This window comes from Solanum stenotomum, chromosome 12, assembly GCF_019186545.1.
Source record: "Solanum stenotomum isolate F172 chromosome 12, ASM1918654v1, whole genome shotgun sequence".
Taxonomy (NCBI): Eukaryota; Viridiplantae; Streptophyta; class Magnoliopsida; order Solanales; family Solanaceae; genus Solanum; species Solanum stenotomum.
This window is the reverse complement of record NC_064293.1, coordinates 3,978,511-4,050,599: the sequence shown is the minus strand read 5'-3', so window position 1 is coordinate 4,050,599 and position 72,089 is coordinate 3,978,511. Positions and strand designations below refer to the sequence as shown.

General features: G+C 34.8%; 1 protein-coding gene and 4 pseudogenes across 1 annotated transcript; all 5 read right to left on the bottom strand.

The window, feature by feature from the left end:
* Positions 1–20,117: 20,117 nt before the first annotated feature.
* On the bottom strand, positions 20,118–50,111 carry LOC125847008 (F-box/LRR-repeat protein At3g59200-like; annotated as a pseudogene).
* LOC125849636 (U6atac minor spliceosomal RNA) lies at positions 47,962–48,057 on the bottom strand (annotated as a pseudogene).
* A 12,664-nt stretch (positions 50,112–62,775) lies between the features above and the next one.
* On the bottom strand, positions 62,776–63,751 carry LOC125847007 (uncharacterized; annotated as a pseudogene).
* Positions 63,752–64,052: 301 nt separating this feature from the next.
* Positions 64,053–67,028, bottom strand: LOC125847006 (F-box/LRR-repeat protein At1g55660-like). The gene is given in 5 exon segments (XM_049526720.1): positions 64,053–64,088; positions 64,202–64,926; positions 64,929–65,270; positions 66,077–66,098; positions 67,020–67,028. Coding segments are annotated over 5 exon segments (1,134 nt in total).
* Positions 67,029–67,795: 767 nt separating this feature from the next.
* On the bottom strand, positions 67,796–69,390 carry LOC125847005 (putative F-box protein At1g49610; annotated as a pseudogene).
* Positions 69,391–72,089: the final 2,699 nt, after the last annotated feature.

The following is a 72,089-nucleotide window of genomic DNA, read 5'->3' as shown; positions in this document are numbered from 1 at the left end:
TTGGGTTATTTAATTGTATCATTATCTATGCCTTAATTATGGCAAATTTTTAGTGAGTTGATGATTTGTGATCATGGCCTTGAAAGGGCAAGTTATGACCAAATTACTTGTTGTAGTAGAATTGTGCTTGAGCTATTGATACACTTGGAAGGTGGAGGTGTTTAATTACTATGTATGATTATGATGTGAAGGACATGCATGTGATTTCAATGATAGAATGATGATCATGTATAGAATGTAACTGTGTTATTGTTGATAGTATATTCTAAATTTACACTCATGAATGATAATGATAGAATGTGAAGGGTTTCTACAATATATTGTTGTATCTTGAATTGGTAGGCTTAAACATCCTTTTCTTATACAAATGAAAGTAATGTGAATTTTGAATCTATAATTGGTAGGCATATGCATCCTTTTCTTGTATAATGAATGTGTCTTTACATGATGGATATGAATCGATAGGCTTAAGGCATTCCTTTCATAAATGGTCTAATGTAATGAAGACTCTAGAATCGATAGGCAAATGGTATTCCTTTCTTAATGAGTCAACGTACCATGAATCGATAGGCTTATTGCATTCTTTTCATGAGTATGAGAATGTAATGAGGAACCATGAATCGATACCTTGTGGCATTCCTTTCATGAGGACTCTATAGCTATCCTTGAATGTACCATGGATCGATAGGCTTATAACATTCCTTCCTTGTGTAATGATTTGACTTGGGTCGATAGGCCAATGACATTCCTCCTAGTACAATATTGTATTGTGAATGAAATAATCTATGGGAATGTAGGCTAAGCACCGAGTGGATATGGTTAGATGGAGACTCTCCCAATGTAAGGTTAGAGTTCCAGTGAACATCTTTCTATCCCATAACTATGTGCCCTCATAGGATTTTAGGTAGTGGATTCCATACATCCAAGCTAAATATACCTAGTTCTACCTTAGGCAAGTAGGACACCTCTTTACGGTGTGGCGCTATATGACACCGGATTCCATTATCTAACTCTCATGGTCTATGTCGGTTAAATGCTTATTCCCATCATTTGAGGTGTACACTATATTTACTTGAGAGGTTCTACAAAGTGTGGGTAGTAGTATGAGATGTTAATCCATACATTGCACAGGTAGGCTTTGAGAGGGTTATGGTGACTTCTCTAAGTCTTAATGACTAATGTATGAATGTGTCCTAAATGAAGTTAATGAAGAAGGTTGACTTATATTCTTAAATGTAAAGATGCATGCTATACTTAGATTGTATTATGAGTTACTTCCTTGTCATGACTTATTGTATATGAATGTGCCTTGTCTATGGTGACTTCAAAGGAGTATTTAGTGTGAGTAATAGTATGGGATGCTACTTTCACATTGCACAAGTACGACTTAGAGTTGTCTTTGATGTTGGTCCTAATGTGATGATGTGACTCATGTAATGTTTATGTCTCTTATTTGCTTTATTGTGTAAAGGTGGAAAGGATGAATGGTAAGTTCACTTTTGGTGACCTTAAGGTGGTACCTTAGTGTGGGTGGTGGTATGGGACGCTATCCATACATTGCCCAAGGTATAGCTTGAGGGTTACTTGAGGTGAAGGCTTAATATGAAGGTAAAGGTTTATGTGTTGATTATGTTCAAATGTTAAAAATATGATTTGAATGTTGGTTGTGACTTATATTATGCCTCTTTTATCAATGTTCATGAAGTTTTACCAAAATGGAATGTATCATGACTTTCAAATCAAATGTCCGTTTTAAGCATATTTTTGCACGGCTATCATACTTAGTATTTAATTGTTCTAACCCATTCTTCTTCATGTTTTACTAAAAATGTATGTTCTGCAAGTGATTTGCATTGCTCTAGTTGAAGCTTGGATTATAGTTCTCCAAGACATTTTGGGTATGTCCTCATAGATCGAGGATAAGTGTTTAGAAGTTCCTTTGCTTTTCATGTAATATACTATTTTAGATTTCTATTCTAAAGGGCCGCGTCCCTACTCTTGTTTAAAGTTTTTTCTAAGATATCCATGTGAGATATAGACTTCCGCTTGCTTTCAAATTTTTTTTTGATTATTGGATTTATAGTGTCTGCAATAGAGGCCTTTGATGAAGGAGAGATGTGAGCTACTATTGAGGAAAGGCTTGGTGTTGAAACATTAGCTGCCGTGTTGATAAACTTTGAAGCAGACTACCCAGAATAATTATGTGGAGACTGTGAATGTTTTACAGGGCATGGGAGAACATTTTTATGCTCTAAAGAAGCTAGATCTTGATTTGAAAAATAGGCCGAGTCCTCCAGTTAAACCATCCAATGAGGAGCCGCCTGTACTGGAACTGAAACAGTTACCCAGTCATCTAAGGTATGCATTTTTGGGTACTAACAATACTTTGCCTGTGATCTTGGCTACATATTTGAATGATGAACAGGTGCAAGTTGTGATTAAAGTGCTGATAAGATACAAAAGGGTAATTGGGTGGACCATTGCTGACATCATTGGGATACCTCCGGGTATCTGTACTCATAAGATCCAGCTTGAGGAGGACTGTAGCCCAAGCATAGAGCACCAAAGGAGGTTAAATCCACCAATGAAAGAAGTGGTAAAAAAGGATATCATAAAGTGGTTGGATGTTGGGGTTGTGTACCCCATTTCTGACAGTCATTAGGTCATCCCAGTGCAATGTGTGCCCAAAAAGGATGGTATGATAGTAGTTGCCAATGCGAAGAACGAGTTGATCCCGCAAAGACCAGTCATTGGATGGCAAGTGTGCATGGACTTCAGAAAGCTGAACAAGTGGACCTTAAAGGACCACTTCCCAATGCCATTCATGGACTAGATGCTTGACATGTTGGATGGAAAAGGGTGGTATAGCTTCTTAAATGGATACTCTGGGTACAACCAGATATCAATTGCTCCTGAAGATCAGGAAAAAACTACTTTTACGTGTCCTTATGACACCTTTCATTCAAACGCATACCATTCGGACTATGTAATGCACCAACAACTTTCCAGATGTGTATGATGTCTATCTTCTCAGACATGGTAGAGGACACTCTAAAGGTATTCAAGGACGACTTTTCCGTGGTAGGTGACACTTTTGATGACTGTTTGTTCAATCTTAGCAGGGCTTTACAGAGATGTGAGGAGGCCAATCTAGTGCAGAACTGGGAGAAGTGCCATTTTATGGTCAAGGAAGGTATAGTCCTCAGTCACAAGGCGTCACAAAAAGGATTAGCGGTAGACAAAGCTAAGATTGAGGTGATTCAAAAGTTGCCTCCACCTATTTGTGTGAAAGGTATTCAAAGCTTTTTAGGACATGCAGGTTTTTATAGGTGATTCATTAAGGACTTCTCAAAAATTGCACATCCCTTGAGCAAGCTTTTGGAGAAAGAGGTGAAATTTGCCTTTGGTGAGGCATGCCTAAAGGCTTTTGAATGGCTGAAATTTGCCTTGAAGGACTAATTTTTGAGAAGTGCCAAGTCAAGACCATGGAGGGCTTCACAGACCGTGAATTCCATGACGGGTCGTCTTACTTCTCATGAACATGCGCGACAGTTCAGTGCTACTTCCATTAGGATGTTTTTTAAACACTTTATTTAAATTAATTAGGTCGTTTTTTGTTTTATCTCATCATATCTGGAACAAGCGACTAAGTTTAAAATATTCTTTGACTTTGGTTTTTATCGATTAACATTGAATCGATCTTTGAAGTTGGATTTTGATTTTCTCAATATCAAACGTTCATTGAATTTGCAGATTTTCATAAGTAAACTTTCTTAATGTTCTCATTACTAATCTCTGTTCATTTAGTGGAAATCATGAGTTGATAAACACCACAACTAGGGTTGTGGGAACTATGACAAAATCTAAACGTGAATTCATAAAACAAGTAGAAGGTAAATTGTATTTGCAATATTTAACTCAGTTTGCATTATTCATTTGCTCTAATGAGTGCACGCATTAGAGCCAGCATGTATCTATCAATTGTTCGAGAGAAAAGAGATAGTTGGGAAAAAGTGGAGTTATTCTGATAAAATGGCGTTAAAGATTGAGTTCGAGAGAAGAGAACTTTAACATCATTGTACGCAAGGATAGAATTTATGAACGCTCAAGGATCGAGAGGAATTGAGTGAAAATTATCTAACTAGATTGAGAAGTGTTAGATATAGTCAACTAGCCTCTAATTTGCAAAGACTAAATTACCTGAAACTCAGTTACGGATGAACACTAGATATAATGTCATGGGAAACACATCCCTGGTTTATTCATTTATCAAAACAACTTTAGAATCAACACTCTGTTAATTGTTAATTCAGATCTTGTTTAACACTCTTGGTTACTAGAACTTTACATCTATTCACATTTTACATTCTGTAACTATTTTCTCTAGGAAATAATAACAACATTTGGGTAAATGCTACAGTGAAATCATTTTTGTAAAGCAATTCTCTGTAGGATCGACCTCAACTCACATTGAGTTCTATAGATTGACTTCGACCGTTTATACTTTTAAATGGGGTGTAAGATTGGATGTATCAGTTAGTACAAAATAATGTACCAAGTATGATAGCCATGCATAAAACATTTAAATCATGCTAAAAAGGACATTTCATTTCATGACATGCAATTGACCAAGCTAAAAACAAGATAAGAGAGTTAGAAAACATAAGTCATAAGACCATGGTCAACGCAAGCTAACATCATCTTTAAAACCTTTGAAATCATTTGCGATACTTCTTGATGTAACCTTAGTTCATTATAAATGTGGGGAGTTAGCCTTAATCGACATAGAGACCATGTGAGCTATAACATGATCCCCCGATGTCTCACACACCGAAAATGATTGTCCTACTTGCCAATGTAGAACCATGAACTTCTAGCATAAGTGGATCCACTAGCTAATATCTCTTGAGACAATCATCCTATGGGAGCACATAGGTAAGGGATAAGGACATTCCTTCTAGAAACCCGACCTCTACTAATGGGAGAGCTTCCATCTCAATATCCTGTCGGTGCTAAGCATAAATCCCACGGAATAGTCATTTCATATTTTTCTTATTATCCATGGAAAGGAACATCATCTTTCCAATCCAAACTGAACCATAATACATGGAAATGTATCATAGGATAACTAATCCAAGCTAGTTTCATTAGGATAGCTCTTAATCTTTGATTCAATTAGGTTTGAAGACCTTTAAACCTTAGAATCCTTTGTTATGTGAGAAAACCTTTCACATCTAGCTCTTATGTGTATATGAGAAAATCCTTTCAATAACACCTTATAATCATTGGTACTTTACACTCAAAGCACCCTTAAAATATTTGCATAGATTTCATAAGAAAATGCGTAAGTTCATAATTCACTTCTTGAGGTTCAAAACCCATTTTAAATCATCAACATTTAGAAAACATGGGTTAGATATGGATTTCATCATAAATTCATGTAAAGCTTGCAATACATGCTTATTTTCATAAAACTCTTGCTTTATACTCAAAATCCCACATCATATGACTCATAACTTGAAAACATAGGGATTATATGGGTTCATGGGGAAATCATCATAAAGTCATAGTATTTCATCAATTCATGCATAATAGATCATAATTCAATCATTTAAAACAATAATGAAAAGAACTCATGATAATTGAAGAAAACCTAACTCAATTAGGGAATTCTATCTTTAGAAATAGATAAATTTGGGAACCCCATGAGTGGAAGGAATCCATGGATGAAAACTATCATACCTTGAAGCCAAATGCTGATCTTCAATGGAGAAAATTGAGAGTTGACTTGAAACCCTAGGTTGAATCCTTCTTCTTTTTCAAGTTTCTAGAGAGAGAAATATTTTGGAGAGGAGAATTGATCTTCTTTTGTGATTTTGGAAGAATGACTTAAATGGGTTAATTTGGAGGTTGAAAAAACTTATATAGGGGTCTTAGTGAAGGGTAAAACGACGTAGTATAGGAGTTAATTAATTAGAAAAAGACCCAACTGCCTCTGAAAATAACCACCGACCTACCAACCACGGACCCAGTCGATAGACCGTGGTCTGACCACGACCAATCCAGGTGGACCATCATTGGTCATCAGAAAGTTGGAAATTTGAGGTCTGACCTAGGTTCCTGGACCATGGATAGTGGACCCACCAATGGTTCGTAGGTCCAGTCGTGTTTCCTGCGTGGCCAACTTTTCTGGGTGGCCTACCCACGGACCCACCTACTATCCATGGTTCAACTCACGGGCTGTGGTTGGCCTTCATGGATGGCACCTGGGAACCTTAAAATCTTCTATGGTGCCCTCTTTCGGATTCGGGGTGTTACAATATCTCCCTCTTGGGATCATTTGTCCTCGAATGAGATTTAAACTGGTTCTAAAAGACGAGGAGAGGAACTGACAACCCAACCTAAAATGCAACTTCATCTAAATGCATATAACCAAGGAGGAACTATCGACTCCAAGCTAGGAGTTCTCAAAACATCATATGAGGGGTGAGACTAACTCTAACAACCCATCATGCATGCAATGCACATATACATGTAGGAAACATCAACTCCAAGCTAAACGTGATGAATGCATCATAAGGAAGTAGGAACTACATCTAGCAACCCAAGATGCATGAATTTTCAAAATTACTCATGTTCAAGGAGGAACTACTTTCTCCAAGCTAAAAGCATGCTCAACACAATCTCATGGATCCCATATGCAATTCAATCTCAAAAATCATAGCTAAAACATGTTCATCAATTCATCTCATGAAGTCTATAGGTAACTCATACTCAATGCACAACAACATGAGGAAAATCAATCATGTAAACTCATTTTCTTTCAAAACACAAGTTTTCATGAACATGCATAACATAAGGAAATCATGGAAACACATAAAACACATGACTCCAAAACAAAGAACAAACCAAGAGGAACTAATACCTCTAGCTGGAATGGAATCAGAACGAAAGAGGTGAGGATACTTGGCCTTCATGGCTGCTTTTGGTTCCCAAGTAGCTCCCTCTACGGACTGACTCCTCCACAAAACCTTAACTAAAGCAACTGCTTTGTTTCTCAACCTTCGAACCTGACGATCAAGAATCTCAACTGGCACATCCTTACAAGTGAGACTATACTTCATAGCCATACTTTCCATTGGTACTATACATGATGGATCACCCACACACTTCTTCAACAATGAAATGTGTAAGACTGGATGCACTGCTGCTAGTACTGATGGCAACTCTAACTTATAAGCCACTTTACAAATTCTTTTCAAAATTCTGTAAGAGCCTACATATCTAGGACTGAGCTTCCCTTTCTTGCCAAATCTCATCAACCTCTTCATAGGTGCCACTATCAGGAAAAACCAATCATCAATTTGGAACTCCAAGTCCCTTCTGGTTACATCTGCATAGCATTTCTGGCGACTCTGCGATGTCTTAAGTCTCTCTCTAATGACATGAACTTTCTCCATAGTATCATGAACCGAATCTGGCCTTATCGAGGCTTCTTCACTACTTCAAACCAACCAACTAGAGATCTACACCTACGCCCATATAATGCCTCATAAGGGGCCATCTGAATGCTGGAATGGTAACTATTATTGTAGGCGAACTCTATAAGAAGAAGGTGATCATCCCAACAACCCTTGAAATCGATCACGCAAGCTCTCAACATGTCCTCTAAGGTCTGAATGGTACGCTCTGCCTGACCATCCTTCTGTATATGAAATGTCGTGCTAAGATTAACCCGAGTACCAAGACCTTTCTGAAATGACTTCCAAAAATGAGAGGTAAACTGAGGACCTCTATTTGAGATGATAGACAAAGTAACTCCATGCAACCTGACTATCTCATTAATGTAAAGCTTGGTCTAGTCCTCCGCTGAATTTGTAGTCTTACCAGCCAAAAAGCACACAGACTTGGTAACTCTATCAACTATCACCCAAATAGAGTTATGTTGTCTGCGAGTATGAGGTAAACCTATAATGAAGGCAATGTTGATCAATTCCCACTTCCAAGTAGGAATGTTTATTTCTTGAGCCATACCTCTTGGTTTCTAATGTTCTACCTTCACTTGTTAACAATTAGGGCACTTAGCCACAAAATCTGCTATATCCCTTTTCATACCATTCCACCAAAAGACTTTCCGCAGATCACGGTACATCTTAGTAGTGCCTGGATAAATAGAATACCTGGAGTTATGGGCTTTTGCAAGAATCAGATGTCTCAACTCACCCACCTTAGGAACACATAACTGACCATGGTAGCAAAGCACACCATCTCCCCCTTGGGAGAAAACCTCAACTCTCTGCTGATGAACCACACCCTTTAGTTGAAGCAATATAGGATCACTGTCATGCTTTTCCTTAACCTCGGCTACCAATGAAGATTTTGACCCATTCTAAACTGTTACACCACCATCTGATATGCTCATAAGGCAACTCCCAAGCGAGCAAGCCTGTGAACATCTATCTCTAGTTCTTTTCTTTCTTTCTCAACATGTGCTACACTACCCATAGATAGTCTACTAAGGGCATTTGCTGCTACATTGGCCTTACCAGGATGGTAAAGAACATTCATATCATAGTCTTTGATAAACTCAAGCCATCTCATCTGGCAAAGATTCAACTCTTTCTGGGTGAACACATATTGAAAGTTCTTATGGTCTGTGAACACATCTATGTGAACACAATACAATTAATGTCTCCAAATCTTAAGTGCAAACACCACTACTACAAGCGTGAGGTCATGAGTAAGATAATTCTTCTCATGCACCTTAAGCTATCTAGAAGCATAAGCTATAACCTTACCTCGCTGCATCAACACACAACCTAGGCCAACTCTGGATGCATCACAATAGATCACATAACCGTCTGAACCCTCTGGTAGAGTCAAAACATGAGTTGTAGTCAACCTAGTTTTCAGTTTTGCGAAGCTTTTCTCACAATCGTCTGACCACTGAAACTTAACCTTTTTCTGAGTCAACTTAGTCAATGGAGAAGCTATGGATGAAAATCCTTCCATGAACCTTTTGTAATAACCAACCAAACCCAAGAAACTTTTGATATCTATAGGAGAGGTAGGTCTGGGCCATTGTTTCACTACTTTTATTTTCTATGAATCCACTCGGATCCCTTCGCTAGACACAATATGACCAAGGAAAGCAACAGATTGCAACCAAAATTCACATTTGCTAAACTTAGCAAATAACTGGCGATCTTTGAGAGTTTGCAGGACAACCCTCAAATGAGTCACATGTTCTTCCTAATTCCTAGAGTAAATAAGGATATCATCAATGAACAAGATAACAAACAAGTCCAAATACTGCTTGAACACCATGTTCATCAAATCTATGAAAGTTGCAGGAGCATTGGTTAGTCCAAATAACATAACTACAAATTCATAATGACCATACTGAGTTCTGAAGGTTGTTTTTGGAATGTCACTATCTCTGACTCTGAGCTGATGATAACCGGATTTGAGGTCTATCTTTGAGAAATGACTGGTACCCTGAAGTTTGTTGAACAAGTCATCAATCCTAGGGATAGGGTACTTATTCTTAATTGTGAATTTTTTCAACTGCTAATAGTAAATGCACATCCTGAGAGAATCAAATTTCTTCTTCACGAACAACACTGGTGCACCCCATGGGGAAATACTAGGTCTGATGAAGCCCTTATCTAGAAGGTCTTTAAATTGTTCTTTCAATTCCTTGAGCTCAGCTGGAGCCATTCTTTAAGGAGGATATAAATAGGCTTGGTATCTGGAAGGAGATCAATTTCAAAGTCGATTTCCCTTTCAGGAGGAACTCTGGGAAGATCTTTTGGAAACACTTCTGGGAACTCATTAACTACTAGAAGGGTTTCAGAGCTTGAATCCTTAACCCGAACTAGATGATAGAGATACCCCTTAGAAATCATCTTTCTGGTCTTAAGGTAAGAAATGAATCGACCCATAGGCACTTAGCTACTACCTTCCATTCCAAGATTGGTTCATCCGAAAACTGAAGATGAACGATCCTAGTTCTACAATCAACTGAGGCGTAACATGAATGTAACCAATCCATGCCCAAAATGACATCAAAATCTACCATTTTTAACTCTACAAGATCTGCTGAAGTGACTTTTTGAGAGACTGTGACAGGGCAATTTATGTATACCCGTCTAGCTATAACTGGGTCACCAACTGGAGTAGAGACTGAGAAGGGGTCTGAGAGAGTTTCTGGACTAACATAGAAGTTGACTGCTATCTAAGGAGTTACAAAGGAAAGAGTAGCCCCTAGGGTCTAACAAAGCATAAACATCTAAGTTAAAGACTCGTAACATACCAGTGACTACATCAGGAGAATCTTCCTGATCTTGTTGAGCCTGAAGAGCATACAACTTGTTTTGGCGCTTACCACCACCTGTTCTAGATGAGTTACCCTGCTGAGTCGGGCGACCTACTGGTGCTGCTGAATTTGTAGACTGAGCCATACCATTATTTCCTCCTTGGCCCTGTTTAGCAGAAGGAAATCTCTCAACCTATGACCAGACTAGCCAGACCCAAAACATCATTCCTTTCCTGTAAGACACTCTCCCGGATGGTTCTTACCACACTTTGGATAAGTTGGGTAGGTTATGGTGCCTAAAACACTCCCGTGAGACTTAGAGCCTGATGCCCTACTATTGTGATCCTGTCGAAACCTAGTAGATGGAACACTAGCTGATGAAGGTGCTAGAGCTGAAGACTTTTGATAAAACTGTGAACAATTTCCACCACTCGATATCTGTTGAGAATACTCATAGTTGCCTATTCTAGCCTTCTTATTATCCTTAGCATGTTCCCTAAGCTTATCTCCCTCAACCTGCTGAGCATGAGTCATGAGCCTAGAGATATTCATATTTTCCAGCAACATAGCATGCCTACACTCTGTTTTCACTAAGTCGGATACCCCATAAAGAAACTTATTCATTTGAGCCTAGAATCGACAACCATGTGAAGAGCATACCTGGAGAGTTGGGTAAACTTGAGTCCGTACTCTTGGACCGACATGCTACCTCACCTCAAATTTCATGAACTCGTGAGCTTTTGACTCCCTCAACTATCTTGGGAAGAACTTGTCCAGAAAAGTCTCATTAAAGCACTCCCTAGTGATAGGAGCCGCATCGTACCCCTATTTTCTTTCCATTGAGTAAAATATCTGTGAGCTACATCATTAAGCTGCTAGGATACTAACTCCACCCTATCATTTCCAGTCACTTGCATCAGTCCAAAGATCTTCTTGACTTCATTTATGAAGTTTTGGGGATCCTCACAAATCTATGACCCTAAAAACTCTGGTGGATTCATCCTAACAAAATCACGAACCCTGGCTGCCACTGATCCACCACTAGCATTTGCAAGAATTGGAACCTGCTAGTTGTTCTGGTTGGTCACACTCTGAGCCAAAAGGTGAATGACATTTCGAAACATAGCATTCGAAACTTCCTGGTCTTGGACTGGTGGAGTTGCGTTAGCATTGCATGCATTCACATTCATTTCGTAAGCTCTACGATGAGGCATGATCTGAAAGCGCATAATGATGGATTAGAAAGATATCATACCTTATGCATGAAAAGAATATCAAGAAAGTGAAGTTTTGCTAAAACTCTTCGTTGCCTCCCTCTCATCCTGCTTCCGGTTCTTAGACGAGGAAAACAATCCAATCAGTGCGGTCAGTCCACCCTTCTGACGTGCGGGGGTCTGGAGTACGGTAGAACGAGTTACGAGGGGGTAAGGGGAATTGCCCTCTGCAGCCCCATCTTCAGCAGCTCCTCAATCTTTCATTTCGAAAATAAAACTTGGATGTCACGGGACTTTCTCACAACTTCGTTCCTTGCATTTTTTCCATCATTAGATGTGGTTCACTTCACACCCATGAAAAGGACTCTACTTAGTGCTCCTTTTAAGACATCCTAGGACTCTTAAATCTAATGCTCTGATACAAAGTTTGTCACCCTCCGAAGCTATCCCTAGGACGCGGACACGGGACCTAGAATCACGAGTGACCCCAAGCTGACCCTGTCAGCATATCATAAACATACTTAAAGATAAATGAATTAAGAAAGTACTGTGCTGAAGGTTAAATCATCATAAAACTGAAATGATGGGGAATACCCATTACTATCTCAATAAATAATTTGTGAGTTTAATGACAACTGAAATATCAAACACTAAAACTAAAACTGAATCTAATTATGTCTAAAATAAAGCCTCTAACTGACTAGAAATGCTGGGACATGCCCCAGCTAGATCTAGCAAAACTGAAACTAAAGATTGAAGGGAAAAGAAATAATCATGTCAATCGTCCTCGAAGAATGAGGACTCACCACTATGCTTCTGAATTTGAGATCGGGAACTGATCTATGCTTGATCTGAATGTTGAGGACCTGAACCTACATCACGAGAAGATGTAACACAGAGTATGCGTCAGTACTTGATCGGTATTGAGCATGTAAGATAGAATAAAGCTGAATAAAGCATATAACTAAACAAAGCGATACAACGATGATATAATCTGAACATGATATAAATACTCAGTACTGAGCTAACTGAATGCAATGACCAAGTACATGATATGCTGAGACTGAATACTAAATTGTAACTAATAATCTGGTCGATACACTGGAATCTAACTGTGGGAGCTACTAATAACCGACATAAAACCACATGAGCTAAATGTGGAGTCCGATGTATACGCCCCATCGAGAGGACCCAATATACCCTGCCAGAGGTATAGAGGTATGATTGGCGTGATCACTAAAATGTAATTCCCATATAAGGGACTTATAAACCTACGGGGGCACGTAGTTCTGGGAGTCTTCGGGTATGCTGAACCCTAGTCCACTTGGTCTAAGCCTACTCCTAATTAAAATGTATATAAGAAATATAATGACTGAAATACTGGATAGATTAATTATTGGCATGCAAGCTCTGAGAATGCAACATTTATAAGTGATAATATGACATTCGTAAACTGAAGCATGTATATCTATGTAGACTGGCCTGGCATGTGTAATTAATGAACTAAACGAATCTACACAACTAGGGTTCTGAATATCATGCAAGAAACTAAGAAACAATATGATAATCTGATTTGGATTATTCTAACAGCTAAAACCCAACAATTTCTAACATTCAAGAAACCTAGGTCTAGATAATATTAAGGGAATCAAGATTCTGAATGAAATCGAGGGACCTAATAGGTGAAAGGAACCCACTAGTGAAATCCCACATACATGGTGATAAATTTCACGGAGAAATCTTTCTATTTCAAGGCTGGAACTGATGAAACCTACTGCATTCTTAGACTAGGGCTTGGTCGACTCTTTCTCCTTCTTTTCGTTCAACTTGATGAATTTTTAGAGAATGAGTTTTCTAGGGTAAGTTCCAATTAAGTTACTAGGCTAAAATTGACCAAAACAACGTAGTTTAGGGGTTAAACAATGTAATTTAGGGTTCCAGTGCATAAGGAAAATACCAAACGACCCTTGACTTAAAAGTTAACGGGCCAACCGATGGACCAGATCGACAGACCGTGGATGGGCCGACGATCTGTTCTGGTCAACCGTCGTTTGGCTTCAAAGATGGGATTCTGGGGCCTTAATCCACGGTTCGTGGTTTGATCTACGACCCGTGGGTCTGGCCATGGGTCATGCCTTAGAATATTTTATAGGTTGTTTCTGGGGAGGGCTGCAGGTGGCCATACACGAACCCCACCTACGGTTCGTGGGTCTTCCTACGGTTTGTGGGTGGTGCCCATCAATGGCACCTGCAACTTCTAATTTCTGCAATCTGGTCTGTCCTACGATACGGGGTGTTACAAAAGTGGCCTTAAACTTCTCCCAATCTAGAGGACCCACATCTTCCAGTTTCCCTTCCTTCCATTGGTTATATTTGAGCCACACCCTTTAGTTAATAAGCGCCCAACTCCGCCTTTTTCACCGGCATAACTCCCATGATCATCAAAACATTATAAACCTCATCAATAAACTCTTGAGGATCTTTCTCAACCGTAGAATCATAAAACTTCAGAGGATTCATCCTAGTGAAGTCCCTCACTCTCGAAGCCGCTGTACCCACATTTGTGTTCATGGGAACCTCTACCTCCCTATTGTCTTGGGTTGTCATGACTTGAGCCAACACTTGAAAAGCAGCCCTAAACTCCACATTAGTCACTTGCTCGGCCAAAGGATCGACCGAAACTTGAGGAGCATGGGAAGGAGCTCTTGTTCCGCATTCTCCCTCACATTCTTTCTAGCATAAGCTCTTCGTGTAGCCATATCATGTAGAGCATCAGATAATGATTAAGAGAGAGACCTTATAGAGTTAAACTCTATCGCACGACTTAAGAGTAATGAAAGAAGTGGAGTTTCCTAATCATTTGTAGCCTCTCATTCACAAATGTGACGCGATTCACACTCATGAACAAGACTGTACTAGACGTGTCTTATGAGACATCATAGGACCATTCTAAACCTTGTGCTATGATTATCAAGTTTGTCACGACCCAAGGGTACCCCCTAGATGTAACATGGCGTATAGAACCCCAAAGGACTCCATACAAGCCACTTAGCTCTCATAACATAGGAAATAGAACAATAAGAGTAAAATAATAGTCCAAGACCAAAACGTTTTATAAAGGCAAAGTGAAAGTCTACTACATTTGTCTTATCATAGCTATCTAATACAATAGAATTAAATTAGGCCTAGTCCATAGTTCATTTCCAAAAGAGAAATACATGAAAGAAAGTGAAATAATAAAACTTGATCCTTGAAGCATGAGGACTCACCAAAGCTCAAAAATCTCAAACTCGATCACTAGCCACGAAACTGAGAAACTTGAATGTGTCGGACCCTACATTTGGGGAAATGTAGGCAAGAGAATTCGTTAGTATAAAAAATTGTACCAAGTATGATAGCTATGCATAAACCATTTAAGTCATTCTAAAAAGGACATTTCATTTCATGACATGCAATTGACCTAGCTAAAAACATGATTAGACAGTTAGAAAACATAAGTCATAAAACCATGGTCAACGCAAGCTAACATGATCTTTAAAACCTTTAAACTCATATGAGATACTTCTTAAAGTAACCTTAGTTCATTATTAATGTGGGGGATTAACCTTAACCGATATTGAGACCATATGAGCTATAACATGACCCCGGTGTCTCCCACACCGAAAAGGGTTGTCCTACTTGCCATGGTAGAACCATGAACTTCTAGATTGAGTGGATACACTAGCTAATGTATCTTGAGACAATCATCCTATGGGGGCACACAGGTAAGGGATAAGGAGATTTCTTTTAGAACCCGACCTCTACTAACGGAAGAGCTTCCATCTCAATATCCTCTCGGTGCAAAGCATAAATCCCACATAATAGTCATTTCTTATTGGTCTTATTATCCATGGAAAGGTACATCATATTTATAATCAAGCTAAATCATCATCCATGTAAAGGTATCCTAGGATAACCAATCCAAGCTAGTTTCATTAGGATAACTCCTAATCTTTGATTCAAATAGGTGAGAAAGCCTTTCAACCTTAGAATCCTTTGTTATGTGAGAAAACCTTTCATATCTAGCTCTTATGTGTACGTGAGAAAATCCTTTCAATAAAACCTCATAATCATTGGTACTTTACTCTCAAAGCACCATTAAAATATTTGCATAGATTTCGTAAGAAAATGAATAAGTCCATAATTCACCTCTTGAGGTTCAAAACCCACTTTCAATCATCAACATTTTAAAAACATGGGTTAGATATGGATTTCATCATAAATTCATGTAAAGCTTGCAATAGATGCTTAATTTCATAAACTCTTGCTTTATACTCAAAATCCCACATCATATGACTCATAACTTGAAAACATAGGGATTACATGAGTTCATGAGAAATCATCAGAAAATTATGTTATTGCATCAATTCATGCATAAGAGATCATAAATCAATCATTTAAAACAATAATGAAAAGAACCTATGATAATTGAAGAAACCCTAACTAAATTGGGGAATTCTACCTTTAGAAATCGAGGAATTTGGGAACTCCATGACTGGAAGGAATCCATGGATGAAAACTATCATACCTTGAAGCCAAATTCTAATCTTCAATGGAGGAAATTGTGAGTTGACTTGAAACCCTAGGTTGAATCCTTCTTCTTCTTCTTCTTCGAGTTTCTAGAGAGAGAAACATTTTGGAGAGGAGAATTGATTTTCTTTTGTGATTTTGGAAGAATGAATTGAATGGGCTAATTTGGTGGTTGAAAACACTTATATAAGGTCTTAGTGAAGTGTAAAACAACGTAGTATAGAAGTTAGTTAATTAGGAAAAAACCCAACTACCTCTGAAAATAACCACCTACTTACCAACCACGGACCCCAGTCGACGGATCATGGTCTGACCCACGACCTGTCCTCGTGTACCGTCGTTGGTCATCAGAAAGTCGGAAATTTGAGGTCTGACCTACCTAGACCACGGACCGTGGACCCACCAACGGTCCTTAGGTCCAGTCGTGGTTCCTACCTGGCCAGCTTTTCTGGGTGGCCTACCCACGGACCCACCTATGGGCCATGGTTGGCCTTCGTGGATGGCACCTGTGAACCTTAAAATCTTATATGGTGCCCTCTTTCGGACCCGAAGTATTACAACTTAATTGAGAGGTTCTATATCTTGGCATGATATATGACAGTTTTGACGACGTGGAAAAATGTTGTATCATCACGTAGTTCATAATGATGGTTGTCGGTTAGAGAATCTCCCAATAAAGTTAAAGTGTATTTTAAATATATCACTTATTATGTTGAAGTTCAGAGATGAGAAAATATTTTTTAAAGTTAAATGACTTCATTCGTTGGTGAAATTACACAAACGTAACACCAAGAAACCAAATGGGTATCACTAAAAAATGTCATGCCTTTACCCCCATTTTTGCATTCCCAACATTCAAACACAACAATAAAAAAGTGGTAACGACCCGAACCGTCGTTATTTTAGAGAAACAAAAATCTGGGAAAATTCTGGGCCATGGTCCTGCCAGAGCAGGCCAGTTGCCGCTATGACGGGGACGCTAGGGTGGGGTTAGTTCACGCCAGAGCGGGATAGGCGAGACAAAATGTAAATAACGCAAAATCCTATTTTCTCTTTTTTCCTAAAATAACTAAATTAGTCGTAAAACACCATAGAAACCCCTAAAATGTTGCTACAAGCTTGGAAAAGAGGGAGGGAGAGATTTCTTGCGTGAAGATGTTGATGGATTGCAGATTTTCGATCAAGATCACCGTCGCAAATCCCGAAAATAAGAATCAAAGACCAAAACTCCATGCAGTTGCTTGGTGCCCAGGTAGGCTAGGTTTTAAAATTGAGTAGTTATAAATTTGTGCCCTTTGTGTAGTGTAAGGATAACCAATGGTAGGATTTATGCGTAAGCCTTCGTGCACCGAATGAATTATGATGAAAACCCTAGGAAGAAACCTTAGATAATGAACTAGGGCTGAGCATGGTAGAAGGAACGTTTACACGAGATATGTCAAGGAATAGTTCATTGGGATGGTTATGATTCTATGATTGTGTAATGTATGCTTCTTCTTGATTTGTTATGATACATGTAGGTATGCAAAAGTTGCATTATTGATCATGCAAATTGTAAACGAGAATATGAGAATGATGAATGCCATAAATCATGACTTGATTGTGTAATTATGAGTATGTATTTTGTAATTGTGATTGTGGCTTGTTGAATGGATCGGTTGCCACGTTCCGACTTAACTAACTTAGATTGGTTGCCACGTTTTGGCATAACTAACTTGGATCGGTTGCCACGTTTTGGCATAAACATTGGATCGGGTACTACGTTCCGGTATGTTAAAAGTGTAGTTCGGGTCCCATGAGAGGACCAATGATTGGATATACTTGTGCATCTTGTAATGTGAAATGGAAAGTTGTTCATAAGTGATATTTGATGTGTTTTTCGGAGTTGTAAATGAATATAATAATATACTTATGTTTGTTCTATTATGTTGATTTAACCCGTATGCATCTCGTTATAGAGTGAATCCGAAAGGGCCACGAGTTCAAGAGTGATAATGTTGAGGGACTAGGGTGGTCCATATGTTTCAAGGTTGAAAGGTGGGGGTAGCGTACGTGATGTAATGCTTAGGTGGATTTAATCTTGGAGATATGGATTCGTGTTAGAGGTTAGAATGTTTGATGTAATGTGTCATATGGCTATGAATGGTAATATGGTGTGAGTGGCTAGTTGGAATGCTGGTAATTGTATTTGGGAACTTTTCTATGTGTTAAAAAGGTTAGGCTATGATCAAGAACCTAGTGAGTGGGTTGACCGAGGAGATGGTTAGTGGTAAGAGGTACTAGTGTTATTTCTGAGGTATGCAAGTGATGGTAAATGTGAAAGAGCGAGTGGTTTATGACATACTCTTACTAACTGATTACTTATGCTATGTGGTGGGCGTCGGGTTGACCGATGAGGCCTACCAGTACGTGTAGTTTGTACTGATACTACTCTTGCTATGTCTTTGACATAGTCTGGATGCAGGTTGGTGATGTTTCATTAAGTGAAGATGAAGAAATTCTCCAGCAGCTTCTACTTTTCCTTCCGCTTGGTGGGAGCTGTCTTTTTTATTATTATATCTAGTTGTACTCTTAATAGCTCTTGTACCTGTTTAGACTAGATCCTTAGGGTTGTTAAATTACTTTACAAGTCTTAGACAGAATTTGTGTAAGAGTCTTATTTAAAAACTTTCGATGTTACATTTTATCACCATTTTATTTACTTTTCTGCATGTTTTAAATATCGAGATATGAGGGTTCTCCTACTTAGGTGGTAGTATGTAGGTGCCCGTACAGCTCGGTGGATTGGGTCGTGACAAATTGGTATCAGAGCCTAGGTTACTGATCTCCCTGTACAAGAGCAAAATGCTGACTAGACTCCTGCGAATTGGTGTGTTGACGTCCACATCTAATCTTCAGGAAGATAGGAAGCATTCTAGGAAGTTGTTTCACTGATTCTCTCCTTTTGTGCGAGTGTCGTTGGTGGTATGAGTTGATTCCAATTGGTATCTCTCGATTCCAATTGGTATCTCAACGAAGTGAACTAGACGTCGTTGTTACGACTGAAAGGACACAACAAGTTAATTGAAACTGGGAAGGTTCCAATTGGTATATGGCCTTAAGGGTTGTAAAAAGGCATGGATGATCAGTAATGGTTATCTATGGAACGAACTAACTAATAAGGTGAAATTGTTCTGCTGTGTAGTTATTACTGTAAATGTGTAATTTTTGTTGTCTGAACTAACTGTGAATGTGAATTGTAATTGCTTGAACGTGATAATGTGCACTATAAATGTGTGTCTGAACATTAAAATGTGGAATGTGTTGGACTAATTGATTGAAGTTATGCGAGTTGTAAGTGTTTGAGTATCGTGAAACTCGAGGTAAAAAGAAGATCCTGATTAGGTTTGATGCAAGGGTTAGATAAACCACGTGGCGATCATAAGGAAGGTCTGAATGTGTCTTGCGCTTGTGTAATAACTGTGTAGATGTTTGGGTGTATCTTGGGGATGTGTGGGTTGTGGTGCTAAATTAATGAGAACGAGTTGGTTCGTGTATCGTGGGATTTACTTAGGATAGACATGATTTCTCTTAGCTTAGAGAGTTATCCTAAATTAATTTGGCAGAGCTAGGAACCTTCGGGAAAATTAGAAAAGAGAAAAGAACCCTAGAAAAATGTTGGCCTGGGTTTCTATTTCTGTTATGGCCGCTGGGGCGGGATTCTTCCCGCCAAGGCGAGGCCGCCAATGCGGAAATTTTCCTGCCAAAGCGGAATGAGGCGAGGCAGAACCTCAGCTTGTCTCCCCTATTTTTCCAAGCTACTCAATAAGGACCCCTAATGGTATCTGGGCTAACCCCCTGCAATTCTATCAGTGTTCAGCAATTGAGAATAGTTTATAAAACTTAGCAATTAATTACGAGTTGCGTAAAATAGCTAGAAAAATAGCATCCATGTGCTACAAAAACTTAGGAAAGTGAAAGATAAAAACAGAGTTGTCTTAAACTTTACAAGCCAAAAGGGGCGGAGAAGAAGCAAATCAAGAACCCTCGGATTGGGAGGTGTCAACATCTGAGAATAGATCCTCTGGAGGCACAAGGCCTTTCACGGCCTCGTCCAGGAAAGTAAAGTGCTGGAAATCCCCTTTATCGACCCGGAGAAGCTCCTGGCCAGGGGCAACGTAAGTGAATATGGTCCTCACGGTCTTCTATATCTGGACCATCAGACGATCCCTCTCAAGACCCTTCCTCCTCTCCTGGCATAGCTCACGACGGAGCATTTCGACCTCTAAGACAGTGATGGGTGGAACCAGAGTGAAGTCAGCAAAGGCACTCCCCAGTCTCTTCCGAACGGCCGCTACATCCTACTCGACCCTTGCACCTGAGAGTGGGCCCTCGTCGTTCGAATCTGCGGCCGCCTTACTGTTGCTAGCCCTGCCCGTTCTCCTCTTCCTGCTCTAAGAAGTAGAACCTGCTCTAACAAAAAGAGGGTGAAGCGGGGGATCCATAGGAAGTACCTCATTGGCGTAAAAAAAGTGGCACTCTCACCCGCTTGCACAGCGCAGTAATAATTCCCGGTAGGAAAAAACCCTTCTTGTTACCACGGTAGAATATCTTCCACTCCGAAATGATCTGCGCCCCCACATTTAGCTCTATGCCCTGTATGGTGCACGCCACTACCAAGGCCCGAGGAAAGGTCACGTCGGTGTAGTTGCCCGAAAGGCGAATCCTCCTAGTCACCAAGTGTAGCCACATCTTAGCATCATGTGACCAATCCGTGCTAGTAATACCCTCTGCAGTAGCCCAGTAGACCTGATCCCGGTGCGCATTCTCAACCAGAGCGTCTCTCAGCCACTCTAGATCTATCTCCCTCAGCTTGGTTTCGTACTCAGCGTTCGAGACCTCCAACACCTCTAGAGCCTCATTAATGGCAGTGGCATTCAGGGGAATGTCAACTCCCCGGATAAGGATGACGGGGTGAGGGTCGTCCCATTGCACAGTAGGCAGGATGGCGTAGAACTCCCTCACCTAAGTGGAACGTGCATCTGAGGGAGCCTCAGTCAATGGAGCCCTTCCAAACTCCATCAGGCGAGCATAAAATGTAGGTCCCTTCTCCTCTAGCTTAGTAACATGAACCCTCTCTCGCAACAGAGCCCTGTGTTGCGGTTGTCGTGATACCTTTCCCGCCTCGCGGTATCTAGGAACTGAATGAAAGGTAAGTTTTCCTCATTTAGACCTATCATTTAGAGAGCCTGCAACAAGTTAAATATAAGTTAGAACACGATAGGATAGTCGGTTTAAGGCTAAAATAAGAAGAGAGAATTTTTTGAGTTAAAGGTGCAGGCCACTGGTCTGGCGTATCCCGCCACAGCAGCCAGAATCCCGCCTTGGCGGGATTATGAAGGCCGTCATAGCGGGATGAAGGTCGCGAGAGCGACCTTCATCTAGGACGAACAAGAGGCACGATAATGGCGCCTCTTCATCCCAAAACCTCTGTTTTTGGCAAAATTTCAGCATATCAGAGTAGATAAACTACCCTAGAACATAAATAAGCAATTATTTTGGCAAAATAACTCCTAAATAAGGCCTAAATTGGAGCTTTACACCTATAGAACCTTCAACTTCCCCCACCTATTTTGTACCGATTTAATCATATTTTTACGAAATTCTTACGTCCAAGACATTGTGGAAATGTTGGGGATGTAAGGGAAGTGCCCATGCTGCATTCTTCTAACAATTTAGTAATCTAAGTTTATTTTCAAATAACTACACCAAAACCGCTTCTATTCAATCAAATAGCAGGATGCAATTGTTGTTATTCAAGTAATGAAGTAAAGAGTGTAAGGAATGCGAGAATTACCTTAGAAATGACGTTCGGAATGATCGAGTCGAGGGAATTTTAGGGTGGTTGTGAGTTTGAAGAAGGGAGAATGAGGAAGCCATTTACCATTAGCAGAAGGTCTGCCGCCCTGGTGGGCCAGACCATGTAGTTTAAACACTTTTGTTTCTTCATGTGTTGCTGAATTCTTCTTCATGTCTTCGGGAATAGTACCTTTCTTGCGTCAACTACTTGAAAAGTCACTATTCCTCGTGGTTCCGTGATGACCCTATTCGTTAGTTTGGAAGTACTCCGAAATAGGGTGTGTGATGATCCAGGCATTAGTCATTCAGGGACGAACGAGGGGTAAATTGGTATTTATTGTAACGACCTGAACCGTCGTTATTTTAGAGAAATAAAAATTTGGTAAAATTCTGGGCCATGGTCCAGCCAGAGCGGGCCAGTTGCCGCTAAGGCAGCGACGCCAGAGTGGGGTAAGTTGGCGCCAAACCGGGATAGGCGAGACAAAATATAAATAACGTGGAATTCTATTTTCTCCTTCCTCCTAAAATACCTAAATTAGTCATAAAACACCCTAGAAACCCCCAAAAAACTGCTCCAAGCTTAGGAAAGTGGGAGGGAGATATTTCTAGCATGAAGATATTGATGGATTGCAGATTTCCAGTCAAGATCACCATCATGAATCTCGAAAACAAGAATCAAAGACCAAAACTTCGTGCAGCTGCTTGGTGCCCAGATAGGCTAGGTTTTATAATTGAGTAGTTATAAATTTGTGCCCTCTGTGTAGTGTAATGATAACCAATTGTAGGATTTATGTGTAGGCCTTCGTGCACCGAACGAATTATGATGTAAACCCAAGGAAGAAGCCTTAGATGATGAACTAGGGCTGAGCATGGTAGAAGGAACGTTTACACGATATATGTCAAGGAATAGTTCATAGGGATGGTTGTGATTCTATGATTGTGTAATGTATGCTTATTCTTGCTTCGTTATGATACATGTAGGTATGCGAAAGTTGCATTGTTGATCATGCTAATTGTAAACGAGAATATGAGAATGATGAATGCCATGAATCATGACTTGATTGTGTGATTATGAGTACGTATTTTGTAATTGTGATTGTGGCTTGTTGAGTTGATCGGTTGCCACATTCCGACATAATTAACTTGGATCGGTTTTCACATTACGGCATAACTAACTTGGATTGGTTGCCACGTTCCGGCATAACAATGGGATCGATTTCCACGTTCTTGCATAAACATTGGATCGGGTACCACGATCCAGTATGCTAGCACTGTGGTTTGGGTCCCATGAGAGGACCAATGATTGGATATACTTGTGCATCTTGTAAGGTGAAATGGAACGTTGTTCGTAACTGATATTTGATGCGTTTTCCGGAGTTGTAAATGAATATGATAATCTACTTATGTTTGTTCTATTATGTTGATTTAACCCATATGCATCTCGTTGTGGAGTGAATTCGGAAGGGCCATGAGTTCAAGAGTGATAATGTTGAGGGACTAGGGTGGTCCGTATGTTGCAAGGTTGAAAGGTGGGGGTAGCGTACATGATGTAATGGTTAGGTGGATTTCATCTTGGAGATAGGGATTCATGTTAGAGGTTAGAAGGTTTGATGTAATGTATCATGCGGCTATGGCTGGTAATATGCCGTGAGTGGCTAGTTGGAATGATGGTAATTGTATTTGGGAACTTTTCCATGTGTTAGAATGGTTAGGCTATGATCAAGAACCTAGTGAGTGGGTTGACCGAGGAGATGGTTAGTGGTAAGAGGTACTAGTGTAATTTTTGAGGTATCCAAGTAAGGCTAAAGGTGAAGGAGCGAGTGGTTTATGGCATACTCTTATTAATTGATTTCTTATGCAATGTGGTGGGTGTCGGGTTGACCGATGATGCCTATCAGTACGTGTGGTTTGTATTGATACTACTGTTGCTATGTCTTTGACATAGTCTGGATGCAGGTTGGTGATGTTTCATTAGGTGAAGAAGAAGAAATTCTCCAGTAGCTTCTACTTTTCCTTCCACATGGTGGGAGTTGTGTCCTTTATTATTTTGTCCAGTTGTACCTTTAGTAGCTCTTGTACCTGTTTAGACTAGATCCTTGGGGTTGTTAAATTACTTTCCAAGTCTTAGACCGAATTTGTTTAAGAGTCTTATTTATAATCTTTCGATGGTACATTTTATCTTCGTTTTATTTACTTTTCCGCATGTTTTAATTATCGAGATATGGGAGTTCTCCTACTTAGGTGGTAGTATGTAGGTGCCCCATGGCCCAGTGGGTTGAGTCGTGACAAAAATAATAAAATCCACTATATGAATGTTCACTGTCTATATCGCTTCATGAAATGAAAAAACTTACATGGAAGATCCCAAGGTTCAACTTTGTTCAAATAAACATCACCAATAGCAATAGCAATGAAATTACTATCCGCAACCCTAGACTCTTGGTTGATGTTACCACCTTGAACTCCTTATTTTTATGCAAACTCCAAATTGTTACAGCCGGTTTCAACTTTTATTTTCTACTAAAAATCATACATTTTTTCAAATCTGTTTTGGCTTCATCAAACCAAACTGAACAATATTCCATCTCAAATTCATATGTAGACATGAAAATGTCTTCCTCATTCTCTAATGTCATGAAATAGGGTATGTCATGATTTTGCATTTCAGACTCACCATGTTCATGATTATGAAGATTTACACTAGTATCATTTTGAACAAAATCTCTAATATCACTGATATCTTCTTCATCAGGTTCACTTTCATCACCATCTTTTTAAGCTTCATTTTCCTCCGAACTTTCATCACTAATTTCAGCATTTACATCATTATATAGATCAATGTTGGTCTCATTATCTCTGTAAAAAAAATATTAGTTAAATTCTAGCAAGATTATGAATATAGAAGTTTGGTTTAAAAGCGATAATTTATACTCTAAAAGGTTATTTCTTTTAATAATAAGAGATAATTTGTGTCTATTGACAATAAAAATTAGCTTATTAAATTGTTACACTAAAATTCAGTAAAATAAAGATTTGTTGTTTTACCTGGCCTCATATTCCCTTTGGCTTTTATCAATATGCATTTGACTACTTGAGCCTTCATCAAATGATTGATGTTCATGCATCGACAATTGTTGGAATGATGGTTGAACAAACGGTTCTTCAAAATAAGATTGATTGACCGTGGCAAATCCATAATTTTGAGTCAATAGATTCATGTGATAACCATGATGACCACTAACTTGAAATACAACATTTTTATTTGTTGATTTGGTCTTTACATACATCTACAAAACATTTATATCAATCTTATCCGCAAATTTTTGAAGTATGAAAAGGAATTGTAGCAAAGATTGGTCATTCTTAATTTTAAACTCAATGAGCCTTGTATTGTTACCTTGAATTGAACATGGATATTTTTCAGAAATATCCATTTTAATATTTTCACTTTTTGTTCCCATTTTTCATGCAACAATCCAACCAATTCAACATAGTTAGTTGAGGTAGACATGCTAATAATCATTCTAGCACATTCAGTATACCTGAATCCGTTCATATTAGTAATTATTTCGCCACCCCAATACAAAGCAACCATCACATTATGTTCAAAGTTTGTCATCATTATCCTACACATAAAAATAAGATAGTTTTTAAAATAATTTTAATAAATTAGAAAAATCATTCTAAAGCTATAGTAAGAACTTAACATAATATGATATATTGACTTGACTTATTTAATTCATACCTGATGAAGTTTTGTGAATATTATTTTAACAACGGGCCACACAAGTAAAAACTTTGTTGAATATTGTTGGAACACGCAGAACATTCTTTACAACAAGATTTATTTTATAATCACATGTGGTTAGTTTGAAAAATAGGGGAATATGACTTTAATAGAGTGTCGTAACTGACAGTCACATTTTTAAGGTAAAACATTACTATGAGTAATGTTTTATGGCTAAATTTGCAGGTTTTGATTGTAAATTTACAGGATTCAAGGGCCCATGATTGGATTCTTAAGAAACATTTTTGTAAGTAACATTTTAGGTGTAAAACGTTAGTATGAATAACATTTTAAATTTGCAGGATATTCTAAATTTGCAGGATTTATTCTAAATTTGCAGGTGGCTCGTGAATTCTTAAGAAACATAACTTTGAGTAACCTATATAAAACGTTACTCAGAGTAACGTATTAGTCTAAAACGTTAATATGAGTAACGTTTCTATACTTAACGCCATTAACTACAATTTTTCACATAGTTGATCCTAAAATGTTATTGAGAAATGCGTTTATACTGGTTTTGCAAAAAAATTAAAAAGCTTATTATTTTGGTGAATTACTTTAAATAATGGCTTAGTTTGGTAAAAAATGAAGGCAATTCCCTAAAATTGGGTGACCATTTAGGGAATTGACTCCTTAAAACGTTACAGTTCAAGTAAAAAAAAGAAGTAATGTTAAATTAAAAGATAACGAAATATGCCCTAGAGAATTTATAGCCTTCGCTTTTGTTTTGTGTCTCCGGAATGTTTGTCTCTTGATAAAAATGTCTAAGGATGGCACAATTTCCCCATGATTATGGTACCTTGCGGCATCAGGTAATGTCTTTTGCTATGGACCTCCTATTGTGAGATCTTTTTGTTCGTCCTAGAATCTTCTATATCGATATAAAACTTTATATGAGAGTGAAAATTGAACCTCCCTTTGCCTTGGGACTCACATCTCATCCCTCTAGGTTTTGTCGTGCAGTTTGCTTGGTGAAATTCTGTCATATTGCTCCATACTTATTCTGATTTTAGCTTTGTTCACCTACAATTTACAAAACACTTTAGATAAGTCCTCAAACATGGAACTAGTTATAACTCACTTGTATTAATATAAATTATCCTCAAAATAAAGTATAAATATGGGCAAATTATAATAAAAAAGAGTATATATTCTCCCCACATTAGTTATTTAAGACTTTTAAAACTCAAATAGAGTGTTTTCATGATTATTGATACATAAGTGCTTAGGATGAAGTGGTACCATGTATAAGTGAGGTGATGAGCATCTATGCGTGTACCAGGTGACATGTGTGAGCAATTAGTTGATTATGTGATTATCAGATTGTGTATGATATTGATGATATGATTTTATTGAGGTTGGATGAGCTTGATATAACACTCTAGCTAGATATATCACACTTTAGGGTCAGGGTAACTAAGACTGGTTGACTCTAGTATATGTGCAACATACATATGTCGCACTTTAGGGGTAACTGAGACTAGTTGACTCTAATACCTATACAACATACATATGTCGCACTTTTGGGGTAACTGAGACTGGTTGACTCTGATATCTGTACAACATACATATGTTATTGTGAAATCATGACATTGATTCTTTCACTTGCTCACTCATACTTGTGCATGGTATGTTTGGCCTGGTAGGCCACTTAACAAATTGTTAGATACTCATACCTTATCTCAAATTTTCAAACACATGCATGCATGCCAATGGAAAATGGTTCTGGTGGAGTGGCATCCCAATGAAAAATTGTTATAGGTGGAGAGGTTGTATGATGGAAAATGGTTCTAGGGAGAGTGTTGCATGTTTGATGAGAAATTTTTTCGGGAAGGTATATCGACTTCACCCCTAATGGAGTACATGTGTATATTGGTTGCATACACGTTCATTCCGATCCATTGCATCATATTGATTGGTAGTTATTTTTCTCGATTGGACTTCAATATATGGCTTTTTAGTTGTGCTTCTTGATGTTTTATTTGTGTAAAGTAGATATTTGGTTTTGAGATGGATAAATGTTAATTACTCCCTCTATCCCACTTTATATGATTATTTCATTTTTAGTCAGTCCCAAAAAAAAAAAACATTTCTATATTAAGTGACAATTTAATTTTAAAATGCTTATTTTATCCTTAAAGAAATTATTTATAGTCACACATATATCTATCATTTATTTTAGACTATAAATTTTATAAGTTTTCTTTTCTTTCTTATACTCCGTATTAAGTCAAACTAAGTCATACAAAATGGAACTGAAAAAAATATTATCTGCGGAATAAAGAGCCCCCGCCTACCTTTTTTAGATACGAGTGAGTGAGCCCTTTTTCTTCTATGAATGAATGACCTCTCCATTTATTTTCAAGATTGCTCTTCAAACCACCCTATGAATCTCCTCTATGAAAAGGTTCTATCGTAATCACTCTCAATAAAACATCCATTTCCTTTTCAAATGAAAAGAGAACTAAACTATTTTCTTCGTCATTGAAATCCTCCATTCAATCGTAGTGCGGCGCTCTTAAAAAACTCAATCCTGAAACGAATAGGAGGGAGTATTGTTTATGCTATACTTATGTACTCATTCTCGTTTTTTTCAATAGCTAAGTTTTATCAATACTTCGAGGAGAGTAAATCGATGATACTTATTTGGTATGCATGTTTTAACTCATAATACACGTGTTTTTGCCATAAGGTGCAAATTTTGTTGTGAGTGCTAGTGAAGCACACCCAGCTATTTGAGTTTATTGTACTCTATTAGAGATCTTATAGTTCGCTTCATGGTTGATTCACAACGTCGGTATCCTTCTATCCATTTTATTTATTGTCTTTATTCAAGATAGTTGTATTTGTATTGGAGATTAAAAACTATTTAAAGATCTTGTACTTGTGACTTCTAGGGTTTGGAGTTGTATTTCCTTATTTACACATTTTATGACTATCAGACTAAATTTATGGATATTCTTATGAATTTCCTCACTTAATTTCTGTTAAATAGATAATAAATGGTCCAAAAATTTTATGCTTTGCGTAACAGCGTAGGTATAGATGCCTTCAGGGGTGATAGGTTTTGGGATCGTGACAAAAAGATTGAAGGAAAATATTTTATTTATAAACTCAAAAGTTCTATATGTTTCTGTATATTTCTGAAAATAACTAATAACATACCTATTTATAAAACCAAAAACCGAATTAGACTAGGACTAGGAAATACTCTAACTAACAAATCCTATTTAAAATAAATAAATAAATACCATAAATAACAAATCCTAATCAACTTAGGATTCCTACTACAATTTTGAATTATTATTTCCAACATTCTCTTGTAATTCAAAGTTGTATACTCTTGTCTTTTTCTTGTTGTTGTTGTTGTTGTATTGGAGTACTTCTCTTCAATCTTCAATTGTCGAAGTACTTCTATTCAATCTTCAATTGTTGGAGTTCTTCTCTTCAATGCTCATTCTTTTTGGTTGTGTTGGAGCACCTTCGCTCCAACTTCCAAGTGTTGGAGCACTTTCTCTCCAACTCATGATATTTTTTTTCTTGGTTGTGTTGGAGCACTTCTCTCCAACTTCCAAGTGTTGGAGCACTTTTTCTCCAACTCACAATGTTTTTTCTCTTGGTTGTGTTGAAGCACTTCTCTCCAAATTTCAAGGTTGATGTCCTTCCCACCAACGCCTTTTTTGTTGTTGGTGTTGGAGCACTCTCTCTCCAACTCTCGTTGATGCCCTTCCCATCAACTCCTTTTCTTTTTGTTTTTTTTGGTGTTGGACCACTCTCTCTACAACTCTTGTTGATGCCCTTCCCACCAACTCCTTTTTTCTTTTTGTGTTTTTTGTTTTATTTAAAATAAAAACGAGGTTTTAAGAGTTGCCACTTAATTTTTAAAGGAAAATTAAGAAAACTATTTTTTCAAAAGATTAAAACAGAAAATCGAATGAAAATATTAAAGGGGGTTCGGGGTTCATATTAACATTTCGGGAAGGGTTTGAAAACACCCGAAAGGCTCGCTAACACGCAGTTATGCAGTAATTAACTTATTGGCTCTTTATTTTAAAAATAAAGCATGCTTGAATAATTAAGAAGTAAACAACTTTAAAACTTAAAGTTATCTTAAGGGGGAAAAAAGAAAATATTAAAAATACTATTTAAGTAAATATTTTTGCAAATATTCTAAAAAATAAACTATACTTTTATAATTTTTAAAGTTATGACTAATTCATTTTTGGGGACTTGAAATAGAGCAAAGCCATAGAATTAATTAGCAAATAAACGGTTCAACAAATACGAAAGAGATGAAAATAAAGAGAGAGACTAGGGCCCAAGTTTGGTTATGTGTCCGTCTGGGCCAGTACTTGGGCGTAATTTCATTTTTGGATTGTTACCCCAGAGGATGAGCTTTGGCCCATTTGTTTCAAAGACCTGCTGGAAATTGTTTAAGGCTTTTGTGCCTATTTGCCTTGTAAAATCTATGTATACCACTGTATACGGGCCATATTTTGGGTTCGTATTTCTGCATCATTCCTGCATGTCAGCTTTTGACCTATATTCCGTCTTTGAACCTGTATCATTGTATTTTTTGTGACTGTATTCCAGTGTATACAACAAGTATATCAGTGTATATAGACCACATCTCAGCCTATTTGCAAATTTCCACAACATGAAAATTCAATTTTCAGCCCATATTTATCGTCATCAACCTATATGTCAACTCCAAAGACTCGGCTGACTCGATAGAAGTGGATTTGAGCCTTAATGGCTCTCTCGAAATGCAAGGCAAAAATAATAATGGGAGTTCATAGCGAACTCGGGTAGATTTCATATTCATAAAAAAAATTCAGACAAAATGTAAGTAGCCATCCGCTAATTTAACAAAAAGGAAACCGAATAAAACTGAACCAACATGCTGCAACTTCAAGTGCATATTACAACAATGGACAATTCATTTTGAGCATGATAAAAATTACAAATCAATAAATCAACCACATAGCTGCGTACTGGTGAAAACAAAATTTCTAAACTTAACTCTTAAAATGCCAACAATAATTAACTATAATGAAGGAAACACAATATCAAAGATGGAGGCATGGGTCAACTTGCATAATAATCATTTAGAATGCAAACAAGTGAGCTGAAGAGGTCAAGCTTACTAACTGACAATTGCCATGGTCTACAGTAATTTGCCATGTTCAATGTAGGGAAAAGGCATAAATTCCCCCTTCAACTTGTACCAAAAAGTCAGTTACGCACTTCAACTATTATGACGACCTATTACACACCTTTACTACTTAAAAGTGAATTTATTTACTCCCTAAAACTGACGTGGCAAAAAAATAAAATAAAATAAAAAACTGGCGCGTCAGAAAAAAATAAAGTTAAAAAAGGAATTAAAAAAATCAAAATCTTCCTTTCTCCTCCCATTACCCTTTAGAAAAAGAATTAAAAAATCAAAATCTTCCATCCCCACCCATTACCCTCTTCTTCTTCATTTTTTAATTTTCATCACAACTTTTTATTTTTCATCACAACCTTAAAGATTCACATTGACGTGAGTGTAATAGTGGTGTTGTTGGTTGTTCAGATTATTTGTTAGTTATTCAGATCTGAAAGTGTGGAGCTCTTTGGAACTTCATCAGAGCCATGGCTGAAGCTTTGAGCTTGCCGACACACCTGTAAAACAAATCAAAAGAATAAAATCGCAAAGGGAAAAGGTAAGGGGGTTTGGTTTGGTGTTTGTTGGTGATTGATTTGGATTTTGAGTGGCTGTTTTGTGGTGGTTGTTTGGTGGCCGATGGTTCGTCGAAAAAGAAGAACAAATGGCGTTGTGGAGGTGGACTTATGGTGGTGATGGGTTGGTTGTTCTTCGTCGGAGAAGACAAAGAGAATTCTTGTATAAATTCAAATGAATGATTTCTCCAATGAGATTAGAGATTAAGTGAGTGGGATTATAAAAAAGATATAACTATTAGAGAATTTTAATAATTAATTAGATATTAATTAGTGTAAAATAGAGTTAACGAAAAGAAAGTTAATTAATAAAGAAAAGAAAACAAAAAGAATAGAATAAATTATAAAATTTGACATGGCGCTGACCTGGCGATGACGTGGCAGCGAGTGTAATACACTACATGTTGTGAGAGTGGTGTTACACGTCTCAGGGTGGAAATAAATTCCCTTTTAAGTAGTAAAGGTGTGTAATAGGTCGTCATAATAGTTGAAGTGTGTAACTGACTTTTCGGTACAAGTTGAAGGGGGAATTTATGCCTTTTCCCTTCAATGTATTACTACTATGAACACAACATTTCGCTAAAGAACGCAGTCAAATCAAGTGTTTTTTTTAAAAATGTTACAACTAATCCAAATTAACCAAGTTAACACATACAAATAAGTGCATAAAAAATCAAAGCAAATGTCAAATATTTAAGCTAACCTGAAGTAGTAGGCATAATAGTACAAAATAAATAACAAAAATGAGAATCACTGACACTACAGGGAGAATGTCATCGACTCGAGTTAAAATGTAGCATTTTCGACTTAAAATCCAATGGCATGAAGACGAAACTTGATTAAAACACGTCATATTAAGCAACAAGACAACAAAGATATTCAAGAAATAGATAAAACTAAACGATTAGAACAAACATGTGACTATACCATATATGTTAACAAAATAAGTTGATTTGAGAAGTCATGCTGACATGAATACCAATATTAAACAGTAATCAAGTCACACACAGTACCCTGATACATAAATGTTGTATAAACGAAGCAGAACAGACCCCATGACTAAGCAGTAGACCCGAGAAAGAAATAACGGACGAGTAGCCAAAAACATAAACACCAAATACGAATTTGCAATCTCTGACTAGACCAAATAACAAAATCATATAAGAACAAATATATCGCATTGAAACATCAACCAAACAACTATAACTAACAACAAGCAGCCGCATAATAATACTTTTCTGACATTTAAAAAAAATATTATTTTCTTGAAACAGAATAAAATGTGAGGAGAATATTATAAAGGAGGGGACAATTACCTTCTTCTCGGCAGCGACTGGAATGATGATGACGAGCTGAAGGCAACGAGCTTTCACCACCAAAGCACGACTCGAGCAGTAACCTAGAAATCCAAACAAAAACACAAACAAGGAACTTCTCACAAATTTAGAGATAGAGAACTTGTTCAAGAATCTCTCAAGTGTCAAAGCGGATAACCAAAAGAAACCTTTTATGGGCTATTCTTTTTTGTATGTCAATTCCGTCCAACCTCAAGGACTAAGGAAAAGAGGGCTTAAATAGGAGGAGATTAGAGCATATTTTGGGGGCAAAAGGACGAGAGCTTTTGGATAAAAACAAGGCCCACCAAATTTTTGAATTCTAAAATCTCTCAAAAAATAAAGGAAAAACAGAATTTTGTTTCAAATTTGCCCAAATCTGAAAGGGAAAGGGGTGAGGTGGACGCTGTAGATGAATCAAGCATCCTTGCAATGCTACGTGGCTTCAATCCCGCGATGCAAGGATGAGACGTGTCTGCAAGGATGAATCTCCAGTCTGTTGTAGCCAAAAGCACTGTACGAGAACAGTACTTGACTGAGGAAGAAGACGTTGGGATGTACTGTTTACGCCATTTCTGCTTTCCGTCTCCTTATGAACGTTAGCGTAGTTCAGAATTGTCGTTTGGTGCCATCATTGATGTCGTTCAGAACAGACATGAAGACGTCGTGTGATTGCGAGTTGTTGTTGTCATATTTCTGCATACAACTGCTGCTTAGCGTGTTGAGCATCTGGGTTCTTTGTGAATGAAAAATGGGCTGGGTCGGATTAAAGGAGAATTGGATGGGGAATTGGCCCAAAGAGTGGGCGGCTGGATTGAAAGATAGGATTGGGCCTACTGAAATTGGATCTACTGGCCCAAAATTGGTTTTTGCAAATAAATTTCAATTATAACCAAATTGAATCCAATTGATGAATTTAGTCAAAACTTAAGCAAGACGAGTTTATAAACTAATTAATGAGCTTCTTAATCTTAACAAAATTAAATAATTATATTATTTGTAAAACAATTAAATTAAATACAAACTAATTAACTCAAAATTATAATTATAATTTAAACTAACTAAAATAATAAAATACTTAACTTAAAATGTGAAATCCTTTGAGATGATTTTTGAGTATTTATAAAAATATACTACTTACCTACATAATTATATAAATCTTATTTATTATTCAATTTTTTTATAAAATTAACAAGATTATTTTTAACAACTTGAAAAAAATTGTTTTGAATTTATAAAGTTAATTGTTTCAAATCGTTTGAAGTTAAAGAAGCTTTAAAATTAATTTATATTGTGGATGGTCAAAATTGGGTGTCAATATTTTTTTTGGTGTTGGAGCACTCTCTCTCTAACTCTCGTTGATGTCCTTCCCATCAACTCCTTTTCTTTTCGTTTTTTACCTTTTGACTTTCTTGAACTTTTAATTTAGATAAGAGTTTCTTCCTCTTGTGCTTGGTTGCACTTCTTTAAATCTGCTATATTTTTGTAAGTCTTTCCTCCTAGCATGTTCTATTCATGCATATATTATTAGTCCAACTTTTGTCAACATGGTCATTGGCTAGACGGACAACATATATGGGTCATAGCCGCCCGCCGGCAGCGAAAACTCTTTGATCTTCTACCAGGATCATAAAAGCTCTAATACCAATTTGAAGGAAAATATTTTATTTTATAAACTCAAAAGTTCTATATGTTTCTGTATATTTCTATGTATTTCTCTGTATTGAAAATAACTAATAACATCCTATTTATAAAACCAAAAATCAAATTAAACTAGGACTAGGAAATACTCTAACTAACTAATCATAATTACATAAATAAGTAAATACCATAAATAATAAATCCTAATCAACTTTGGATTCCTACTCCAACTTTGAATTATTATTTCCAACAAAAATGGAGCCACGTTGGAGAGATCTACATTTTAGGCTTAGTTATGGGGTACTTTGGGGCATATGAATTGCCCTCATATAAATATTTCATTACCCACCTTATTTAATTTTGGAAAAACTAGCTAACTAGACATATATCACTACCATATTTACTAATCTTACCTCTAGTTTCAAATAATTACATATATTACCACTTTTAATATTTTATACCATATATTTTAAAAGATACAATCAGATATACAAATCTCTTAAAATGAGATTGATTAATTATCTTTACATTTACATACCTAAATTAATGGTAACTAACCATTTGAATTTTTTCTTTATCTCCAACGTATCCCTTGCCAATCACCTTACCCAACAATAATTCTCATCACCACCTCCATGTCCTCCACCACTTATATCCACCATCTCTCTCTTCCTTCATCGTCTTAAATCACATTTTCAACTTCAACTATTAAAATTGAATCTTGGTAATCAACATTATATGTAGAGTTTTGTTACTATTGTTACATTATTATTCTATATCTAGTATAGAGTTCTTCCTTTTCATGTATCTAAGATATTAAGCCTCAATTACTCCTCTAATTAAGAAAAATAAGAACATTGTAACACTCTGGAAGTTAGTAGACTAAACTAGAGCTTAATGTGAGGGTCAAAGTCTTGGATGTAACTCCCCGTACTTAAAAATAAAGGGTTTTGTGTTGGAACATCAAGGTACGACCCCCAAGGACCAACCATGGGTCCTTGAGGAGAACCCCTAGAAAACTGCATGTATAGTGACCAACGGAAGGGACCTACGCCCCGTTGATCAGTCCACGCTTGTAGGTGAGGGGCCGTGGGTCAAGGCCCTTAAACCAAGTCTCTAAACCCCAACCTACGCTTCACCAGCACAGGCCGTGGGTCCAACCACGTTCGTCAGTGAGGGTCGCGGGTGGTAACTTGAGGATGATTTTGAGGAGTTAGTTTAGGGGCACTTTGGGGTTTTTCGGTTTTAATTAATATTAAGTGGTGTCGTTTCAGCCTACTTTAGACCACCTATATAAGTATTTTAGACCACTAAATTAATTCATTCACCTCATTATTTCTAAAACCCAAAACTACTCCCAAAACTTCATCCTCTCCTAATATTCTCTCTCTAGAACTTCAAGGAAGAAGAAGAAGAAGGAAGTTCGAGCTAGGGTTCAAGGAGCAAGGTATTCTACTCAAATTCATTGGGTTTCATTGCTAAGGTATGGTAGCTCTTCGTCCATGGATAGAATTCATCCATGGAGCCCCTTCAAAATCCCATTACAAAGATAGAAATTCCCCAAAAGCTACGGTTTGATTCCAAGTCATGAATTCCTTTCAAAAACGATTATAATGCTTGAATTACTTTATATTATGATTGAATTAATGATTTATTATGGTTTTTATGTTGAAATCACCAAGAATCCATGAAATCCCCATATTCCCTAATTATGATCTTATGATGTGGGTGTGTTGATGAAAGAAGGATATTATGGAATTATGCTTGTAGTAATTGGATTACTTGAATTATGTTAATATACATGCGTAATGTAGTGAGTTCTAGATGTGTTGATTTATATGAGCTTTGATCCTTGAAAGGGCAATTTATGATATTATGCATGATTATGAAGTCTATGCTTTAAGAGCACTTTGAGAGTGAAGTGTCTATGATTATGATCTAGTTGTTGTGTTGTTGAAAGGTTATTCTCATATACACAATTATGCATGAATATGATATGATGTGAAAGGTTTTCTCACAATATGATGATTCTAAGTTTGAAAGGCTTTCTCACCTATTGAATCTATATGTAGACATGGACGGTGAAAGGCTACTCTCACGCATGATCTAAGAGCTATCCTATGAATTATGTTGGATTGAGTGTCAAGACACTCTTCCATGAATATGAACTTAAGTCAAGACTTAATGTGTAATCCGTGGGAATTAATGCTTAGCACCGAGTGGATATTGTATATGAGATGGAAGATTTTACACTAGTTGAGTCTGGCTTCCAATGGGACCTTCTACACTAGTTGAGTCTGGCTTCCAATGGGACCTTCTACACTAGTTGAGTCCGGGTTCCCAAAGTATGTCTCATGAGATGGAGACCTTTTACCTTAGTTGAGTTCGGGTTTCTAGTAGCAATCTTCTTATCCCATAAACTGTGTGCCTTCATAGGTATTTAGCTAGTGGATCCACCTAAGATAAGAGTATTGTTCTACCTTAGGCAAGTAGAGAAACCCTTTTCGGTGCGGGAGTCACCGGATTCCATGTTTAGCTCACATGGTCTCATGTCGGTTAAGGCTTATTCCCACAACAAGAATATGAACTATGAACTATGGTTACTCAAGAAGTTTTACTTAGCATGGGTGAGATTTATGGGGTCTTATTCATGCATTGCACAAGTATGCTTTGAGGGTATTTATGAAGTGTTTCTCTTATGATATGATGATCAATGTATTCACTATCCTTATGACTTATGCTTCTCCACTATCTTCACAATGATGTTTTAACTTAGTAAATTGCATGCATTCAAATGAAATATCCCTTTCTGCATGTTTTCAATATTTTTATGAATGGCTATCATACTTAGTGCATTTTTGTACTAACGCCTACTTTTCCTACATTTTCCCCCAAGTGTAGTGTCCGGTTCTCAAGGTGATCATCGTTGTGGCTAAAGCTTAGATTTGCTTATTCTCCTAGCTTGTTGGTGAGTCCTCATGATTTGAGGACGGATGTTAGCTCATTGTAGTTCATTTCTTGTATTTCCTTTTCGGACTATGTTGTATGGGTTGTGTCCCTTTCTCACTTCGACTATTGTAATAGATGGCTAAATTGAGACAAGTCTAGACTTCCGCTTTCTTTTATGAAAAACTTTTAAGACTTGAAATGTGTTTTACTCTTTATTGTTCTATTCTTATGTTATGATATGTTAAGTGGCTTCCAATTTATATGTTTTTATATATCAGAGCTATGGATAATAAGAAACATGGTAAGAAAAATACTAGTAGAAAATTAAGAAAAATAAGAAGAAAATTAAACAAATTATATCCGGAATATAAACAACTTAATATCACAAAGACTGATAACGAAAAATTAAATCAATTAATAGATAATATATCTAAAATAGAATATAAATATATTCNCTCATTGTAGTTCATTTCTTGTATTTCCTTTTCGGACTATGTTGTATGGGTTGTGTCCCTTTCTCACTTCGACTATTGTAATAGATGGCTAAATTGAGACAAGTCTAGACTTCCGCTTTCTTTTATGAAAAACTTTTAAGACTTGAAATGTGTTTTACTCTTTATTGTTCTATTCTTATGTTATGATATGTTAAGTGGCTTCCAATTTATATGTTTTTATATACTAATTTTTGAAAACGTGTGTTACACATTAATCTCTAATTTTTACTTTAAGTTTGTATTTCAAAATAGTGAATCGATAACTATATCACTTGAGAAAAAATTAAGAGGAAATTTACACAAACATATTCATTGCATTATAAGGAATTACAAGAAGCAACAAATTTTCTGTACTACAAATTTAAGAAGCAACTCGCTCAAGAAAGAACTAATCTGTTGCTGGGATTTAAGAGAGAGGTGTAGTCTTGAGAAATCTTATAGCATATTGCTGTGATCATGCTTTAATCCTTGTGAGTCCCTCAAGTTACATCACTACATGGTCTCCTTATATAACTATTTTTTTTAAAAAAAGACTCTTGTTCTCCTCTCAAAATAATCCTATACATGTATCTCTTGCTCTTTTCTCATACACATTTTCATGCATATATTTATTTTTCACTTTATGATTGTTGCTATTAAATGTTAGTGATTGCCATATAAAATGTTTAGATTTTTTATTGTTACAAAGATGATAAGTATACATTATAAACACTTAGAGGGTGTTTGGATTGGCTTAAAAGTTGGTCAAACCTATTTTTAAGTCAATTTTTGACTTCTGGAAGTGTTTGGCTAGCATAAAAAATAACTTAAAATAAGTAAAAAAAATGACATAAAATAAGTTTAAAATGACTTAAAATAAGCCAAAAACCAAAAGTAGGTCTACCCCTACTTTTTATTTTTGACTTAAAAGTCATTTCAGTTTGATTTTTTATTTTTGACTTAAAAATTATATTTTTTAAGTCAATCCAAACTGACAATTAATTCGCATTTAGTGCTAATAAGTTGAAATCTCTTAATTCTAATACCAGGGAAAAGGCATACACGTTACTTTACTTTCTTTTGGCTAATTCATCATATAATTTAATTAATGATCTTTTGGTTACTTATTAATAAATGAGTTACAATCCAAAAAATAATTTAAAAAATATTATTTAATATTTAATTAATTTGATTTATAATATTAAAATTTAAAGTAGATGGCAAAATCGTAATTCGATTTCGAGAAATGAAGCATCCCAGTTTTAGTATGATACAAGGATGATTATCCATATATATATATATATATATATAAAAGTTACCTAAGTTTCATAAGTGGTCCCTAAATTATATTTCCTTAAACCAAAACCAGACAACTTATTTTATAACGTAAAAATCATTAGACACTGACCATTATATTAAAAAATCACATTGCTAAAAATTTAAACTTGTGTATTGTAAAGGGGAATTTCAATCTATCTTAATGATGCTAAGGGCATTGAAAAGCTTCTCTAATGTATCTGGGTTGGACACAAATGCAGTAACATCAAATATATATGGAGTGAATATGACAAGCCAATGTTTAAATGATATTTGTGAGTTGACTTAGTACCAAAAAGAGGCCTTGACTTTCAGATAGATATCCCTCAAGATAGATATACATATACATATATGATTTTTTCCGAAGTTAATGGATGCACGTGCACACAACCTAGAAGGGTGGGTTCGCCTCTAGAGATGGGTTGATCATGTCTACGTCAAGGGAACATAGAGGCAGACCCACATGCACCCGGTAACTTTTTCTAAAATTTCGTATATATGTATGTGTATAGATAGTTGATAAAATTATAATATATTTGATTGTGCACCCTTCTAACAAGAACTCGCCTGAGCGCACTGGCAAAGCCGCCATTTCAAATAGCGACCACGTGAGTTTGAATCCCACTAAAGGATTTATTTTTTTAACTTTAAAATCAGTTTTTACTTTACAATTAACCTTTTTAGAAAATTGTTTTTTATTAAAACTCATTTTTGCCACCTCATTGTCCCCACCCCCTTTCTTAACCACCTTTTTTTGCCATCTCATCTGGCCCATTCCTTTCTTAATTGATTATAAAAAGAACAACTTTCACATATAGCAAACACAAAAATCATATTTGTATGTTATAACTATAGTTTGCATAATTGCACTCCATAGCGAACATAATTATGTATATTTCGCTATACATATACAAAAGAAAGCAGTTGTATAAATTTATTTCGGTATACATATACAAAAGATCAATAGTACAACTTGTGTTTGTATAAAGCGAGAAAGAGAGAAAGACAAAAGAAAACTGGGCTGGGGAAGATCATATTTGTATAATCATAAGTGTATATGATGAAAATATATGCATTTGTATTTGTATATACAATTTTCTCTCACTTTATACAAACACAAACGCAATGTATACATTTGTGTTTGTATAACGTGAGAAAGGCAAACGAGATCTGGGAGACGGGAGAGAGGGGAACAAAAATATATGTATATATACAATTTTCTCTCGCTTTATACAAACACATACACATTTTATACAATTGTATTTGTATAAAAAGCGAGAGAGGTGAGGGAGACTGCCAGCGAGAACGAGAGTGGCGAGCGAGATTCACCAGGAGAGAGGCGAAATAGCAACAGTTTACTATGGGGTACAATTAAATCAAACTATGGTTATAGCATTTAATTGAATTAATAGTTTGCTATTATATACAATTTTCCCTTATAAAGACAAATAAAACCCCTAACACAATTCTAAACAAAATATAAGACTGCTAGAAAATCTACAACTTACCACTAACAAGTATTCTTCGCTGCATAATTGAAGTCCTACCCCCATTATCACGCATAAATTGACAACTTCTTTACAAGTGTATTATTTTGTAAGAATTTGTGTTGATTCTTGTGATTTGAAATGAATAGATTTTTGACGAAACATAATTTTTCTCAACCAAGTGCTAGTTTTAGAGACAATTCTTCGCATTTTATTGATGAGTTTGATTTGCAACCACTTAATCCAGATTCTGGAGAAAGAATATCAATTGATAAATATAGCCCTAGAATACGAGATGAAGTGAGAATACACTATATTCAACAAGGGCCTTGTCAACCCCGTATATTAATGATTAATGAATATCCTCAAATTAGATTCGAAACGAAAATGCGTCGATTTTGTAAGACATGGTTTAAGGGCTCATATTGTAGATGGTTTGAGTTATTTATTCAAAATTCTAAAATACTCTTGATAAAAAGTTGATTGTTCTTCTTTTGATTTTTTTAATTATAAAGTTCAATATTTGTTAAAGTGAAATAAAATAATAAAATTCACTATTATAATTTATTGGAGTCTCAAAATTTTGGATGCCTAAGCAGGGCGCTTTGCTAACCTTACCCTTAACCATGGCCTTACCCTTGAGGCCACTCTTAGTGGTCTCCCCTTATCTTCAAATCTTGGGTTCGCCTCTGAGGGCACAAACTGGTGGCAATATGCTATTCCACATGATAGATGTTAGTATTGGAAAAAGATGTGTCATCAATTTGCACCAGGATACAACCAAAATGGATGACTTAAACTTGAGGGAAAATACATACTAGCAAGTGGGTATACATGGGGAAGAGGCGAGCTAAAAGAGTGGCTATGGAGCAGGTAGAGTTGGTGCAAAAGAATTCTTCCTAAGTACAATTTTATCTGTTGGTTATCCCTTCACGGGAGGATCTTGTTGTTCATCATGTATTCCAAAGATACTTAAAACAAAAACTTTGAAGAACTTGATAAGAAACAACAAAGTTTAAAGAGTTTTCAAAACTAGAAAATTAATACGAGTAGAGAAAATAGAATCAGAAACAAATTAGAAACAATATATTTCTCAAAGAAGATAATTGAGCCCACTGAATGCACAGTGTCCCCTTAAGAAAATTATTCCCCTCAAGTACCCGAGGTTAATGGAATACATCCTCCCAGGATAGAATGATCTTACTCACCGGTGTATCGGTACCTAAAACCACGGTTTCAATGAACCACTCAACGATAGTAAAATACACTTACAATACTAGATTTAATAGTAGTAGATGAAGTGCAGAAAATTGGTTCTCTTAAAATGAGAGGAAATCCCTCTTTTTATAGACAACAAAGGGCAGTGTGAATAAGTTCTTATTGTGCCTTACCAGAAAGGTCACACGCCTTTGGAAAAGTCATAATCTTTTGGAAAGGTCACAACCTTTAATAAGAGTCACAACTTTTCATAAAAGTCACAATTCTTGATAAAAGTCACAACTCTTCATAAAAGTCGCAACTTTTCATAAAAGTCACAACTCTTCATAAAAGTTGCAACTCTTCATTTTCCATTCACACCGTTTAAAACCCAACAATCTCCCGCATTAATGGGGAATGACTCTAAGACAACGAAACGTACAAGTGTGTATACTTTACAAGCAAGAATTAATTACATCTGGATACGTAGGTTTCCCTTTGAACTTTCCGCAGTGAACATATATCGGATATACTCGGTCAATCAGTAGATTTGATATCTTTGAACCGTCAAGCTTTGGTGTATACATAGACAACCATGTGTTACACATTCAACCCTTTACAATTTATGGTTTTTACAGTTGTGTTCGTTTCAGCCATGAACACCTAATGGTTTCATGAGTGTATAGAGAATATACTCTTTACAACGATTCTCTTTGAAGCGGCTTCCACTTCACACTCATATATGTGATTTCTAACACGTGTTATCGCGTAGATGCGCTATTTGGTCAAATTTGCCAAACTTAGCAAATTATTAAAAAAATTAAGCTTTATTAACTCGTTAACAAGCCTTAATATTTTATTCTTGTTCCTGAGCATTGTCTTCATCATGAGAATGAATTGAGTTGGTTGAAAATGCCGAACCGTCACTCACAACTTTGCTTTCTCCTTGAACCTAACTCTTGGATCTCCAGTGTGCTAGGAAGAGTTACCGCCATGATGACTTGTCCTAAGCTGTAAACACATTCCCTTAGATGATCATTCAATTCTTTCTCTAGTTAGGCCTTTTGTAAGTGTATCCGACACATTATCTTTTGACTTTACATAGTCAATTGTGATAATTCCACTAGAGAGTAGTTTTCTAACGGTATTATGTCTACTTCTTATATGACGAGACTTTCCATTATACATCATGCTCCATGCCCTACCTATTACATTTTGACTATCAAAGTGTATGCATACTGATGCCAAAGGTTCGGGCCAAAAGAGAATATCTATCAAGAAATTCTGGAGTCTTTCAACTTATTCACCGGCCTTATCTAGAGCGACAAGCTCACAGATCATTGCAGAGCTAGCAATACATGTCTGTTTGGATGATTTCCAAGACTGCTACTCCACCAAGAATAAGTACATATCCACTCATGGATTTTACTTCATTTGATCCGGTGATCCATTTTGCATAACTATATCCTTTCAATACTGCAAGGATATTTGTTATAATGCAAGACATAGTTTTGAGTATATTTCAGATACCCCAAAACTCTTTTCAATTTCATCCAATGAGTTCAATTGGAATTACTCGTAATCCAACTCAGTTTACTAATAACACATGTTATATCTGATCACCTACACTTCCTGATATACATCATACTTTCTAATACTCTAGCATAATTCAATTGTGAGTCACTTTCACCTTTATAGGAGTCTTGACAATATTAAAATCCAAATATTTGAACTAGTCAAGTACCTTTTCAATGTAATGAGACCGTGAAAATGCTAAACATTATGGAGTTCTAAGGATTCTTATACCTAAGATCGCATCAGCAACTCCAAGATCTTTCATATCAAAGTTGCTTCTAGCATATGTTTAGTAGCATTTATGTCATTAGTGTATCTACCGATGATCAACATGTCACCAATATACAAACAAACAATGACCCTGTGATTTTAATGTAAACACATTTATCACTTCCATCATTCTTAAATTCATTTTCCAACATGGTTTGATCAAATTTATTATGTCACTGTTTGGGTTCTTGTTTTAATCCACAAAGTGACTTAACAAGTTCACACACTTTCTTTTCTTTACCATGAACCACAAAACCCTCGGGCTGTTCCATGTAAATTTCTTCCCCGAATTCTCCATTTAAGAAAGTTGTTTTCACACGCATTTGATGAATTTGGAGGTCATATACCACAACTAATGCAATTAACATCCGAATGAATGTAATTCTAGTTACCGGCGAGTATGTGTCGACAAAATCAAGAACTTCTTTTTGTCTAAAGCCTTTGACAAAAAGTCTTGCTTTGTATTTATCAACAGTTCCATCGACTTTCATTTTCCTTATGAAGATTCACTTTGAATCCAAAGGTTTATTTCCTGGAAGAGATCAATCAACTTCCAATGTGGTTGCTCTAGATTGAATCAATCTCACTCTTGACACCATCTTTCCAAAAGGATGAGTCCACAAAAGACATTTGAAATGTTACAAAATCAGATCCAAAGAAAGTAGATGTCCTTTGACATTTATTACGCTTCTGAATCTCTTTATTAAGTACATGCTCCTTTTGTCTTTTCCAAGGTCTTTCAGACCCTTCACTAGACTACTCAAATCTAATTTTACAGTCCAGAATCTTCTCATATGGAATAGATTGTATCTTGAACAAACAAAATTTTTTATTGCTTTCTTTCTGAAAAGACAAAACTTTTTGTTGTTCCCTTTTGCTGTAAGGATAGCTTCTCCAAACAAGTTTTTTGGTAAACTTGAACTTATAAGTAATGTATCCATCATTTCCTTCAAAGTTCACATTTTTTTCTTCTACAATTTCATTAGATTGAGGTGAATGGGGAACTTCCAAACATATTTATGCAAAAGGAGACTTAAACTCTCCATCTTGGTCACTTTCTATCTTTTTCCCAATTGATTTTCAACCTCAATATTATACTGCCTTAACATTTTTATTGCTTCATCCTTAACATTCAGCAAATAGATATAACCGTATCTAATGCAATTGTCGATAAAAGTTATGAGATACTTTTTTTCCACCACGAGATGGTTTTGACTTCATATTACAAAAGTCAGTGTAAATAAACTTTAAGGGATTAAAATTCCTTTCAACGGATTTATAAGAATTCTTAGCATATTTAGATTCAACACAAACTTGACATTTTTATTTATTGCACTCAAAGTTATACAAGAGTTCTAAGTTGATCAATTTTCCTTGCAAGGTTTTGTAATTGACATGTTCCATGTGTTCATGTCAAAAACACAAACTTGACATTTTTATTTATTGCACTCAAAGTTACACAAAACTTCTAAGTTGATCAATTTTCCTTGCAAGGTCTTGTAATGGACTTGTTCCAAGTGTTCGTGTCACAAACCGTTTGACTCAAGCAACTAAGAAAAAATAAAAATATTGAGTTTGAAAAGCTCTCTGTGAGGTAGCTTTTCCTCACAAATATTTTGTTCCTAGTTCTTATAATTTTGTGTGATAGAATCATTGTTTAGAGTCAACACCTTGTCAAATGTCTTTTTCAGAAGGACTTTTCCATAACTTTCAATTTGATTGTTATAGAACTACCCATGAACATAGTCTCATCGGGTCCAATAAAGACAATATAATCCAAATGCTTCTTTTACAAAACATGACAAATGACTATCCACCAATATTCATATCTATACAAATAGTTTTATTTTAATAGACATATCTTTTCATGAAAAATCAGAACATTTTAAGTGACACTTTTTTCATAAAAGAACACAATTATTTTGAACAAGTATATATATATAATTTGGTATTTTCATACTAGTCATACCATATACTAATAAAAAAAAATCAACGACCACAACATCAAATATATTTCAAAAAATTTGTGGGTCTAACACAATACAAAAGTATCATTGAATTTCATATCTTGTGGTCCAAATTTAAATTAGACACTGAGTCTAATTTTATCTTTATCATAAGCAAAGAACCCCCACATTTAAATATGATCTCAAAAATATTTTTCAAGTATTTGAAAATAGTTTTTCCACATATTTTTTTCATACTATCATATGAACCTCATTTGGAAATATCATTATTCTACAAAAGAATTATAGTGCTTCAATTTTGTTTGATAATCTTTACCTAGTGTCAAAGCTCATTCCATAGAGACATCTATTGCAGGAAAAAAAATCACAGTCTTTAAGTCACTGGTCTTTTTTTTCTCTATCACAATTAGACATACCACTTAATATTTAGAATACTAACAATAAAGACAAAAACAATTTGTACAATTTGTTTCTATTTAGCAATGATGTTTGTAGAAAACCAAAAGTACAACACTGACTTATTAGGTGAAGTTTTCATATTCTTCAACCCAATTGCATAGTCTAATTTATCCAGAGTAGAAAACTACAAAAGTTATAGTCTACAATAATCATACACAATCAAATTTCACACGGACTACAAGATTACAAAAGTTTTTTTCCCAAATAGAATAAAACATATTCTTAGATTCTCACATAGAAATGCTTTTCTTTTCAAATAGCCTTCCAACTGTAACATTTTGACATACTATCTTATCAAACTAAAATCTGCATATCTCATTCTGCAAATTGAAGAATTTTAAAGGCAACACTATTTGCCAAGAAAAAATCATTCAAAAACATATAGTTTGCAGATCTTTTTCCAAAGACACACGTGATAAATATCAAAAGAGTTAACTTTTAAAAACTATTTTCTTCTTTGGATAAATTATAAGGTTACTTGGTGTAATATTTAACCGGAATACCACCAATTTTTCAGGTACATTCTCACTTTCACCTTGCTAAACAAGGCACCGAATTATGAAGAAGTGGTGCATTAATCTTGTACTTCCATGTTATGTTTTCCTCAATCAGTAGTATACAAGAAATAGTATAATAATTTCCTTAAGATTATTGTTCATCCTATATTCCTAAGATACTTAGAACAAAAACTTTGAAGAACTTGTTAAGAAACAACAAAGTTTAAAGAGTGTTTTCAAAACTAGAAAATTAAAACCAGTAGAGAAAAAAGAATCAGAAACATATTAGAAATAATATACAAAATATTTTTCTCAAAGAAGATAATTGAGCCCACTGAATGCATAGTGTCCCCTTAAGGAAATTATTCCCCTCAAATACCTGAGGTTAATGAAATATATCCTCCCAGGATAAAACGATTTTACTCACCAGTGTATCGGTACCTAAAACCACGGTGTCAGTGAACTACTCAATGATAGTAAAGCACACTTAGAATACTAGATTTAGTAGTAGTATAAGAAGTGTAGAAAATTGGTTCTCTTAAAATGAGAGGAAATCCCTCTATTTATAGACAATAAAGGGTAGTGTGAATAGGTTCTTATTGTGCCTTACCAGAAAGGTCACAACCCTTTGGAAAAGTCACAATCTTTCGAAAAGGTCACAACCTTTTAATAAAGTCACAACTTTTCATAAAAGTCACAACTCTTCATAAAATTCGCAACTCTTCATAATAGTCGCAACTTTAATAAAAGTCGCAACTTTTCATAAAAGTCGTAGCTCTTCATAAAAGTCGCAACTCTTCATTTTCCATTCACATCTTTTAAAACCCAACAGATCTTACCTAAGAAAAGCTGTATAGAATGGAGATATGCCACGATGATAAATTCCAGCTATGTGGGGATGTACCAGAAACAATGAAGCATATATATTTTGAGTGTCCATTCTAAAAAAGATGCATACTCGCAATACTTTAGTGTCTTGGAAAAGGGACGAGACAACTGGATTACAGAGGAATATGAACAAGGCTAGATAGATTCACAAGAGAAAGAGGCTGCAAAGACCTGGTACTGGCAGGCAATAGGATTAGTAGTAGTGGTCTACCAGATATGGAAGGCGTGTAACTCTTCCCTAGGGGAGAAAACATCCCACCACCATGGAGGATTATGGAATAAGTTATGCGAGAATGCAGGCTACGTAAAACCACTTTCCTTTTTTTAAAAGTTGTTTGGTATCCACATTGGAGCCTAATTAATTACTTACCTCAAGTAGCTACTAGATTCGTGAGTAACACTCTTACTAAAGATTTTTCTATACCCAAGGCTCGAAACTAGGGCTTCTTGCTAAGGGAGAAACTGCACCATCTAGTGCACCCCATTCTTAAGGTTGTTTCCCCATCCATCCCTATCAGGGGAGATGCCAACCAACTCCCCTGTTTACGAACACAAACCTCAGGTTAATGGATGAACAATTATATATTTTGTGCTAATTAATGGTTAGCTTCAAAAAATTATGTTTTAATTCAATATAATTAATGCAAGCTGCATATTTATGTTTTTAAACCGCTTCATTTGGAGACAATCTTAAATCTATGACTTGTACATCATCTAGAATATGACTTGTTCCTCCTGAATGTGATTGCAACATGGTGCAAACCCAAAATTGATGCATGCAATTGTAGTGATTAGCTAGAAATACTCATGAATGAAATAATATTAAAGAATTATTGTAAAATAGGTGCAAGCTCGAAATTACAGTGTCTGATAAGTGCAAGTTCAAATTTTCCTAACTTCCTAAGGAAATAATTGCACTAATAGAAGTTGTTGAAAAAGCTAACAAATTCTTCTTCAAATTTGAGGTATCAGTAGAACAACTGTTGCATTCCTTATGCTTTGGCACTATAACCAGTTTCTCCAGATTTATTGCATGCTCAAGTAAGAACTTCAAGAATTGATCGAGCTTTGTTGCATCAGATGTATCCGTATGACTACATAATGGCATAACCTTGACATTCTTCAAATTCTGTAACACAACTTTGAAAATGTTTTCTTCAAGGGAGAGCTACTTCCTGTCTTTCAATAACTCATTCACTTTGTTCTCAAAAAAAGGATGGTACTACAAATACTGAACAAGGAGAAATCAGGTTAGTCGTTGAGGCTGTAGGGGATCAATATACATTTGACATAAAGATACCGTGAAGTAAGAAATGAATAAAAAAGATATCGTCGTTTCAGGAAATATCATCAAATTTTCCAACTTAGGAGTCAACCTTAAGAGGTTGTCTAGTAGGGGAAACGAAAATTTTGAAATACAGGAACTTATTGTAAACCATCTGCATTCCAGCAACGGTAAGTAGACGTCTTCCCTTCCAACATCAAAATGGAAATCACCTAAATAGAAAAATGATGCAGAACATAAAACAGAAGCTCTATTCAGAATCAACATAAAAAGACTGGAGACGTTTGGAACTGATAACTGACCTTGATCAACCAGGTTGACAATATTAGCTCATTAGCACAATGAACACTTACAAAAAAATCTTTCACTATGTTTTCATCCCTTTCAGCAAATTCATGACAGTAGAGATTAAGATTGACATGGTTCCAAGATGACAAGTCCCTAAGCTTAATTTTCTTATAATTAAAACCCCTAGAAATCGTTAAATGTTCAACATATGGAGAAACAATTTCAAAGCAACATGTATCATTATCATTTTCGAATGGATACCAATCCCCAGGAGGATGACTGTGATTGATCAATTGCAGTCGCCTACATTTTGGAGAAGTCATGTGCAAACAATTAAAACCACAAAATTTATGTATCTTCAAAGATTCCAATTGAGAACATTTTGACATTATTTGTTTAATATGTTCATCCCAGAGAAACAAACTTTCCAGCGTTAAAATCTTCAAAGATGTCCAATTTAGTACACAATCTTCTAATATTCTGCAATTCTCGCAGTTGACTTTTATAATCGATGAACTACTACAGAGAACTTCTGGAAAGCTATAGGGTTGGTCATTCCCAATCGGATAAATAGATCTATGACGTATATTCATGCATAAATCCTCCACTTTCTTATTCACAGCAAATTCAAGCCACTTTTCAATTATGGGAAAATAAGACAGACCATCACCATATCTGGACACAAAATTGAAACTCAACTTTTTAATGCTAGAGAAACTAAGGAGAGGTAGTACATTATCCGTTAAGGAAATGAATTTGTGCAATGTCGAGCTATCTAAACAACCATACTCCTCGTTGTCATAAACAATGTTGTTGATACAAGTCCAGAAGTATTGCCAATCTTTATAGATAATAGTTGTTTTGAACACATCTGTTATTGACAACAAAGAAAGAATTTGGACAATAATAGCATAAGGTAGCTTACTAATCCTATCAGTTTCTTCACATTCTTTCTCAATCTTTACTTTTTTCTGAGGTAAGTTTTCAACAAACAGACTTTCAGAGTTGCCAGAGAATTGGTTTTGGTTGTTCATGTTGTTCAAACTGTACTACTATTGTTGCCTAAAACTGTAGTGTGTGCGAATGACTTGTCACGCCCCGAGCCTACACCCTGGGCAGGACTGGCACTCGAGAACCATTGTTGGCCTCAAGCAAACCCTTGGCATGACTTACTTACTCAGCAGAAGACTTACACATAAGAAATAGTCTCCAAATATAACTCATGCTGTGAACACCTAATTTTTTACCAAAATTTAAATGTTTTACACCATTTTTAATACTTAAATATTATTACTTCAGTAGGGTTATATTTAAAATAAATGAAAAAATAAATTTGAAATTACAACAAATTATAAGCTCATTTATGTTTAAAGTTTAATAAAGAAAGTTTGTGAATTTAATGTATTTTTTGTTTAATTCTTCAACTTTTATCTAGTCTAAAAAATAATAATAATCGTATGTATTATGAAAAAGTAGGAAAAAGAAGAAGAAGAAAAAGATAAAAAGAAGAAATCCTAAATATTTCAAATTACCTTACCCTTTATCATAATTATCCCCAACTTCCTTAACTTATTTCCTAAAAATCCTCCTCTCATCTATTTTATTCTATTTTTATTCTATTTTTTATTTATTTTATTAGTTTTTCTCTCTTGCACGATCTTTTCTGAATTTTTTTAACAATACATGTTTCCTACCTTTTTTTTTTCTTGTTATTTGTTTTTTTTTTATTATTTTTTGTTTTGTTAAATATTATATTACTATTTTTCTCCCTTTATCTCAACCCTAAAATTCTCAAATAAATTTTAAATTAAATCCTATTCCCACTCCATCACATTCCTTTTAGTTAGCACCAGACTCACACCCAAAGTTATTATAAAAACACACGCTCAGTAATGAAAAAAAATAGACAAAAATACACAGATACACCGAGCAAAAAAAAAAATCACAGAGAGAAAAAGATAACAAAAGTGATTTTTTTATTTTGAGAATTAAGTCAGCGTTCGAGGTTTCACTCAAGGTTTCGGATTCGTGGCTCTAGTTAAGATTATCGATTAACTTTGGAAATAAGTAGATCGTAGCAGTTGATTTTGTGGTATGAATTTTCGCAGCGAGGTAACTCTAATTCTCACATGATTTAAATAGGATACTTGTACGAAAACTCGATTCCAATAATATGAAGTTCTTTGAATCGCATGTTATTATTATGTAATATCAATTTGTGATGCATGTTGTGATTATTTTTGAGAATTTACGAATGCTTAGGAAAACGGAACCGAAGACGTTTCTTGCTTTAAAAATAATATAAAAATAAAAATAAAAATAAAAGATGTATCATACATTTTTTAGTATTATTGTTTTATGCTCTTTAGATGCAATTAATATTGAAATTGGTTTCGTGATATTTAATTTTGAATAATTAATTTTCTTGGAGCTTAGTTTTCACTTAAGAAAATTTTGTTGAAATTATTTGTAGACTTGTTAGATTATGATATAAACTGAAGTTTAATTGATTAGTGATTTAGGAAACCTATGTGGAATGTGTTTTAGTCTTTTTTTAATATATTATTTTGATTAAAAAAAATAGTTTGCCTTTAGAATAAGCGTTAAGATGATTATCACTTTAATTCAAATTATTAAGGTATATAATTAAGCGGATATATGAATATTATTTAGATATTTATGGTAAAAAAATAAATAATGAATAATTAGGAAAACTAATTTTTTTAAAAAGGCGAAAAAGCATAAGAAAAGAAATTAATTTAAGTCATATATAGTAAATAAAGCGACCGTGCTAGAACCACAGGACTCGAGGGGTGCCTAACACCTTCCCCTCGGTCAACAGGATCCCTTACCCGAATTTCTGGTTCGCAGATCAATAAAATAAATAGTCAAATTTCCTTTTGATTAGGGATTTAAATAAGGTGACTTGGAACACCAAAACTCAATTTCAAGTGGCGCCTCTAAATAATAAAATAATCCCTTTTCAAAATGGCACTTTAATTGGAAAAACTCTTTTTTCTTTCAAAACATCAAAATTTTGAGGAAAAATAGGGGGTGTGACAGAAAAATTTGTTTAACTGTCCAATCTGGATGAACTACGCACACCTGATTTTCACATCGATGTGATACGTAGGCAACCCTCCTCGGATTTGGTGATCCTTATTCAATTTTTTTAAAAAAACAAGAAGTTCTTAATCCTTTTTAAGAATTAAAAAATTAAAATAAAAAAATCAATTGTTTATCCTTTCTAAAAGTAGAATTTTTACCCTTCTCAAAACATAAACAAAACAAAAGTTTTATACTTCATACATCAAAATCTCCTGAACTACGTTTGACCTGATTCTTGCTTTAACAAGATACGTAGGCAATCTTATTTTGAGGTTCGATCTAACTAAGGAAAGATCTAGAAAGTGCTCATCACAAAAATTGGGGCAAAAAAAAGGTGTTTTTTTATTATTATTCAAATTTCGAATAAGAATGTTTCTCTTGCTTATTTTAAAATCTAAAAAAAGGAGATAAAAAAAATTCTTTAAGAATTAATTATTATTGACTTGGTTGGTACCAACATACTTAGGAGTGTGTATAAGGAAAAAATAAGAAATTGTTAAATTATTTGGCAAGACAAACCAACTTTGTTGTGAACAATAGATTCTTTTGGTACCTCTTGATATATTTCTGTAATACTCGAGAAATTATCCTGCTTAAAGTTAAGGCTAAAACAAATTCGACCTCATTGTTTCATGTGCATTGTGTGGTGAGCTTTAGATGTCAAAATTCAATATGTGGCGTTGTTAATCTAGAACTTGGCCCGAATGTTGGCTGAGATGAAACTTTGAGCAACATTTAACTTGGGAAAGGATTATAGGCTTTCTTTGATTCGATTGTGCCTTTCAAGCCTACCGAATGACATGTTATCCATAGAACTCCCTTTTCGAGACTGGAACCTTTTTATTTGAATAGTCACATCTTATCATATATCATTTTGAGTGCATAAATGCATTATCCCTTGATCCCACCTCCTTGAGCGCACTATCAATTATCTACAGAGTACTAACGACTAAGTTGGGTAACAAAGTGCAAATGCCAAATATGTGAAAGTAAAAAAAAATGAAAAAGAAAAGCTACAACGGAAAAATGAAAAAAAAACCTTCAACGATAAAGAGAGAAAATGAGAATAAAAAGAAAAATAAATGAGGAGAAGAATTCACGAAAACAAAGGTCAAATGCGAAAATGAAAACATTGAAAGCACTGTACAAAGTTTAAGGAGGAAATAGTCACTTTATCCCAAATGAACATCCTATCTTTCTCTAAGCCGATATTACAAGACGATGACAAGTCTTATTTGATCTCATTTTTGGGTGTTCTCACATTAGTGGATACTTACATAAGGGCCAAGCATATGGTATCTCAATCTCATGCATTGAATATCGTTCTGAGTGTGAGTGACTTTCAAAAATGTCCTATGATCAAAATTATTCTTATTGTGTGTGAAGTAGGACTTCATTTGTTGCAAGGGCACTTGAAACATGAGTATATGAATAATTTTATCCCTTAATTTAGGCAAGATGAAATCATCTTGTAAATACTTAAGTATGTTTGAGATACTATTTGAAACTATATGGATTACTCAAAGTTGACCTCAAAATTGTTTGAAAGTAGTTGAAGGTGATTCATATGCATCATACTAATTGTTGGTACCAACTAAAGTCAAAACATCGTCAACCATGAACTGATTCGTTTATCAAAATAAAAGATGTCTTTTGTAAAAAAAGAAATCAAGAAAAAAAATATTTTTTGATTTTTATTGAACTACGTTTGACCTGATTCCTAAGAGGATACGTAGGCAGCTCGGTCTAATCGCTCAATAAAACGATAATCATGTTCTTCAATTCTCCAAAGGCTGAGACATGATATTGTTATGAATATTCCATACAACAAAGAAATAAAAGAAAAATGAGAGAGTCTTATGAGTGAAAACCCTCACTGGCACTATAAGACTATAGTAAGTTGAGAGAAGGAGATAAGAATGTCTTATTGGTGAAAAACCACGAAAGGCACCACTGATCAAATGATGACATTTCGTCTAGGTGTGAGCACAATCAAGATAGAAGTCAAGCTATAGACTGAAAGGTAGAACATTGTTTCGTTAGATTCGAACAACTTAGAAGGATCAAACATTCAGTCCTTTTAAACATTTACTTATTCATTTTCTCCTTCTAAAGATATAACTTTTCTTTCATAACCCTTTCATTTGTGTCATTTGTACTTGTGTTCGGTATTCTTTGTGCCTTATTCAGCATAAACTCGCGTCAAGTAAGAAAATAAAATTAAAGCCGCTAAATTGACTACAGTATTTCCAGTTGAATGTTGGGGGCATACACAACATTGACTAGGGCTATGAACCAATCGAGACAAAAATATCAAAAATCGATACCGTGTGAAAAGTCAGTAAAGCAAGAGAGTTGCTTAGGAAAGGATAAACCACACAACGTGCACAAAATGGTAATGGGTCAAAATGTTCATGAGAAGTGTTTCAAGGGAAGATAATGACTGTCTCTAAAGCATCTTCAAGCTATTCACGCAATCATCAATATGATGAATCTTTCAAGCGAGACGGATTCAAAGTTAAACCCCACAAGATATTCAAAGTCACAAGCCAACCACCATTTAGAAAAACTAACAAAACATTCTTTGTTTCAAAATAGGTATAAAACAAAATCGTGCAAGTAATTCGCGAGGGACAAACACTACGAAAGTAAGTTCTTGAATCCCCTTTCTCCTATAATATGCACAACAAAAATAATAACAATAAAAAGGATTATTTAACTTAATAATCTGGGGCATTTTATTTTATTTTTATTTTATTTTTGTTTTTTTATGATTGGAAAATGTACAAAATTAAAAAAAATAAAATAAAATAAATGATATTAACTAATAATAATAATAATAATAATAATAATAATAATAATATAAATAAAAAATAAAAAAAATATAATACCTATTTTATTTTTCATGTCTTCACAGAGCACAATAACCCCTATTTTTCATGTCTTCACAGGGCACAATAACCACTATTTTATTTTTCATGTCTTCACAGGGCACGATAACCCCTTGTTGCATATAGGGCACAATAACCCCTAGTTTATTTTTCATGTCTTCACAACGACAATAACCCCTGGGTGCATATAGGACACAATGACTACTATTTTATTTTTCATGTCTTCACAGGGCACGATAACCCCTGGTTGCATATAGGGCACAATAACCCCTATTTTATTTTTCATGTTTTCACAGGGCACAATAACCCCTTGTTGCATATAAGGCACAATAACCCCTATTTTATTTTTGGGAAAAGGGTCAAAAATACCCCTCAACTTTGTTTTATTAGTTGACTATGCCCTTACCGTTAAAGTGAAGTTAGTTTTACCCCACCGTTACTAATTTCACCATATATACCCCTCATTTGATGGAAAAGCCCCAAATCAACTTAAATTAACCCGAATCTTAAAAAATGACCCATTACCTAATTTTAAACCCATGCCCGACCCCTCTGACACTTAACCCAAGAGGTAACGTCTGAAGAGAAAGCAATCTAAAAAATCAACAAGAAGCAAATACTCATTTGCAATTCCTCATTTGCCTGTAATTATTGAAAAGGAGGAACAAAGGGAAAATAGGGGGGAAGAAGCAATAACTTCAGCCTTTGTTTTTCCATTTTTCCGACCAGCCTCTCATCTCCACGCTGCTGTCCAGCCACCAAACAACCCCCCTAAACAACCCCATTTTTTCTATTTACATAGCCACCATCACCCACTTTTTGGCCGGCGACCAAACCCATCTGAAACCAGCCTACTCCGACGGAAAAAAAATCGTAAACCACCTCACAACCAGACGTTAACTCCGACGAACCATACCACCCTTTACTGTCTCTTTTCTCCAGCCAAAATGTCACCAAAAAACACCCAAATCGACCCCACTGGTCGACTTCCCTCAAACCATCTTCCTTCTCCAACCAGAAACTCATTCAGCTCCAAACACACACAAAAAAACCCGAGATCTGTCCATAATATTTTTCGAGGAGCAATTGTTTTGATTTCATCCAAAATTTGTAATCTTTTTCATATATAAGCATTATTAGATTGAAGAGAAAATTGAAAGGGGAAAAATGGGTGGATCTTTGATAAGTTCGAGCATTTTGGTAATGGTGGGTTCTTTTTACATTGCTACACTTTTTGGTGAAAACCTATCTCTCTATATTCATCAAGAACATCAACAAAGTGAAAATCTCACCGTTGATTCCAACCCCATTTCTTCAGATGTATGCACAAGTTGTTGAGAGAGAATGAGAAGTTAGCGGTTTGTTGTTATTTGCCATTTAGTATTGTGGGTCGGATTTGGATAAGGGTTAAAATAGATAATTGGGTAATTTCAGTTGAAATTGGGCTAATTTAAGTTGATTTGGGGTTTTTCGTCAAATGAGGGGTATATATGGTGAAATTAGTAACTGTAGGGGCAAAATTAACTTTACTCTAACGGTAAGGGCATAGTCAACTAATAAAAAAAAGTTGAGAGGTATTTTTGACCCTTTTCCCTTTATTTTTTTCATGTCTTCACAGGGCACAATAACCCTTGGTTGCATATAGAGCACATTAACCCCTATTATTAATTTTTACATATCTTCACAGGCACAATAATCCCTAGTTGCATTTAGGGCACAATAACCCCTATTTTATTTTTTTCATATCTTCACAGGGCACAATAACCCCTGGTTGCATATAGGGCACAATAACCCTTATTTTTTTTTCATGTCTTCACAGGGTACAATAACCCCTGGTTGCATATAGGGCACAATAACCCCTATTTTATTTTTTTCATGTCTTCACAGGGCACAATAACCCCTGGTTGCATAAAGGACACAATAACTCCTATTTTATTTTTCATGTCTTCACAGGGCACAATAACTCCTGGTTGCATTTAGGGCACAATAACCTCTATTTTATTTTTCATATCTTCATAGGACACAATAACCCTTGGTTGTAGTGGGGCATAATAACCTCTATTTTATTTTCATGTCTTCACAGGGCACAATAACCCCTGGTTGCATTTTGAGCACAAATCTCCCTTTATTTTATTTTATAAAAATATATTATTATTATTATTATGCCTAGTATACACTTTTATAGCTTTCAATATTAATTGCATCTAAAGAGCATAAAACAATAATAATAAAAAATGTATGATACATCTTTTATTTTTATTTTTATATTATTTTAAAGCAAGAAACGTCTTCGGTTACGTTTTCCTATGCATTCGTAAATTCTCAAAAATATTCACAATATGTATTACAGATTGATATTACATAATAATAATTAAGAGGATATATGAATATTATTTAGAGATTTATGATAAAAAAATAAATAATGAATAATTAGGAAAACTAATTTTAAAATAAAAGGCAAGAAAGCATAAGAAAAGAAGAAAAAAAGAATAAACGTGAACAGAAAAGAATAATAGAAAAAGAAGAGAAATAAGGCGTAACAGACAAAAAAAACAAACAAACCAAAAAGTAAGAAGAAAAAATAAAGAAACAGAATGTTAAAAACACAAAATGTAGGACAAAAGAAATGATTAAAAAATAAATTTTAAAAAAGAAGAAGAAGAGCAACAGAACGTTAAAAATAAAAAAAAAATAAAGAAGAAACACTTGTAGGTAAAAAAAAAAAATCCTAAACAAAAAATTTTAATTCCTATTTTAAATCTAAAAAAACATACAATCCTAAATTAACTTGAACTCTAAAAATCTCTTTCCCACACAAATTCTAATTCCTAGTAACTAGATACCAATATATAATCTACCCATAATAACATTAAAAAAAAAATACAAATACAAGAAGATAAGTAAAAAAAAGGAAAAAGAAAATACGGATGTTTCAAGTTTCAAATTAATGGACACACACCGAAAAATAAGACAATTTTAAATAGATTTAAAATAAATAAGACAGTTTTAAATAGGTTTAAAATAAATCAGAGAATGAGGGTAAATAAATTTTTTATTATTAAGCTAATAATATAATATCCAAAAATTAATTTAAGTCATATATAGTCAATAAAGCGACCGTGCTAGAACCACGAGACTCGAGGGGTGCCTAACACCTTGCCCTCGGTCAACAGGATCCCTTACCCGAATTTCTGGTTTGCAGATCAATAAAATAAATAGTCAAATTTCCTTTTAATTAAGGATTTAAATAAGGTGACTTGGAACACCAAAACTCAATTTCAAGTGGCGACTCTAAATAATAAAATAATCCCTTTTCAAAATGTCACTTTAATTGGAAAACCTCTATCTTTCAAAACATACATTAAATTTTGAGGAAAAATAGGGGTGTGACACATGCAATAAATTAAGAGATAATAACTTAGCCAAAATGAAAACTCAAGTCTTAATGTATACAACTGAAAACTGAAAGACTAAAGAACTATAACTACTCATCTATGAAGCCTCTAAAACAAAAAGGGATGTCGGGACAAGACCTCCGATCATCCTAACAACTAAAGTAATAAATCAAATGATAAAAAGGGGTCCTCTGGATAGCAATGAGGCGCACCAACTGACTCTCAGTGCTCAACTGGATAAACGAGGCGCTGGATGCTGATCCTGGTTAAAATGATGCAGACCAAATGACATCAGTACATTGAATGTACAAGTATGTGAGGGGAATACTAAACAAGACATAGGTTTGAAAGGAATCTGAAATGAACAGTTACCTTGGATTTACTCAACTCAAATGCAAAGTAAAACAACAATAATAGTGCAGTTATACAAAGCATTTAAAACAGGAGGTAACAACTCAATTTGTTAAAGAGATGCAATAACAACTCAGTTTACATATAAAGTAATATAATATTGTGGGAGTTTCTGTAACCGACAATCACCACTATGAGCCTAAGTGATGATACAATGTCTTGCCTATGCTACCCGAACTGTCCTATACTTTGCCGTCATATAGAACGGCTTAACTAAGTGGATTCACTAGTATATGCTAAAAAGCATTAAAGAATCATCTAAAAAGTATAATCCTTTTCTACCCACGATGGCTACATGGTTTATGGAGACTTGAGTTATTATGAACTCGCATCCCCATATTGGTGCTCAATACTACTCCCAAAATATACTCAGCTCATATGTTTTAAAAACATAACTATTTCTTTGGTTTGAGATTATTACTGAAAACTTGGCTTAAAAACTCTATTGGAAATCGGTGTTTCCTTTCTTGCTCAAATGTGAAAATATTTTAACTCTTGGGAATACTTAGTTCCCGTATAATCTTTGAAGAAATGAACTTTACTCTTACTCTTTACTCAACTCAAAGCTTAAGTCTTAAAACAAAGTGAAAACGTTTGTGAAAGACTTTTGGAAAACTCTATGAACTTCTCTTGACTTAATTTTTAACCTCTTGACTTGACTCTTAACTTTCCTTGAATTGAATTATGGATTCAAGGTTCATGATCTCATGTTTTTGGATGATTTCATAATGTTTAGATGTACCTTAGAGTATAGAAATTGACTAGAAAACATAGGTACGTTGCTAAGGAACTAGTATGGAAAGAAGGGGCAAAAGGTGGAAGAACTGGCGTCCCTGGCGCTATGAGAGGCGCGTGGTGCCGGCCCTTGAATTTCAGGGACTGGGTTGGGGCACTCTGGCTGGCATGGCGCCCCAGAGCCCAAATTTCAGAGACCCTTTTGGGGCGCTTTGGCTGGGGAGGTGCCCCAGGCCCCTGCCCAGGTGCACTCCGACTTTTCTTCTTTGTTTTTCAACTCTAAACCCCCTATTTCAACTTGGCGCTTTCCCCAAACACTTAGAATCGACTATACCATCAATATATGTAAGATTCTACTCGAAAACACACCTAAAATCATGAATCAAACTCAAGAAACTTTAACAACAAGAACCCACAAAATTTCAAATGAATTATCATCAAGAACCTATAAGATTTGCTTTCAAAACATTACAACTTCACTGAATTGAATCATGATTGGCGCGTGGGTGAACTAACCCAACGCTATGTCATCTCACATACCTCGTAGGGATCCACCCTTGGCGAAATCCACACGCAATTCTCCAAGAAATCAAGGAATCCTTGCTTCTTCTCCTCTTTTCTCCTTTTCTTTTCTCTTCTCTCAAAACCCTAACTCTTTTCCAAAGGCGTAAACTGACCAAGTTCAGTTTAGACCCCAACTAATTACCAAAAAATGAAACTAAATTAAAGGAAAAGGGTAAAAAAAATGCCCTTATGTTATTTGATGAGTCATAAATCTTCATTTTCAAAATAAAATATATTATTTATTTTCTTTTTTAATACATTCTTTTTCTAATAATATTTTTTAAAATTAGCAAAAATTTATCTTACTTCAAGTCAAAAAAAAAAATGAAAATATTTCTTATTTTATTATAATTATTTTTTATGACAGATATACTATGATCTTATATATATGGCATATATTATTTGTCGAAAGGGTAAATGAAGTTATTCTATTTTAATTTATAAAATGACATTAAGAAGAAAAAAAAATTCCTACAATTTTATTTGTTAAACAGATTTTAAAAGAAAGAAAACAAGAACAATGTTGTTTAATAATATGTTAATTAGGAAGAGTATATGTTTAAAAAGAAAAAAATAATATATTTATTTGAAAAAGGGCATTTTTGACCATTTAGTAACTATAGGAGCATTTCTGGACCAAAGTATTGACTGCAAGGGTATTTTTGAACCAAAGTGTTGACGGCAAGGGCATTCTTGAGCCAAACTATAAACAGAGGGAATTTTTGTTCCTTTCACATAGTTTAAGGACATTTTTGACCCTTTTCCCTTAAATTAATAGTGTATGGAATAGACCATAATGCCCTTCTAAAATCTGGATTAGACTTTCCTTATTTGAACAACCCAACTTAAAATGGGCATATCTCAGTCATACAAACTCAGAATCGTGCAAACTTCGAGGTGTTGGAAAGATAATTCCAAGATATTTCCTACGGTCTCTAGAAGCACACCTAACTCATCCTCATCTAGGAGTTATGGTCGTTGGAAGTTAACCAAAAACTCAAACTTAACTTAACAAATTTCCAGATTTTTCATTCTTTCCTAAAATGACTATTTCCAATTCTAACTATTTTTAGTTCTTTCAAATAGAGAGATGTTACACGACTTAATGACACTAAAGTAAATTAGAATTTGTTTGTGCAGAATAGGAAGAAATACAAAAAAATTGTTATTGAAAAATAAGAGGAAACCCTCTATTTATAGACAACAATGGGTAGTGTAAAATTGTACGTATTGTGCCTTATCGGAAAGGTCACAGTCCCTTGGAAAAGTCACAACTTTTTAGAAAAATCACAACTTTTCATTAAAGTTACAACTCTTCAGTTTCCATTCACACATTTTTAAACCCAACAACTCACAATTTTCATGCTACTTTTCTTTTGTTGAGAAACAACACAGGGCTAAGAAGGGGGGGGGGGGGGGGGNGGGGGGGGGGGGGGGGGGGGGGGGGAGGAAATTATCAGACATCAATACTAAGAATAATTTTATTTGTAATTAGAATTGCTATAGACAATTTATGTTTTTTTTTTAACATTCTTTTTTAATGTCCAACTAACAAAGTTAATTCTATCGCAATATCACATGACACTGTTTTTTAATGTGATAATATATGATATTTTTAAGTTTATGACTCGTACATCATCTAGAAATATTTAAAAACTGACGATAGAAAACAAAACTAGTGAAATTACTTAGTCAAACAAACAAATTACAAGCAATATCCGAATTATAGTCAGATCCCAATCTTGTGTCTTTATAATCGCAAGAGAGTTTCATACTTAACTATAAGAAATATTTTGGGTAACTGGTCCTGAGGAAATAATTGCACTGTTAGAAGTTGTTGGAAAAAGTAACAAGCACTTGATCAGTTGTGAGAGATTAGTACAACAACTGTTGCATCCCTTATGCTTTGACACTAACCGATTTCTCCAGATTTATTGCATGCTCAAGTAAGAACTTCAAGAATTGATCGAGCTTTGTTGCACCAGATTTACACGTATTACCACTACAAAATGGCATAACCATACGTAGGACTTATCAATGGAACCATATGTAGACCAACTCCCAATACTCCTATTTTCGAGCCATTATATGGTCCTTGCTTTGTTGTTGAATATTCTTGAAGTTGAGATCAGGGAGAGTGTCATGTACACTGATTTTGCAGATAAGTTGCAGTTAGATATTGAGAGAAGATATGCTTAGGCAAATGGGACTCTAGTCCATCAAATTAGGAAAGAATTGCTTCCATTACCCAAGGGTATTCAAATATTTCATCCTATTTTTCCAAATTATGGAATGAACTTGCATATTCACTTAGCTGACCTGATTGCACCCAAGGGAGCAACTATTTTTTTTGTGCTAAATAATGGCTTGCACACAACATAATTTTAAAAACATTTTTTATTCTGATTCAATCACCTTTCAAAAGATTAAGTTTTAATTTAATTTAATTTAAAGTAATGCAAACTGCATATTTACGTTTTTAACCACTTGATTTGGATACAATCTTAATTAAATAACAAATTACAAGCAATATCTGAATCATAGTCACATCCCAATCTTGTATCTTTATAGTCACAAGAGAGTTTCAAACATAATTATATATCAAAAACATTTTTGGTAACTGGTCCTAAGGAAATAATTGCATTAATAGAAGTTCTTGGAAAATGTAACAAACTCTTCATCAGTTGTGAGATATTAGTAGAACAACTGTTGCATCACTTGTGCTTTGGAACTATAACCATTTTCTCCAGATTTATTGCGTGCTCAAGTAAGAACTTCAAGAATTAATCGAGCTTTGTTGTCTCAGGTTTACAAATACAAATACAAAATGGCATAACCTTGACATTCTTCAAATTCTGTAAGTAAACTTTGAATATGTTTTCTTCAAACGAGCGGTAGTCATATTCCAACAAATCAATGATTTCTTCATGATGAAGAAATGGGTACTCCTATAGATACCTAAGAAGCACAAAGCATGTTAGGTGGTAAGCTTAACAAATATAGTAATGAAGTTGAATTACACACATAAAAAATAAAATGCAACAACCTTTAAGCATCATATTAGCATATCAGGAAATATCATCAAACTTTCCAAATTAGTAGTCAACCTAAAGAGGTTGACTAGTATGGCGAAGGAAAGTTTTGAAATACAAGAACTTATTGTCAACCATCTGCATTCTATCAACGGTAAGGAGACGTCTTTCTCACCCAACACAAAAAAAGAAATCACCTAAACAGAAGAATGAGGCAGAATACAAGGTAAGTACATTGAGTTACATGGCTTAGAAATTAACATCATGAACTTATTGCTTAAATTTCCACCCCTAGCTAGCCCAAGAAAGAATGTTATAAATCAAACATACTTCGTAAAGTAGACACAAAATAATTTTAGATTCTTCATAGCTTTAGAAAAATTACTAATGTTACTGGTTAGTACTAATCAAAAGAATTAGCAATAGTTGTACCATTCTTTTTATTTCTTGTTCGTCTCTTTTACGTTTACTCTCTAACACAGTATAAACTTCGGAGATCTATTGATTTTCTATTCTTGTAAGAACCTGTAGCTTCCATCTTAAATCAATGAAGGAACCAATATTTTACCTCGCGTACTAGATCAAAACTATATGAGTAAATCAAGAGATAATTAATCAGGTTCACAATCATTACCCCCATCCTACAACCTAATGGTGTCTATGTAATATTCAGAAACTTGTAAGAAAAAACAGAGTTTAGAGGAAGAAGATCTCTTCATTCAATTTTTAAAAGTGTAGTTCTACATCAGTATAGTATTTATAGTAGGCTGAGTAGAACTAACTTCTTGTTATAAGAGTAACTAACTTAACAACCTCAGCTCCTAACTACTTAACTGCTTTCAAGAAGCACTATAGCTGACCATTAACAGCTCTAACTTTTCATGCAAAAAAGAGGATTCAATATTAATATAAGAGACAAAAATAAGGAGCTGAATTCATGATCAACATAAAAATTAAAGACATGAGACATTTGAGACTGATAACTGACCTTGATGAACCAGGATGAAAGTATTAGCTCATTAGCACAATGAACGCTTACAAAATGATCTTTCAGTATGTTCTCATCCATTGAATCAAATTCATCACTAGAGAGATCAAGTTTGGCATGGTTCAAAGATGACAAGTCCTTGAGCTCAATTTCCGTATTATCAAAATTCCCAGAAATTGTTAAATGTTCAACATATGGAGCAACAACTTCAAAGTAACAATCACCTTCGAATGAATACCAATCTCCGACAGGATGACAATGATCAATCAATTGCAATCTCTTACATCTTGGAGAAGTCATGTTCAAATGATTAAAACCACAAAATCTATGTAAATTCAAGGATTCCAATTGAGAACAATTTGAAATTATTTGTTTTATGTGTTCATCCCGGATAAACAAACTTCCTAGTGTTAAACTCTTCAGAGATTTCCAATTTAGTACATGATCGTTTAATATTCTGCAATTCTCACATTTGAGTTTTACAATCGATGAACTACTACAGAAAACTTCTGGTAGACTATAGGGTTGGTCACTCTCAATCGCATCATTAGTATAACCTATTTTCAGGCATAGATCCTCCACTTTCGTATTCATAGCAAATTCAAGCCACTTTTCAATTTTGGGAAAATAAGACACACCATCATCAGATTTGAACACAAAATTTAGATTGAACTTATTAATGCTAGAGCAGGTAAGGAGAGGTAGTACATTATCTGTTAAGAATGTACCATCAAGCCATCTGAATGACAATACTTCTTGTTGTCATAAACAAGGTTGTCAATAGAAGTCCAGAAGTATTGCCAATGTTTTGAGAGAATAGTTGTTCTGAAGGCATCTGTTATGGACAATCGAGAAAGAATTTGAACAATAAGAGCGTCAGGTGGCTGACTTATTCTATCAATGAGGCTAGTTTCTTCACATTCTATCTCGATCTTCTCTTTTTTCTCAAATGAGTTTTCAATAAGCCAACTTTCAAGGTTTCCATCATCACCACAACTGCTAGGGAATTGGCCTTTCTCGGTTGGCATGCTGCTTTTTCTTTTGTTGAGAAACAACAAAGCGCTAATAACTGAAAAGGGGGGAAATTATCGTAAATTAATGTTGAGAATAATTATTGCTAAAAATGAATTTATCATATTTTTAGTCCATCTATAGAAAGAATAATGTTGATCACATTAGCAAAGTAACATTCTGGACCTTTCGGCAAAAAGCCATCTTCATGATAAGTTTACTTGTAACTAGCTATAGACAATTAATTTTGTTTAGTTTTTCTTTAATTTCCAACTAACAAAGTTATATCTGATGACACTATTTTTTAATCTAATGGTCTGTGATACTTATATATATATATATATATTTTTTATTTATTTTTTATTTTTTTATTTTTTATTTTTTTAAAAAAAAAATTCTTAAAAATATAAGGGTCTGGAGAGGGAAAATGAAAGAGCAGATTACAAGGTAAGGAACAGAACTCTCACCAATGTAATATATCTGATTGTATTTTATGGTAAACTTTTGTTATGATGCAACGAAACAACATGTTTTGTCCGCTCCTATTTTTATGTTTTACGAAAATTAGTCTTGAAATTTGTTTTTTAAAAGGGTGTGTCTTAAGCAAAGGCAAGGATTGAATGTTCAAATGGGTCCTACTGATTTCAATTGAATTAGAATGAAATAAAAATAATTCAAACCATCATTAATCTGTGAATTGAACCTTTGTTTATCTAATGGACAAAGAAGTCAATTTTTTTAACATATAGACATGAATTAATGGCAAACCGTCAAAGTTTTTTTTTTCTTTTGTTAATTTTCTTAGATATATTCATATTATAATAAAGTGGATAACAAAGTCAAAAGCTTAACACAATCAGTTACCAGGAATATCCAAAGGATAAGCCTGCAAAAAAAATAATAATTGATTTATAGATCCATAAAAATTCTAACAAATGGAGAAGAATAATAACCACATGGAATAAACAAAGAGAAACACAAGAAAAATAGAACTAACCTTATTACTGAACATAAACTAAGCGGTGAGAGCGAGAAAGAAGCCAAAGAGATGAATAAAGTGAGAAGAGTAGGTAGGTTTTATAAAAATGTGGTGAAGTCAAGAATAAAATGAGAGCACGTGTAAACGTTACAACACTTTTAAGTTAGTAAAATTCAATAGTAATCATCAAAATACCCCTTACCCCATCAATCAATAGTAGCTCAGGGCATGCCTACGGGCTACGGGCCAATACTAACTCTTTATCCAGGGACAACTAATAAAACTACGACTCCTTCTCAAAGAACCCTTAAAACTTTATTAAGTGAAATTATTTAACAAGGATAAATCGATACAAGTTATGACAACCTTGACACGAGGAAAAATAAGGCTTTCGTTAAGATAATTGACACATACAATAGAACAAGGAAAGCAATCAACGTCATACTACTTTAGGACTCTTCCTGCGATCTCTTTTCTTTTGAGAAGATACTAGAGCGAAACAATCAACTGATTGATATTGCATGACCTAATTCAATGTATCATTTCTAGATCTAATAAAATTCAAAAAATGGAGAATAATAATACCCACATTGGATAAACAAAGAGAAAAATAGGAAGAGTAGAACTAACCTTATTACAGAACATAAACCAAGCGGCGAGAGCAAGAAATAAGATAGATGAATAAAGGGTGAAGAGTAGGTAGGTATTATAAAAATATGGTAAAGTCAAGAATAAAAATATAGCACTTGCAAACGTTACAACACTCTTAAGCTGATAAAATTCAATATAAATCAACAAATTTCCCCTTACCCCATCAATCAATCTTACCTCTGGCATGCTTACAAGCTACGATTACTACTGACTCTTTATCAAGGGACAACTAATAAAACTAATACGATCCCTTCTCAAAGATTCCTTAAGACTCTATTAAGTGAAATTATTTAACGACGGATAGATCGATACAAGTTATAACAACCCTACCACGATGATAAATGCCAACTATGTGGGGATCGATGCACCAGAAACAATGAAGAATATTTATTTTGAGTGTCCATTCTCAAAAAGATGCATACCCGCAATACTTCAGTGGCTTGGAAAAATCATGAAACAAGTGGATTACAGAGGAATATGAACAAGGATGGATAGATCCACAAGAGAAAAAGGTTGCGGAGACCTGGTACTGGTAGCATTACCAGTAGTGGTCTACCAGATATGGAAGGCGCGTAACTCTTCCCTAAGGGAGAAGGTGTCCCACCTCCATGGCGGATTATGGAACAAGTTATGCAAGAATGCATGCTATGTAAAACCACTTTTTTTAAAATAGTTTTTTGGTATCCACATTGGAGCCTAATTAGTTATTTGCCTCAAGTAGGGGCCATTTGGGGGGTAACGCTCCTACAAAAGATTTTTCTATACCAGGGCTAAAAACTAGGACTTCTTGCTAAGGGAGAACAATAACATCTATGACACTCCATTCTTAAAGTTGTTTCCCAAACCCTATAGGGGGAGATGCCAACCAACTCCCCTGTTTATGGACACAAACCTCATGTTAATGGATGAGCAATTTTTTTGTGCTAATTAATGGCTGGATTCAAAAAATTAAGTTATAATGTTGGAAAATCTAACAAATTCTTCTTAAGATTTGAGGTATTAGTAGAACAACTGTTGCATTCCTTATGTTCTGGCACTATCACCAGTTTCTCCAGATTTATTGCATGCTTAAGTAAGATCTTCAAGAATTGATCGAGCTCTGTTGCGTAAGATGTATCCGTATGACTACATAATGGCATAACCTTGACATTCTTCAAACTCTATAAGGAAACTTTGAATATGTTTTCTTCAAAGGAGAGGTATTTCCTGTCTTTCAACAAATCGATGTCTTTGTCTTCATACTATAGATACCAAAGAAGGATAAATCAGATTAGTCATTGAGGCTATAGGGGATCAAGAAATTTCATCAAATATTGCAACTTAGGAGTCGACCTTAAAAGGCTGTCTAGAAGGGGAATGAAAGTTTTGAAATACAAGAACTTATTGTCAACCATCTGGATTCTATAAACGGTAAGGAGATGTCTTCCTTTTCCAACATCAAATGGAAATTACCTAAACAGAAGAATGAGGCAGAAGATAAAATAGGAGCTCTATTCACAATCAACATAAAAACACTGGACACATTTGGGACTGATAACTGACCTTGATCAACCAGGATGCCAGTATTATCTCATTAGCACAACGTACGCTTACCAAAAATCTTTCACTATGCTTTCATCCCTTGCAACAAATTCATCATAGTAGAGATTAAGATTGGCATGGTTCAAAGATGACAAGTCCCCTATCTTAATTTCGTATAATTAAAAACCCCAAAAATTGTTAAATGTTAACATATGGAGCAACTATTTCAAAGCAACATGTATCACCTTCAAATGGATACCAATACCCACGAGGAAGACCATTATGGATCAATTCCAGTCGCCTACATTTTGAAGAAGTTATGTGCAAACAATTCAAACAACAAAATTTATGTAGCTTCAAAGATTCCAATTGAGGACAATTTGACATTATTTGTTTAATGTGTTCATCCCAGAGAAGCAAATTTTCCATCATTAAATTCTTCAGAGATGTCCAATTTAGTACACAATCTTCTAATATTCTGCAATTCTTGCAGTTGAGGTTTATAATCGATGAACTACCACAAAGAAATTTTGGCAAGCTATAGGGTTGGTCATGAACACTCGGATCAACAGTTTAACATATATTCAGGCGTAAATCCTCCAGTTTCTTGTTCACAGCATGTTCAATCCAGTTGTCAATTATGGGAAAATAACACAGACCATCATCATATCTAAACACAAAGTTTAGACTCAACTTTTTAATGGTAAAGCAACTAATATGGAGAGGTAGTACATTATCCGTTAAGGAAATGAATTTGTGCATTGTCGAGCTATTTGAACGATCATACTCCTCGTTGTCATAAATTATGTTGTTGATAGAAGTCCAGAAGTATTGTCAATCTTTAGAGAGAATAGTTGTTCTGAACGCATTTAGACAACAAAGAAAGAATTTGGATAATAAGAGTATAAGGTAGCTTACTAATCATATCAATTTCTTCATGTTTTGTCTCAATCTTCGCTTTTTTCTGACGTGATTTTTCAATAAGCAGACTTTCAGAATTGCTAGAGAATTGGTCTTGGTTGCTCATGTTGTTCAAACTGTATTACTATTGCTGCCTAAACAATAGCAGATCCAAGATTTGAAGGCAATGTTTCTCACTTCCTTTAACGTAAAGTTGCTTTCCAAGAAGGGTTTCATTCTAAAAACTTATATTTTTATAGTTTAGTTAGTAAATGAAATATTAAAAAGAGAAAAGTGAAAAAATAATAAATCGAAAAGGAAAAAAGAAACAAGCAAATAACAATGAATAGGTATAAAAAGAAGAGTAAAAATAAAAAAAGAAATTCAGTTCACCAGGATTTGAACCCTCAAAGTTGAGGGTATCAATATAAGCTTTAACTTTGCTCTGTGAACAAAAGCACCCATCAACCTTTTTGTTTAGTGGGTGCTCATGAATTGATTATATCTATTTTTCAGTAGTTTCTATAAGCATATGCAAAATTTCCGTTGGATTTAATGGGTGCTCGAGCACCCGATACTTCCTATGTGGGTCCGCCCCTGTGCCTAAAACTTTGGTGTCAGCAAACCATTCAACGACACTAAAGTACACTAGAAGTTGTATGTGCAGAATAAAAAGAATTACAACAATTTTTGTTGCTGAAAAAATGAGAGGAAACCACTCTATTTATAGACAACAACAAATAGTGTAAACATGTGCTTATTGTGTCTTACTGGAAAGGTCACAACCCGTTGGAAAAGTCACAATCCTTTGGAATAATCACAATCATTCGGAATAGTCACTATCTTTTATTAGAAAAATCGCAACTCTTCAGAAAAATCACAACTTTTTAGAAAACTCACAAATCTTCATAAAAGTTATAACTCTTCAATCCGTTTCCATTCACACATTTTAAAATCCAACAGCTCATGATTGGCATGCTACTTTTCCTTTGTTGAGAAACAACACAGGGCTAAGAAGGGGGGAAATTATTATCATACATCAGTACTGAGAATAAGTTTACTTGTAATTAGAATTTCTATAGACAATTTCTGTTTTTTTTTTTTAATTCTTTCTTTGATGTCCAACTATCAAAGTTAATTATATCCCAATATCACATGACACTGTTTTTTAATGTGATATATATGATATTTTTTTAATATATATTTTCTTAAAGAAAAATAGTCATCGGGAAAGGGAAAATGAAGGAGGAGATTACAATTAAGGTGAGGGAATCGAACTCTCACCAATAAAATGAAAATTTAGTAGTCAATGCTACTAAGATTCTCTCATGTAATAGTATACTAGTTTCTAGGAACGTGCTTTGCACGTTTGTCCTTTATCATTATTGTAAATTTTTTTATATTGTTTAAAAGTTAAGTTATAAAATATGAAAAATGATTAAATAAGAAACTATGTAGTCCACAATATTCGAACTTTAACTCATACACGTTAACTCATACAAATCACATATGAGAATCTAAATAAAATATGAATAAGTTATTCTGAAGTAGTATTGAACATGATTTTCTTAATTAATGATAGAACATTTAATTAATTATATTGTATAATAAATTAATTTAGTGTAGAGACAAAATGGTAATTCAACTTTTCACTTTGGTGCTTCCCACTTTTAATAAGATATGATGATGATTAAACTTATTTTAACATGACTTAATACTTTTAAATTATGATTATTTTTATCATGACTATTAATATGAAATATTTTTTTTTATGAGATTTTTTATTTTGTTAATATTTAGTGAAGTAATTAATACTTAATAGACTTATTTTAGGATGATTGAATATTTTTAAATTATGATCATTTTTATCATGACTTATTAATATGAAATATTTATTTTATGGGAATTTTTGTTTTGTCGTATATCTATTGTCATCACTCATTACATATATAAAAAATCTTCTGACAATAATATACATAATGAGTACTATATATACTAGATACAAAACCCCGGGCGAGCCCGAGCCCAATATATATTAGTTTAGTTATTTTAATTTATGTGATACAGATAAAATTACAAGAGTTAATCAAATTTTTAAATATTTTTATTATATTTTTAACGTACTTTTCAAATTATATTTGTGGCACATGTGATATTTTGAGAGTAATTAATTTTTAATATATTTTTTTAAAAATATTTTAAGTTGTTAAATTATTGCGATTTATGTGATAGTTAATCAAATTTTAATATATTTTAAAAAAATTAAGTACGTAATTTTTAAATAATATACGTTATTTCCCTTGTCCCATTTTATGTGGCACATGTTAAATTTTGAGAGTTAATCAAATTTTTAATATGTTTTTAAATACTTTAAGTGCGATTAATAGTACTCTTAATGCAATATATATATATATATATATATATGTTACTTCCTTTGTCCCAATTTATGTGGCATATGTGAAATTTTGAGAGCTAATCACATTTTAATATGTTCTTCAAATATTTTAAGTTGTTAATTATTGTGATCTATGATACTCTTAATGTAATTTTCAAATAATTTATGTTACTCCCTCAGTTTCAATTATGCAGTATAGATGAATTTTTAAGAGCTAACCAAATTTATAATAGGGAAAATTACGCGATTAAGCAAATTTATACTACTTAATTACTCATCATAGCTATAGTTTGCTATAATTACCACTCGCGACTAACATTATACATTAACTACGTGGGCTGGCCTCGAGTTTGTATTATTAGCCATGTTTGTATAATTCGCCAGATTTGTATAATTCGAAACAAGCAATTCTCTGTTTGATTTGTATTTGT